The following is a 70554-nucleotide window of genomic DNA, read 5'->3' as shown; positions in this document are numbered from 1 at the left end:
TGGATTGCATCGGGGGGTATAAGCCATGGTAAAGCTGGAATACGGTAGGTATAATGCAATAATAAAATATGGATGGGTTTGCAACAGTACTTAGAGTGGTCATTTGCTTTATTATACTAACGGATCTCACGAAGGTTTTGTTAAGTTTTGTGTGATTGAAGTTTTCAAGTTTTGGGTGAGATCACGATGAAAGAAGGAATAAGGAGTGTTAAGAGCCTAAGCTTGGGGATGCCCCATGGCACCCCAAGTTAATATTAAAGGAGAACCAAGCAACTAAGCTTGGGGATGCCCCGAAAGGCATCCCCTCTTTCTTCTAACGACAATCGGCATTTTACTTGGAGCTGTATTTTTATTCGTCACATGTCATGAGTTTTGCTTGGAGCGTCTTGTATTATATGAGTCTTTGCTTGTTTTGCTTTTTACTTTGTCACAAGTATCCTTGCTGGACACACCTATTTGACGGAGCCAAAATTATGTTATGATTTGTTAGAATTGCTCTATGTGCTTCAATTAAATTTTTTTAGCTATGGAATTGCTCTAGTGCTTCACTTATATCTTTTTTAGCACGGTGTGCTTTATTACTTTTAAAGAAATACTCTCGTGCTTCACTTAGAATTATTTGAGAGTTAGTAATTTTTTGAAGAAATTCTCTCATGCTTCACTTATATTATTTTGAGAGATGGAAATCTTTATGCTCATGTTCTTCACTTAAATTTGTTTGAGCTAGGCAAAAGCAATAGCAACATATGAAACTTGTCCCAAAGTGATAGATATTCAAGAGGGATATAATAAATGCTTTCATGAGGATCATTGGACAAATTAAACTTGATTCCATGTAATAGTTTTGAGATATGATGATAGTAATATGTGAGTCATGTTGGTGAGTAATTATGCTTTAGTAAGAATATTAGTGTTAAGGTTTGTGATCCCTATGCAAGCATGAAAGTCAATAGTCATGCAATGAAGTTACATCCCTACTTATTGTGCATTATTCGGTGTTAGTTATGCTTAATGCTCGTTTATGAGATTTTTCGTTTCTTGGTTGGTTGCTTCTCAATCATTTTGCTAGCCTCCACTTGTAGTACGTAGAAATACTACTTGTGCATCCAAAATCCTTAAACCCAGTTTTGCCATATGAGTCCACCATACCTACCTATATGCGGTATTTTCGTGTCGTTCTAAACAAATTTCTATGTGCCAACTCTAATTTTCAAAATGAATTTCCTTTTTGTGTGCCCGTACCGCTCATGAAGCGGCAGGGGTGGCCAATATTTTTCCATGCTAGATGTGTTATTCTCAAGATGAGTGTTTATTCACTTGTCATTGCACGAGAGTACGATGGTAATAGGGATGCCCAGTCCTGAAATGAAAAATGAATTTACTTTATGTTGTCAAATAATAAATTCCTTGGAAAGTGTTGGTATGGACGATACCCGTGGATATGGCTAGATGTGGAGTGTTAAAGAATGGTGAAAAAAGGAATAAACTTTATTTTCTGTTTGGGAACTGCCTATGATATATCTAGAATGGAAAGTATTGGGAATTATCAGTTGTTTTCGTTGACAGGAAAAGCATGCCTCTCAAAATGTCTTTATCTCTCTTTTTTTGCTTTGAGCTCTGGCACCTCTACAAATCCCTACTTCCCTCTACGAAGGGCCTATCTATTTACTTTATGCAATTTTTATTTTTATTTGAGTCTCCATCTTCTTTTATAAAGCACCAACTAAGGGGCACTATGATCGTACTTGAGCATTGGATGTAGCTAATATTCGAGTGTGCTTCGTGAATGGATCAATGATTGAGCATGATGGGCTAGGGATAACTTTATTTAGTGTTGACATTTTGAAAGACATGGTTGCTTGTTGATATGCTTGAGTATTGAAATCTTCATGTCAAATATAGACTATTGCTTTGAACCATATAAAGTCGAAATGTCCATGCTACAAAAGAAAGGAATTTGTGATGAACATGTTAGGCAGCATGCCACGAAACTTTTTGGAGATTTTGTTTGGACCACAAGACAACTTGGGAGCCAAGGAAGCACCTGGCGGTGGCCCATGGGGACCACAACCCACCAGGGCGCGCCAGAGGCCCCTGGCGCACCCTGATGGGTTGTGGGGCCCACGAGGGTCTCCTCCACCGCCTCTTCGCTCTATAAATCCCCAGAAATTCCAAAAACCCTAGGGGAGCAGACGAAACACAATTCCAGCCACCGCAAGTTCCAGAACCGCGGGATCCAATCTACACCATCACGGAGGGGTTCATCATCCTCATTGGTGCCTCTCCGATGATGCGTGAGTAGTCCACTATAGACCTACGGGTCTGTAGGATGTAGCTAGATGGCTTTCTCTCTTTCTTTGATTATCAATACAATGGTCTCTTGGAGATCTATTTGATGAAATGACTTTTTGCGGTGTGTTTGTTGGGATCCGATGAAGATCGAGTTTATAATCCATTTCTATCCATGAAAGTTATTTGAGTTTTCTTTGATATCTTATATGCATGATTACTTATAGCCTCATATTTCTTATTTGAATCTTTGGTTTAGTTAGGCCAACTAGATCATTTTTTCTTGCCATCGGAAGAAGTGCTTTGTGATGGGTTCGATCTTACGGTGTCCTCGCCCAGTGACAGAAGGGGTAGCGAGGCACGTATGTATCGTTGCTATTAAGGATAACAATATGGGGTTTATTCCTACATGAATAGATCTTGTCTACATCATGTCACCGTTCTTATTGCATTAGTCTGTTTCTCCATGAACTTAATACACTAGATGCATGCTGGATATCGATCGATGTGTGGAGTAATAGTAATAGATGCAGAATCGTTTTGGTCTACTAATCTTGGACGTGATGCCTATATAATGATCATTGCCTGGATATCGTCATGATTATTTGATCTTCTATCAATTGCCCAATAGTAATTTGTTTACTCACCGTATATTATTTTCTCGAGAGAAGCCACTAGTGAAATCTACGGGCCCCGAGTCTATCTTTTATCATATTGCTTTCCGATCTATTTTTCATTGCTTTTGTTTCCAGATCTATTATTCCAAAAACCCAAAAAAAATACCTTACTGGACTTTTTATTTGCATATTTTATTTCGTGTTTTATTCAGATCCATTTATTCAAACTCATACTACTTAATCTATCTTTTTACCGGGGAGGGATTGACAACCCCTCTTACGCGTTGGGTTGCGAGGTTTTGTTCTCCTACTGGTTCGATAACCTTGGTTTCATAACTTGGGGAAATACCTACAGTAGTGTACTGCATCATCCCTTCCTCTTTGGGAAATACCACCGCGGATACGAGCAACCAGTCACCGCGAGCAAGGGAGAGGGGGATGGGGTTTTGGGGGGTTAGGGTTCGGAGGGGGGAACGGGGGCACCTTGTAGTCGTCGGGGATGGACCGGATGGCTGTCGCGTGTCCAGGGGCGTCCATGGCCGGGGAGATGGCGCCACGCCTCTGTTCGATGAACTGAGGTAAGGGGTGAGGGGGGAAGCTGGGCTGCGCCGGTGCGGTGGGTTAAGGCCCAGGGAAAACAAGTGGGGGGGAGGTGTTATGTTCTTTTGCTTTTTTTCTAATTCCCTTTAGTGTTTTGCATTTTTTATATTAAATGAATTTTGTTATTTATAAAAAGTGGTAGATAAATTCTATTCATCATTATGGAGAGGCCCACAAGGTCTCAAGCCATTTGGAAATGTACAATAATTTGATCATTTAGAAAGAGCCCATTTAATTGTCGTTGGTCCTCTTTAAATATTGCTAGGGGCATTTTTAGAATTTAAATGATGTTGGTTTCTCCTAGAAAATTACTTGGATTTTGCAACATAAGTACACAATTTGTCTCACTATTTAGAGAAATATTATTTTGACTTCATTTTAGGTTTGAATTTGAACTTGATTTGGATCAAGGTGAGGTTTAGTAAATTAACGGCGAACTCGGCCTAAATTTGGATCAGAAATGAGTCTTGGTGAACAAAAATCGAACAACCGTCCGCTTGCGTCGCCGCGTTGGGCCATGTTTCTTATCCACACGAATCCAAACAGACACAAGCGGATCAAATGGGTGGCCCTGTTGGAGTCAACCTAAGGCCTGGCTTTGAGGATCGGCCATGTCCTGTATGCAGATTCTAGGATTCAAACGAGCAAAATGATCACAAAGTAGACAGACACAGCAAGGCTTCCTCTTTTTGTTTCTTGTATTTTCTACATGAATGCAATGACAAGCACAGAAGGTAACGAAAAATAAATTAATGCGATGCAACGCAATACGGCCCAACATCACGCTACAGCCGCCTGTCTGCGCTAAGCTAAGAGGCGATTATCGATATTTATATGACTAGAAAGGAAGAAGCAGCATGGCTGTCAGACACGAGTATAGAAGAATATGGCGCAAGCCCGGCAGTATGAGCAGTCCTGCGTCGCTGCCGCCACCGCGGCTCCGAGCTGGAGATGGTAGTGGGCTGGAGGCTGGCGCCCCTGCCCTCGTACTGCCGTGGCTTGCTGCGTACCGTCAGGAGACGTATTTGCAACCCCCGTAACCTGCAACTCAACAAGGGTGGCATCATCAGCTCCTCCTATGCCACACCCAGCCAGGTTCAGAAACTTCACAAACTGTTTATATGGACTTACTGGGGTCACTGGAGGTGACGACGCCGGTGCCCTTGAAGTCGCACGCCAAGTCGGTGTGGCCGTTGGCCTGGTAGTAGGCGTTCATCACGTACGAGGCATGAGACTGCAGGCTGTTGGGGCTGAAGCACGCGCCGCCGCCCTGTATGGGCTTGCAGTCTACGAAGCCGCAGGCGTAGTTGATGTTGTTCTGCAGGTCCGTCCCGTTGGCGCCGTCCTTGGCGACGCACCACTTCCCGCCTCCGGACGGCGAGGGCTTGGGGCTCGGATTGGGCGATGGGCTTGGCGAAGGGTTTGGAGCTACAGACTGCAAGGCAAAACAACATAACGGGCACCTGGTAAGTCAGGTAATAGTACAGGAGCGACGAATCTAAGCATCAGAATTGCCAGGATAAATAAACAGCAAGTACAACTGACGGCCATACTTTAGATTCTCAGCTGAGCTATACTAATACATCAAACTCTGAACTGGGCTATACTAGTAATACTTTAGACAGCCATACTGGAAGGCTGTGCAGCTTAGTGGTGCTTTGAACAGAGCACATGTTCTCTGGGCTGGGCTGGCACCGCCCAAAGCAGGGCCAGTTCAAATTGGTTTTCTCCCTAAGATTGTTGACACACACTAGCCGGTAGGCCGAATCAGCATGCTAAAAAATACTAGTAATGCAAACAGCCCCTTCTCCTCCACATGGTCTACTTTCGCTAAGCATCCGAAAAAGCAGCCAGCTAATGGCTGCTTCCTTCCTTTGATGCGAGGGTCTAATCCACATGCACGCCACAACATTAATGCAGCTGAAGCAGAACAGATGCATGCGTAGGAGTATTGGATGCCACGGAAAGGAGATGACGCCAAATGAAGCAAGGCTCCATCTGTTATCTGAACCTACAGGCAGGCATACAGATGTATGCGCTATCCTGTCATTTATAGTAGACAATAGGCAGGCATCTCAGTAAACCTACAGTAGATAGCAAGTCCAAAGGTGCAGCTTCTAGTTAAAACTTGAGACACAAGACCACCAGAATCTTAAACCCCAACTCCTTTGCTTGAAGGTAGCTTCCGTTAGAAAAGTTTCAAGGTTACATCTTTTCCTTGAAGAAATGAAATTAACACAAAGAAGCCCTTAACGCGTTGATTCGAAATTTATAACATAGCCGTATTAATAACAAAGAAAAAAGAACTCAGGAGTGTTGACAACCAGTTAATTTTTTCTTCTTCTTCTCAAAACAGTACCAGTTGATTTAAGTCATTAAACCATTTATTCTGATATCCATTCCAATTCAAATATCAGATCCTAGTGCCTCTTTTAGTTAGTACTTACTCTGTAAACTAGTACTATAAGATTTTGAGAGGGAGTACTACGAACTGGTATTTTGTTAATAACTCGGAATTGTCCGGTGCAAGCTTACTGGTACATTTGCAGCAGCAGCAGCAGCAGCGAATAGCTAGCAAACATGTGCATATGGATCTAAATCAGAGTTTTGGCAGTGGTCCCACCCCACCCAAGCGCGTCCAGAAATAACACCAGACGTGTCCAAGGCTGCTATCAACGCACGCCTGCTGCCATACTGGATCCGTCAAGAAAGGCAGCCGTTTGGGCAAGCAGATCATGCAGGGGATAGGAGCAAAAGTCGGAAACGCAAGCAAGCAGCTAGCCGTTTCCAGAAGAAGCCGGTCCATACACATACATCACCTTTGACAAATGCGGTTGCAGTGTGAATGGAGGACCACCTTAGCAATCAAGTCGGATCATCTGTAAGACTGAAACAGAGTTGCTGCAGCCCATGGATGACACGGAATGTTCATTATTACTAAACTACTGGGTTCATCCCTGGGTATTTTTTTTCTCCAAGTTAAATACTGAATTTGACACAATTGAAACCACATTCTCCGCAGAATTAAAACATAAAATCACGATTGTAAAGAAAGGCCCAGACGAATTATGGGATGCAATCAACCAATCATTATAGTAAAGAAAATATTTTAGGCCCCAGCAATTTGTTTGATAAGTTTAAGGACACAAGACATGCAGGTAAAGGTTCATATCTTGAATAATTATTAAGGATCATGAGAGGGGAGAAAAGTGCAGTACGTACCGCGCCGTCCCGGAGGAGTCCGAGGTCGTAGACGGGCGTGAAGTCCGGGTTGAAGAGGCCAAAGTGCCTTTCGGCGATCGGCCCTGGTTTCTGGTTCTCGTCGAAGAGGGAGAAGAGGTAGGTCTCGAACGTCCTGTTGGGCATGAGCGGCGTGCCCTTGCCGCTGCTGCACACCCGAATCATGCCCTCGTTGAAGTCCCTGGCCTCCTGCACCCCGACGCCAATCTGCCCGGGCTCCGCCTGGGTGGGCCACCCGGCCTCCCCGACGGCGATGTCGACGTCTCCGTACCCGAGCTTCTTCATGGCGGTGTAGATTGCGTCCATCTGGGCGTCCAGCATGCTGGTGTAGTTGAGCTTCGTTGCCGGGTCGTAGATGCCGCTGTTGGGGCGGAAGAGCGCGTAGTTGAGCGTCTCCGGCCGGTAGCTGAAGTAGGGGTAAGGGTTCACCATGAAGGGCGACCCGGTGTCGCGGTGGAACTGCAGCATGGCCGGGAATAGCTTGGTGTTGTAACCCGCCCGGAAGGAGGCGTTGGAGGGGATGCCGTCGGAAGGGGCGAGGATGCCGAGGTAGTGCGGGGTGGTGACGCGGACGCCGGTGAGGCCCTCGGCCTTGAGGGCCTGCGCGAGGCGGCGCATGGCGGGGAGGAGGGAGAGGATGAGGTTGGTGTCGGTGGAGAGGAGGATCTCGTTGCCGGCGAGGAGGAGGGTGACGTTGGTGGCGGGGACGTAGGGGGAGAGGTTGGCGCGGATCCAGGACCGCGCGGCGTCGAGGCCGGTGGCCTTGTCGGCGAGGGCGGGGAGGGCGGAGTTGGGGAGGGAGACGGCGAGGGAGACGGGCGTGCCGGCGAAGGCGGAGATGAAGGTCGGGTTGGCGTCGAAGAGCTTGACGCGGTCGATGGTGGTCTTGGTGGCGAGGAAGGCGGCGACGGAGGTCGGGGAGGGGAGGTTGTCGGCGTTGGCGCCGTAGTTGACGCCGATGTGGAGCGAGGGGGTCGCCGACTCTGCCCCCGCCGCGCCGGCGGCGAGCAGCATGAGGAGGAGGAGGAGCGGCATCGCGGGATGGAGTGTGGAGTGGATTGCGGGTTTGAATCTGAGTTGGCAACTGGGGCTTCCGTTCCGTTCAAATACTAGTACTGGTACCTCCAGAGCAGAGTACCGGAGAGGAGAGGAACGGACAAAGGTCGCGTGGTGGGTGCCATTACCTGGCCATTACAGTATTCTTATTCCCTTGCTTTAAATGCATTTTTATTTCTCGCTTTGCTGCGGCTGCCATGTGTCACTGTCTTTTTCATATATTTAGGTCATTCATTTTCATATATATTTTCCCACGAGTTCACTATCTTTCATTAATTTTAGAAATCTTTCATGGTAGTAATATTTTTTTCGGGTTGGTACACTACCTTTTCCTTTGCTTTTGCACCGTTGCTCAAAAATGTGGAAATTAGTAAACAGCAAGAAAGAGGGTATACTATACTTTAGTAACCAAAGCATGCGTTTGAAATGAATAATAAATAATCCCAAGCCTTTTCTAAAGAATGGAAGAAAGTGAATATGAAAGGAGAAGATGCAAAAACGCAAGTGGCCGCGTATTTCCGTGGGGATTTGCCTCTGCTCGAAGCTTTTCTTTGAATATTATTCGGCTGGTGCGCGTATCGATGTGCTGGAGAAGGAAGAGAAAAAGGAAACGACGGCGAGTGGTTTCAGGAGAAAAAGATGACAGCTCCTTCCTCTCGAAGAAAGCGAGGTGGACATGGGAAAATGGCACGCGCCGACTGGAAAAATTCGATTAGTGTAAAGTATTGCTTGGATAATCGCCGATTTGGACGGCGGATGGGGCAGTTACCGTTGGCTGCCGCGTCGGCAACGGTGGGGAGGACGTGCGTGTTGACCGGGTTGGATTGTGACGCTTCTCAATCTCACCACCGTGGTCGGCCCGGCGCCAGCCGCAGATTCAGCGCACGTACACGGAGACGGAGATGGAGATCGTGTGGTCGGCAGGGAGAGACGCTCACGCACAAACCGCGTCGTCCCGTCCCTACCCTATCCACGCGTGCGCCTGGTCTGCGTTGCTTGTGTCAGTGGCGCACGCCTTCTGGGACCAACAACAGCTCAACGGAATCGGCCACCAACATTCCCCTCCCAGCTTTGCTTGCCACGGACTACTGGGGTTTCCGGCGAGCCCGTCCTTCCTTGCTTGCACACCCCCAACTACTTGCTTGATGCTAACAACTGAGATTCGAAAGTCTGGTCATAGTACTACCGCACACTATCCTGCACGAAAGGGAGCCAAGGACATGACCTCAACCCACCGCATCCGTCCGGACCAACCTCTTCGGATGTGTTTCACCAACACAGTCCTGCATTTGTCCGAGAAACAGTTCAGATGTCCCTTTCCTCGCAAACCAGAAGCAAATAAGGGGGCCTTTGCGGACGTTCGGACTACTGCCACGAACACGTTCGACACCCCAGACCAACCCAAAAACCTCTTCCGCACTTTCTCCCTTTCTCGTCCAAACCGGCTAGCGCCGCTCTAGCGCCAGTGTCATATTCATGCCGGCCCAGAGTAGACGTGACCTTTCGCTGGAGCCGACATTGAAGCGGCGCGTCGTCCGTGTCGCATCCCGGTGCACGTGTCTTCTCTCCGCATTCAAACATCATCCGTCCATACACCTCCCTCCATTGAACATGTGTGGTTGCAAGGACCCTACTCCGGTGCCCGCATGCGACGCCACTTATCTATCTGTCTGTCGGCCGGCATTAAACACCTTGCTGCTTGGCCTGACATCTGCCCACTATTTAAACATGGTCAGAGCCGAACATGCATATCCCACTTCCACTCCCCGATATCCTCTCTGCGCCGCACCCCCATGGCCTCAAGCTCCAAAGCCTTGTAGGAGAGCCTGTCGGGCGAACACAAGCAGGAGCTCTTCGACATTGCATCGGCGTTGTGCGAGGGGCACGCGAACGACATAGGAGTGGGACAAAGGAAGGGTGAGTGTATGTAGATTCATGGAGTGAAGCGGCTCAAAGGTTGTAGAGGAGCAACTCCACCGTGCTACTACAATGTGTACACCACAAGTGTTGAAGGAACAGCTTCAACATGTTGTGCTAGATATCGCTCTAGAGGCGAATGTAGGCCGATAGGGCAGCAAGAGTTCAATCCAGAACTCCTAGGGGGCAAAATCTACTCCAAGATCTTAGATAAGAACAACAAGTTCTATTATAGGTAGTGGGTACACAGTCTGGGTTTACAAAGTAGAGGTGAGGACATCTACTTATAGGGCTTTGGGAAGCCTTCACATACTTCTACTTATAGCTGGAACACTCTAGAAAACATTATTTAGGATTCATCTCTCTACTCACAACTACTTATAACTAGAGAACTCTAGAAACAACGGGTAGGGTAAAGAAAACAAAAGAAATACTACACTAGAGTGGGAGCATCTAGAAGTAGCCAAACAGATCTGGCATGTGTTTTCTTTCTTCTCATCTAGTGTTCCTCATCATTCTCCCCTGGTTGTTTGGAACTCTTCCTCGAGTTATCTTCATAGAGCGCTTCTTCTGGATGGTAGAGTCAAGTCCGCAACATTGAAAGTGTTGGAGATACCCATGTCACTTAGAAGATCTATCACATAAGCATTATCATTTATCTTCCTCACAATAGAGAAGGGCCCATACCTTCGCTGCCTAAGTTTCCCTTTAACACCTAAAGGCAGCCTCTCTTTTCGGAGGTAGACCATCACCTTATCACCGACTTGGAATGATTTTGGCCTCCTTTTGCAATCAACAAATTGTTTATATTTCTGATTTTGTTCTTCCAAAGCACCGCGAATCTCTTCAAATAACTCGGTCTAATTATCAGCAAAGGACAATGCTGATTTTGAGTTTCCCCTTGATGGTAGCTTCACCAGGTCCACCACATGTGTTGGAACTTTAGTGTAGTCAATGGAAAAAGGGCTCCTTCATGTGGATCTATGCTTGGAGTTATTGTAGGAGAAATCTGCAAGAGATAAAGCCAAATCCCATTGCCCCTTTCTTTCTCCACAAATGCAACGGATTAGATTACCCAAAAACTTTTCACCACCTCCGTTTGTCCATCTGTTTGTGGATGAGCAGTGCTAGAAAATTTCAATTCAGTGTTGAATTGCTTCCACAAAGTGAGCCAAAATGCAGCAAGAAACTTGCTATCACGGTCTGAGACGATGGACCTTGGAACTCCATGAAGTCTGACCACTTCTCGAAAGAATAGGCTTGCCACATGATGAGCATCCGTTGTCTTGCGGCATGGGATGAAATGAGCCATCTTAGAGAATCTCCACGACCACAAACACAGCATCACTCCCTCGTCTTGTTCTTGGCAAGCCCAAGACGAAGTCCATAGAGATGTCCTCCCATGGAGCGACAGGAACAGGCAAAGGCATGTATAACCCTGTGTTCTGGACTTGGCCTTTCCAGGTTTGACATATAGGGCATCGCTGAACAAACTTTTCAGGATCTCTCTTTAGTTGTGGCCAAAAGTAGCAAGCTTCTAGGCTAGCGATAGTCTTGTCCCGTCCAACATGGCCACTAAGATCACTTGAATGGAGCTCTCTAACCAGTTTGTCACGTAGAGAACTTCTTGGAATGCACAAACGATCATTTTTTAAGAGATATCCATCTTGCATCAAATAGTCATCACCTAATGGTTGGCCCCTTGCGTGCTTTACCCAAACATGGCCAAAGTCTTCGTCACCCTCATACAACTCCTTTATTTGATCCATGCCCGGAAGTTCAGTTTCAAAAGAAGTCAAGAGGCATGCACGACGACTCAAAGCATCGGCCACTCTGTTAGTTATTCCAGATTTATGCATGATGAGATAGTTAAACCTCTCCAGATATGTTGCCCATCTTGCTAGCATGCGGTCAACATGCTTTTGATTTCTAAAATGCTTCAAGGATTGATGGTCGCTATAAACAATGAATTCTTTAGGCAGCAAATAGACTTCCCAAGTTTTCAAACTCTAAAAACGGCATATAATTCTTGCTGATAGGTACTCCATTTCTGTCTAGCTTCACTTAACTTCTCACTAAAGAAAGCAATGGGCTTCCTTTCTTGAGATAGGACATCTCCAATGCCTACTCTAGTAGCGTCACACTCCAACTCAAAAGTCATGTTGAAATCAGGTAGCACCAAGACAGGAGCTTGTGATAGTTTTTGTGTAATCTCATTGAAACTAACTTTAGCTGCTTCTGTCCATTGGAACTTTTCTTTCTTCAAACACTCGGTAATTGGTGCCATGATAGTGCTGAAATTCTTCACAAATCGCCTATAGAAAGTTGCAAGGCCATGAAAACTTCTTATCGCAGAAATGGTGTTCGGAGTTGGCCATTCTCGGATTGCTTCGACCTTAGAATCATCAACACGAATACCGTCACATGTTATGACGAATCCAGGAAAAGAAGTTGTGTTTGCAGGAAAACACATTTCTTCAAGTTGACGTAGAGCTCATTTTCCCTTAGTACTTATAGCACCTTCCGAATGTGATCAAAGTGTTCATCCTCATCCTTGCTATAGATCAAGATGTCATCAAAATAGACCACAACAAAGTGGGACAAGAAGGGTCGAAGGACTTGATTCATTAAGCACATAAAGGTACATGGTGCATTTGAGAGTCCAAATGGCATGACTAGCCATTCAAACAACCCTTCCTTTGTCTTGAAGGCGGTTTTCCATTCATCCCCGGGTCTGATACGAATTTCATGATATCCGCTTCTTAAATCTAGCTTTGTGAACACTCTTGCTTCACTAAGCCGATCCAACATATCATCCAGACGGGGAATCGGGAATCTATACCTTACGGTGATCTTGTTAATGGCTCTACTGTCCTTACACTTGCGCCAACATCCAACTTTCTTTGGCGCGAGTAGGGCTGGTACAACACATGGGCTAATACTTTCTCGAATGTGCCCCTTTTGCAACAATTCCTCCACTTTCTCCTTCAATATATCATACTCCTTTGGGCTCATTTGATAGTGTGGAAGATTAGGAAGACTTGCTCCCAGAATTAAGTCAATTCTATGTTGAATTCCTCTCATCGGTGGCAAGCCTTGTGGCTCTCCAAGTATGTTCTGAAATTCTGCCAATAAACCACGTACCTTTGCTGGAATTTCAACAGTCAGGTGCTCTTCTCCTTTTACAACAAGTGCAACACACAAATCTGTCTTCTTCAAGTCTTCCATAAACTCATGAAAGGTATGGGAGATAGTTAACATAGTTTCCCCCTCCTCCTTAGAGGTATTACCATCGGTTTTGTTTGGTAAGATAATGATCTTTCTCTTGTTCCAAATGAAAGAGTAAGAGTTTTCCTTGCCCTTGTGTGTAGTATCCACATCAAATTGCCAAGGTCTCCCATGAAGAACATGGCTAGCGTCCATATCAACTACATCACACAACACATTTGAGCGATAATGCTTGCCCAAGGAAAGTGGCAGGTTGCATTGTTTGGTGATCCTCATATTCACTCCTTTCTTGACCCACCCAATAGTGTAGTGGTTTGGATGATCATGTGTATCAAGCTTTAAATGGCTCACCAACTTCTGGGAGATAAGATTCTTGCAGCTGCAACTATCAATCACTAACTTGCATACCTTCCATTCACTGTGCACTTGCTCTCAAATATTGTCTTCCGTTGTGTGTCATCAGGTTGTGGTGTGGAACATAGGAGACGCTGAATCACACATACCACCTCTTCACCTTCTTCTTTACAAACCTCTTGTCCCTCTACATCTTTAGTTTCGTATTCTTCGTCATTGCTTTCACCATCATGGATAGTTGTGTTAACAAATTTTCTTAGTGGGCAGCCGCTGGATATGTGTCCCTTTTCACCACATTTATAGCATTTTGGGCCTTCATTGGACTTGCCCTTGCCTCTAGTTTGCTTCTGGATGGGTCGTTTTGCCTTTGGTGGAGCCGTCTTTTCTTCCACTCTAAGGCTGACTCCTAGACGAGCCTTCAGTATGAGGATATGGAGCTTTAGTTGCCTTTCTTGTCCTCACAAACCTCTCGGCCTTTAAGGCTAGAGCTTGTGCTTGATCAACGGACCAAATTTTTTGCAACATCAATCGATCTTGAATAGCATCATTGAGACCATTGATGTACCTTGCAACTTGTTGATCTTCAGTTTTAGCAAGGTTGCACCTCACTTGTAACCTTAGAAACTCCTTCGTGTAATCTGAAACAGTCCTATTTCCTTGAGCACAATTTTGAAATTGGATAAATAGGATCTGGTCATAATCAGCGGGCAAAAATCTCCCTTTCAAGAGACCTTTCATTTGCCGTCAAGTTCTCACAGTAGGTTCTCCTCTCAGCCTGCGCTCTTCTTGAACGCGATGCCACCATGCATCTGAAGGAAATATGCCCTAGAGGCAATAATAAAGTTGTTATTTATATTTCCTTATATCATGATAAATGTTTATTATTCATGCTGGAATTGTATTAACCGGAAACTTAGTACATGTGTGAATACATAGACAAAACATAAGTGTCCCTAATATGCCTCTACTTGACTAGCTCGTTCATCAAAGATGGTTGTGTTTCCTAACCATAGACATGTGTTGTCATTTGATGAACGGGATCAAATCATTAGGAGAATGATGTGATGGACAAGACCCATCTGTTAGCTTAGCACTATGATCGTTTAGTTTATTGCTATTGATTTCTTCATGACTTATACATGTTCCTCTGACTATGAGATTATGCAACTCCCGGATACCGGAGGAACACTTAGTGTGCTATCAAACGTCACAACGTAACTGGGTGATTATAAAGATGCACTACAGGTGTCTCCGATGGTGTTTGTTGAGTTGGCATAGATCGAGATTAGGATTTGTCACTCCGATTGTTGGAGAGGTATCTCTGGGCCCTCTCGGTAATGCACATCACTATAAGTCTTGCAAGCAATGTGACAATGAGATAGTTGTGGGATGATGCATTACGGAATGAGTAAAGAGACTTGTCGGTAACGAGATTGAACTAGGTATGGTGATACCGACCATCGAATCTCGGGCAAGTAACATACCGATGACAAAGGGAACAACGTATGTTGTTATGCGGTTTGACCGATAAAGATCTTCATAGAATATGTAGGAGCCAATATGAGCATCCAAGTTCCGCTATTGGTTACTGACCGGAGATGTGTCTCGGTCATGTCTACATAGTTCTCGAACCCGTAGGGTCCGCACGCTTAACGTTTGGTGACGATCGGTATTATGAGTAGGTCCTTCTCTTTCCCCTCTCCTTCCTTCTTCTCCTAGTAGGACTAGGAAAGGGGGATCGAACTCCTACTTGGAGTAGGATTGTCCCCCTTGGGCGCGCCCTATGAGGGCCGGCCGGCCTCCCCCTTGCTCATTTATATACGAGGGAGGGGGCACCCCATAGACACACAAGTTGATTGTTTACCCGTGTGCGGTGCCCCCCTCCACATATTTCCACCTCGGTCATATCGTTGTAGTGCTTAGGCGAAGCCCTGCGTCGGTAAATTCATCATCGTCGTCATCACACCGTCGTGCTGACGAACCTCTCCCTCGGCACTCAGCTGGATCAAGAGTTCGAGGGACGTCACCGAGCTGAACGTGTGCAGATCGCGGAGGTGTCGTGCGTTCGGTACTTCATCGGTTGGATCGCGAAGACGTTCGACTACATCAACCGCGTTGCTTAACGCTCCCGCTTTCGATCTACGAGGGTACGTGGACACACTCTCCCGCCGTTGCTATGCATCACATAGATAGATCTTGCGTGATTGTAGGTAAAAATTTTGAAATACTGCGTTCCCCAACAGTGGCATCCGAGCCAGGTCTATGCGTAGATGTTATATGCATGAGTAGAACACAAAGAGTTGTGGGCGATAATAGTCATACTGCTTACCAACATGTCATACTTTGATTCAGCGGTATTGTTGGATGAAGCGGCTCAGACCGACATCACGCGTACGCTTACGCGAGACTGGTTCTACCGACGTGCTTCGCACACAAGTGGCTAGTGGGTGTCTGTTTCTCTACTTTAGTTGAATCGAGTGTGACTACGACCGGTCCTTGTTGAAGGTTAAAACAGCACACTTGACGAAAAATCGTTGTGGTTTTGATGCGTAGGTAAGAACGGTTCTTGCTCAGCCCGTAGCAGCCACGTAAAACTTGCAACAACAAAGTAGAGGACGTCTAACTTGTTTTTGCAGGGCATGTTGTGATGTGATATGGTCAAGACATGATGATATAAATTGTTGTATGAGATGATCATGTTTTGTAACAGAGTTATCGGCAACTGGCAGGAGCCATATGGTTGTCGCTTTATTGTATGCAATGCAATCGCCATGTAATTGCTTTACTTTATCACTAAGCGGTAGCGATAGTCGTGATAGCAATAGTTGGTGAGACGACAACGATGCTTCGATGGAGATCAAGGTGTCAAGCCGGTGACGATGGTGATCATGACGGTGCTTTGGAGATGGAGATCAAAGGCACAAGATGATGATGGCCATATCATATCACTTATATTGATTGCATGTGATGTTTATCCTTTATGCATCTTATTTTGCTTAGTTCGACGGTAGCATTATAAGATGATCTCTCACTAAATTTCAAGGTGCAAGTGTTCTCCCTGAGTATGCACCGTTGCAAAAGTTCGTCGTGCCGAGACACCACGTGATGATCGGGTGTGATAAGCTCTACGTTCACATACAACGGGTGCAAGCCAGTTTTGCACACGCATAATACTCGGGTTAAACTTGACGAGCCTAGCATATGCAGATATGGCCTCGGAACACTGAGACCGAAAGGTCGAGCGTGAATCATATAGTAGATATGATCAACATTGTGATGTTCAACATTGAAAACTACTCCATCTCACGTGATGATCGGACATGGTTTAGTTGATTTGGATCACGTGATCACTTAGATGATTAGAGGGATATCTATATAAGTGGGAGTTCTTAAGTAATTTGATTAATTGAACTTTAATTTGTCATGAACTTAGTACCTGATAGTATTTTGCATGTCTATGTTGTTGTAGATCAATGGCCCGTGCTACTGTTCCTTTTATTTTTTATATGTTCCTAGAGAAAAACTATGTTGAAAGATGATAGTAGCAATGATGCGGACTAGGTCTGTGATATGAGGATTATCTTCATTGCTGCACAGAAGAATTATGTCCTTGATGCACCGCTAGGTGACGGACCTATTGCAGGAACAAATGCAGACGTTATGAACGTTTAACAAGCTCGGTATGATAACTACTTGATAGTTTAATGCACCATGCTTTACGGCTTAGAACCGGGACTTCAAAAACGTTTTGAACGCCACGGAGCATATAAGATGTTCCAAGAGCTGAAATTGGTATTTCAGACTCATGCCCGAGTCGAGAGGTATGAAACCTCTGACAAGTACTTTGCCTACAAGATGGAGGGGAATAGCTCAACCAGTGAGCATGTGCTGAGATTGTCTGAGTACTACAATCGCTTGAATCAAGTGGGAGTTAATCTTCCAGATAAAACAGTGATTGACAGAGTTCTCTAGTCACTATCACCAAGTTACTAGAACTTCGTGATGAACTATAATATGCAAGGGATGACGAAAACGATTCCCGAGCTCTTCGTAATGTTGAAATCGATGAAGGTAGAAATCAAGAAAAGCATCAAATGTTGATGGTTGACAAGACCACTAGTTTCAAGTAAAAGGGAAAGAAAGGGAACTTCAAGAAGAATGGCAAGCAAGTTGCCACTCCTATGAAAAACGCCAAAGCTATACCCAATCCTGAAACTCAGTGCTTCTACTGCAAAGGAAATGGTCACTGGAAGTGGAACCGCCCTAGATACTTGGCGGATAAGAAGGATGGCAAAGTGAACAAAGGTATATTTGATATACATGTTATTGATGTGTACTTTACTAGTGTTTATAGAAACCCCTCGGTATTTGATACTGGTTCAGTTGCTAAGAGTAGTAACTCGAAACGGGAGTTGCAAAATAAACAGAGACTAGTTAAGGGCGAGGTGACGATGTGTGTTGGAAGTAATTCCAAGGTTGATAAGATCACCATCGCACACTCCCTATACCTTCGGGATTGGTGTTAGACCTTAATAAATGTTATTTGGTGTTTGCGTTGAGCATGAATATGATTTGATCATTTTTATTGCGATACGGTTATTCATTTAAGTTGTTTACATGAATAAAACCTTCTATGGTCATACATCCAATGTAAATGGTTTACTGAATCTCTATCGTAATGATGCACATATTCATAATATTGATGCCAAAAGATGCAAAGTTGATAATGATAGTGCAACATATTTGTGGCACTGCTGTTTAGGTCATATTGGTGTAAAGCGCATGAAGATACTCCATGCAGATAGATTTTTGGAATCATTTGATGCTTGCGAACCATGCCTCATGGGCAAGATGACTAAAACTCCGTTCTTCAGAACGATGGAGCGAGTTACAGACTTATTGGAAATAACACATACCGATGTATGCAGTCCGATGAGTGTTGAGGCTCGCGGCGGTTATCATTATTTTCTGACCTTCACAGATGATTTGAGCAGATATGGGTATATCTACTTAATGAAACACAAGTCTGAAACATTTTGAAAAGTTCAAAAATATTCAGAGTGAAGTGGAGAATCATCGTAACAAGAAAATAAAGTTTCTACGATATGATCGTGGAGACGAATATTTGAGTTACGAGTTTGGCCTTCATTTGAAACAATGTGGAATAGTTTCGCAACTCACGCCACCTGGAACACCACAGCGTAATGGTGTGTCCGAACGTCGTAACCGTACTTTATTAGATATGGTGCGATCTATGATGTCTCTTACTGATTTACCGCTATCATTTTGGGGTTATGCATTAGAGACGACTGCATTCACGTTAAATAGGGCACCATCTAAATCCATTGAGACGACACCTTATGAACTGTGGTTTGGTAAGAAACCCAAGTTGTCGTTTCTTAAAGTTTGGGGCTGCGATGCTTATGTGAAAAAGCTTCAACCTGATAAGCTCGAACCTAAATCGGAGAAATATGTCTTCATAGGATACCCAAAAGAGACTGTTGGGTACACCTTCTATCACAGATCCGAAAGCAAGATATTCGTTGCTAAGAATGGATCCTTTTTAGAGAAGGAGTTTCTCTCGAAAGAAGTGAGTGGGAGGAAAGTAGAAGTTGATGAGGTAATTGTACCTTCTCTCGAGTTGGAAAGTAGTTCATCACATAAATCAGTTCCGGTGATGCCTACACCAATTAGTGAGGAAACTAATGATGATTATCATGAAACTTCAGATCAAGTTACTACCGAACCTCGTAGGTCAACCAGAGTAAGGTCCGCACCAGAGTGGTACGACAATCCTGTTCTGGAGGTCATGTTACTTGACCATGATGAACCTACGAACTATGAGGAAGCGATGATGAGCCTAGATTCCGCAAAGTGTCTTGAGGCCATGAAATATGAGATAGGATCCATGTATGAGAACAAAGTATGGACTTTGGTTGACTTGCCCGATGATCAGCAAGCCATAGAGAATAAAATGGATCTTCAAGAGGAAGACGGATGCTGATAGTAGTGTTACTATCTACAAAGCTCGACTTGTCGAAAAGGGTTTTCCACAAGTTCAAGATGTTGACTACGATGAGATTTTCTTACTCGTATCGATGCTTAAAGTCTGTCCAAATCATGTTAGCAATTTCCACATTTCATGAAATCTGGCAAATGGATGTCAGAAACTACATTCCTTAATGGATTTCTTAAAGAAGAGTTGTATATGATGCAACAAGAAGGTTTTGTCAATCCTAAAGGTGCTAACAGAGTGTGCAAGCTCCAGCGATCCATCTATGGACTGGTGCAAGCATCTCGGAGTTGGAATATACGCTTTGATAAGGTGATCAAAGCATATGGTTTTATACAGACTTGCGGTGAAGCCTGTATTTACAAGAAAGTGAGTGGGAGCACTACAGCCTTTCTAATAAGTATATGTGAATGACATATTGTTGATCGGAAATGATGTAGAATTTTTCTTGAAAGCATAAAGGAGTGTTTGAAAGGAGTTTTTCAAAGAAAGACCTCGGTGAAGCTGCTTACATATTGAGCATCAAGATCTATAGAGATAGATCAAAACGCTTGATAAGTTTTTTTCAATGAGTACATAACTTGACAAGATTTTGAAGTAGTTCAAAATGGAACAGTCAAAGAAGGAGTTCTTGCCTGTGTTGCAAGGTGTGAAATTGAGTAAAGACTCAAAACCTGACCATGGCAGAAAATAGAAAGAGAATGAAAAGTCATTCCCTATGCCTCAGTCATAGGTTCTATAAAGTATGTTATGTTGTGTACCAGACCTATTGTGTACCTCACCATGAGTTTGACAAGAGGGTACAATAGTGATCCAGGAGTGGATCACTGGACAACGGTCAAAATTATCCTTAGTGGAATAAGCATATGTTTCTCGGTTATGGAAGTGGCAAAAAAGGTTCGTCGTAAAGGGTTACATCGATGCAAGCTTTGACACTAATCCAGATGACTCTAAGTCTCAATCTGGATACATATTGAAAGTGGGAGCAATTAGCTAGAGTAGCTCCGTGCAGAGCATTGTGGACATAGAAATTTGCAAAATACATACGGATCTGAATGTGGCAGACCCGTTGACTAAACTTCTCTCACAAGCAAAACTTGATCACACCTTAGTACTCTTTGGGTGTTAATTACATGGGGATGTGAACTAGATTATTGACTCTAGTAAACCTTTTGGGTATTAGTCACATGGCAATGTGAACTATCACATGGTGATGTGAACTATTGGTGTTAAATCACACGGCGATGTGAACTAGATTATTGACTCTAGTGCAAGTGGGAGACTGAAGGTAATATGCCCTAGAGGAAATAATAAAGTTGTTATTTATATTTCCTTATATCATGATAAATGTTTCTCATTCATGCTAGAATTGTATTAACCGGAAACTTAGTACATGTGTGAATACATAGACAAAACATAAGTGTCCCTAGTATGCCTCTACTTGACTAGCTCGTTCATCAAAGATGGTTATGTTTCCTAACCATAGACATGTGTTGTCATTTGATGAACGGGATCACATCATTAGGAGAATGATGTGATGGACAAGACCCATCCATTAGCTTAGCACTATAATCGTTTAGTTTATTGCTATTGCTTTCTTCATGACTTATACATGTTCCTCTGACTATGAGATTATGCAACTCCCGAATACCGGAAGAACACTTAGTGTGCTATCAAACGTCACAACGTAACTGGGTGATTATAAAGATGCTCTACAGGTGTCTCCGATGGTGTTTGTTGAGTTGGCATAGATCGAGATTAGGATTTCTCACTCCGATTGTCAGAGAGGTATCTCTGGGCCCTCTCGGTAATGCACATCACTATAAGCCTTGCAAGCAATGTGACTAATGAGTTAGTTGTGGGATGATGCATTACAAAACGAGTAAAGAGACTTCCCGATAACGAGATTGAACTAGGTATGGTGATACCGACGATCGAATCTCGGGCAAGTAACATACCGATGACAAAGGGAACAACATACATTGTTATGCGTTTTGACCGATAAAGATCTTCATAGAATATGTAGGAGCCAATATGAGCATCCAGGTTCCGCTATTGGTTATTTACCGGAGATGTGTCTCGGTCATGTCTACATAGTTCTCGAACCCGTAAGGTCCGCACGCTTAATGTTCGATGACGATCGGTATTATGAGTTTATGTGTTTTGATGAACCGAAGGTAGTTTGGAGTCCCGGATGTGATCATGGACATGATGAGGAGTCTCGAAATGGTCGAGAAATAAAGATTGATATATTGGACAATGTTATTCGAACACCGGATGAGTTCCGGGGGTCACCGGATAAATATCGGAGTGCTGGAAGGGTTATCGGAACCACTTGAGAAGCAATGGGCCTTATTGGGCCTAGGGGAGAGAGAGGGGCAGCCAAGGGCTGGCCGCGCCCCCCCCCCCCTCCATGGGCCTAGTACGAATTGGACTAGGGGGAGGGGCGGCGCCCCCTCCTTCCTTCTCTTTCCCCTCTCCTTCCTTCTTCTCCTAGTAGGACCAGGAAAGGGGGGATCCAACTCCTACTTGGAGTAGGATTGTGTTGGGGAACGTAGTAATTTCAAAAAAATTCCTACGCACAGGCAAGATCCATCTAGGTGATGCATAGCAATGAGAGGGAAGAGTGTTGTCCACATACCCTCGTAGACCGAAAGCGGAAGCGTTATGACAACGCGGTTGATGTAGTCGTACATCTTCACGATCCGATCGATCCTAGTACCGAAAGTACGGCACCTCCGCGATCTGCACACATTCGGCTCGGTGACGTCCCACGAACTCTCGATCGAGCTGAGTGTCGAGGGAGAGCTTCGTCAGCACGACAGCGTGATGAAGGTGATGATGAAGTTACCGGCGCAGGGCTTCGCCTAAGCACTGCAACGATATGACCGATGTGGATTATGGTGGAGGGGGCACCGCACACGGCTAAGGCAATGTATGTTGCGTGTTCTAGGGTGCCCCCCGCCCCCGTATATAAAGGAGCAAGGGGGGAGGCCGGCCGGCCCTGGGGCGCGCCAAGGAGGGGAGTAATCCTCCTCCTAGTAGGAGTAGGATTCCTCCTTTCCTAGTCCTACTAGGAGGGGGAAGGAAGGAGTGGGAGAGGGGAAGGAAAGTGGGGGCGCCACCCCCCTCCTAGTCCAATTCGTACTCACGGGGGAGGGGGCGCGCGGCCTTCCCTCGCATCCCCTCTCTCTCTCTCCACTAAGGCCCATCTAGGCCCACTAGTTCCCCGGGGGGGTTCCGGTAACCCTCCGGCACTCCGGTTTTCTCCGAAATCACCCGGAACACTTCCGGTGTCCGAATATAGCCGTCCAATATATCAATCTTCATGTCTCGACCATTTTGAGACTCCTCGTCATGTCCGTGATCATATCCGGGACTCCGAACTACCTTCGGTACATCAAAACACATAAACTCATAATACCGATCATCACCGAACGTTAAGCGTGCGGACCCTACGGGTTCGAGAACTATGTAGACATGACCGAGACACGTCTCCGGTCAATAACCAATAGCGAAACCTGGATGTTCATATTGGCTCCCACATATTCTACGAAGATCTTTATCGGTCAAACCGCATAACAACATACCTTGTTCCCTTTGTCATCGGTATGTTACTTGCCCGAGATTCGATCATCGGTATCTCTATACCTAGTTCAATCTCGTTACCGGCAAGTCTCTTTACTCGTTTCGTAATGCATCATCCCGCAACTAACTCATTAGTCACATTGTTTGCAAGGCTTATAGTGATTTGCATTACCGAGAGGGCCCAAAGATACCTCTCCGAAACACGGAGTGACAAATCCTAATCTCGATCTATGCCAACCCAACAAACACCATCGGAGACACCTGTAGAGCATCTTTATAATCACCCAGTTACGTTGTGATGTTTGATAGCACACTAAGTGTTCCTCCAGTATTCGGGAGTTGCATAATCTCATAGTCATAGGAACATGTATAAGTCATGAAGAAAGCAATAGCAATAAACTAAACGATCAAGTGCTAAGCTAACGAAATGGGTCAAGTCAATCACATCATTCTCTAATGATGTGATCCCGTTAATCAAATGACAACTCATGTCTATGGCTAGGAAACTTTAACCATCTTTGATTCAACGAGCTAGTCTAGTAGAGGCATACTAGTGACACTCTGTTTGTCTATGTATTCACACATGTACTAAGTTTCCGGTTAATACAATTCTAGCATGAATAATAAACATTTATCATGATATAAGGAAATATAAATAACAACTTTATTATTGCCTCTAGGGCATATTTCCTTCAGTCTCCCACTTGCACTAGAGTCAATAATCTAGATTACACAGTAATGATTCTAACACCCATAGAGTCTTGGTGCTGATCATGTTTTGCTCGTGAGAGAGGCTTAGTCAACAGGTATGGAACATTCAGATCCGTATGTATCTTGCAAATCTCTATGTCTCCCTCCTTGACTTGATCGCAGATGGAATTGAAGAGTCTCTTGATGTTCTTGGTTCTCTTGTGAAATCTGGATTCCTTTGCCAAGGCAATTGCACCAGTATTGTCACAAAAGATATTCATTGGACCCGATTGTAACACCCAAAATTTTGGCCTTGTTTTATTTATTAAAAGGTTGCCAGGAAAAAAAAAGAAAAACTTTTCCATTTGTCAAGTTTTACCTTTTGTGATTTTGGATTTTTGCCTCTAGTGGGAGAAACCTTCAAAAGTATTATTGGACTTGAATGCTCTCCTTTATAAAACAATTATTTATCAGTGTATTCAAATGTTGCAAGATTTATTTCCTCAAAGCTTTCTTCCTTTAAAATGAGTTCTTTTGCATTTGGAGCCTGTTTGCACTACAACCAGTTGATAAATGCTTTTAAAAATTTCACCAAAATTTGGGGATGTCATGTGATGGTTCCAAATCACTTTCATGCAAAAATACCTCTTGGCCATTGGAGATTTTGAGCTCCACACCAACTTTTCCAATCTGGTCCAGTAGGCACTTTTGCACTACAACCCATTTAAATATTTCTTTAAAAATCCTTCCAAGTATTTGGAGATGTCAGTGGATGCATAAAATTCATCTTCAAGCCAAAAACCCAGTGATGTTCTTTGAAAAATTTGAGTGGATCAACCTCTTTTGCTTTCTGGTCCAACTGGGTGATTTGTACTGCAACCTTATTTTTCCTTGCTCTAGTAACCCTGAGCTTTTTCCTACTTGTAGCCCTCCCCACCAAACTCTTAAGTCCAGGAGAGTGGGCTCATCAGAGGTTTTTAAGTGCATGCTTTAGACCCTCTTTCTTTCTGTCCAAAACTGGCTTTCTCAAATTCTTGCACTATCACCTTTCTGTTTTTGCCAAACTAATCTTGCCACCATCTCCTGCATCTAAAGAGACACTGATCTGGAGATTTTGGCCACTCCAAGAGTTGCCTAAGTGCATCTGGCATTCTGTCGAACACCTGGTGTGCATAGTCTGTTTTGGCATGAGTTCTTTGTTTGCACTGTGATATTGTTCCTCTGACCCAACAACCTTGTCCACTGAACTCCTAGCCACCCCTACCCTCGTTCTGTTCTTTGCCAGCTCCACCCTCGCGCTCTAGACCACACTGGCATTGCGTCGAACACCTGCCGTGCGTGCTCTGGGCGCGCCCAGAGCGCACGTTTTGCACGCGCGCGCACTGAGCCGACACGCCGCACTGCCGCACTCGACGCGACCCGTCCCTGGCCCCTACTGCATCGCTGAACCGCGCACTAGCCCGCTCCCTGCTCCACGGCATCTCTGGCGCCCTGCTGCGCCGCTGGCCTCGCCCTTGGCGGCATGCCGGCGTCGGCAGTGGCCTCTGCCATGTTCGGCACCGCCCAAACCACGCCAGCGCGCCAGCTGCCCCTGGGAATAGCTCATGCTTATCCTCATGCTCGTCGGAACGCTTTCGTCGCCGCCACGATGCCCTGCCACTACAGGAAAGTGGTCGCCGACGATCTTATCCTCGGCCACCGCGGGAGCCAACCTCAAGCGCCTATTTAAAGGGACCCCGAGCCTCTCCGAGCACTCAGGCGACATCAGACACTCCCCGTAGAGCTCCCCTAGCAGTAGATTGACCGGAGAGGACCATCCTCTCCAACTCCGGCCAGTCCGGCCGCCGCTAAGCTCCGGTGCGATTCGTCGCAACCAGCCACCCTTTCGCCCAACCAACGCCACTAGTAGCCTCCCATAGTTCTTGCGGAGTTGCCCAGCTACCCAAGCTCGATCGGAGACCACCGGAGCACAGAAAGCACTTCGCCACCGTAGCCTCTCTCCGCCGCGGAGCTCGCCGCCGGCGTCTCCTTCCAACTCCGACGACCCAGCAACCACCCAAAGGACCGCCTCGGTCTAGCCGTTCCATCCCCGCCCTTGGATGCCCGTAAGGTGCTGCCGTTCGTCGACGGCGATCGCCGGAGCCTCGCTCCCGTCAGGCGGAAGAGAGGAGAAGGAGGGAAGAACGGTCAAACCTGACCAGTGGGCCCTCTGGACCCACTGTCAGTGACCCGCGCGGCCGTCCTCTCTCTGTTTAAGCGAAGGCGCAAACTCCCGAGTGCGTCTCCTCGACTGCGAAAGCGTATTCCTTCTGAATCGTTTTCTTTTCTGGTTTTATTTAAAAAACAGAGTTTTGACCAAACTTTGACTGGCTATAACTTTTAAAATAAAACTCCAAAAGAGTTGGTTCTTTTTCCTACCTCTCTCAAATTTCATCTAGTTTATTTTAGGATTTATTTCAAAAATATTTGAGACAACTTTTGGTACTGTGTTTGAAATATTTGTTATTTGTGTATTTTGCAAAATAGGATTTTTGGAGAAAAAGGAAAGCTTCCAATAAGTGCATCCTTTGCATACTCTTGAAGGCAAGCATTTCTGAACTCTGGCATAATATTTTGTTGTGGTGTTCTGGTGCGGTCACAACACCTTTTGACTTGGTATATGCGTTGGCTTTATGTAGCGATATAGTCTCGTGCATGAGTGCACTTTGGAGTTGTGTTGTGGTCAGCAATGGATACATTGGTGATTTGGATCATCCTCATGAACTTCTCATGCATACCGGTAGGAAGCCGGGAAGGTCGTGGTCTTGGGTAGACACGAGCTTGTCCCTAGTCCCTCGTCGAGACGAGTATGCCCGGTATGGCATAGTGAGGCTCGAGGAGTGGTGATTTATTTCACTAGTGGTAATACTGTTGGAGGATTCTTGGACCACCTGAGTCGGTTGTAGATCGAGTCTTGATCAATAGCTTCCTTATTTGTTGGTACCACCACTTGTCCCTGCAGGGGACAGGGTATGGTTCAGTAAGTTGTCAACCCCTTACCAAAGCACACACCGTACAGAGAGGCCATGGTGGAAGATACCGGAGGCCACCGGTAGGCATGCCACCTGGTCTGGGGGCATGGGTGTTTCCGGTTGGAGCCGAGGGGGGTAGCTCCCCTAGTGTGCGCGCGTTATAAATTTTGTGATCCCATGCTACGTCGAGGTTGTAGCCTCCCCACTTAGAGTTTTGCTTGGCAGGTGTCGTGGGTGATTCCAGACACTGGTGAGTTAAGCTGGTGTGTGCAGGTCAGGCGTGTTTCCAATTAAAAGACCGTAGACGGAATTAGTCCCGATGGACTAAGTAAACCCGTTACTCGTGGAAAATGGTACTCCCTCTGCAGAGGATATATCCTGTTGGATAGTTATGTTCTTGAGTAAAGACCACAGTCTGAGTTGAAACTAGTAACGGTATTCGGATGGAGAACGGTTTAACTAGAACTCAGTGACGGTTTTCGGATGGAGAACGAATTAGCTAGAGCTCAGTAACGGTATTCGGATGGAGATACGTTTCGACTAGACCATTTTATCGGTTTTTCGATTGGGGAAACGACTGAACTAATTATTGTTTATGATTGTGGCACTTATGGATTATGATCTTTATTATCTTGGACTAACCCTTTTATTTTACGTATATTATTGAGTATCCCTGGGATAGTTCTACCTCCTGGATATTCACTGTGATTATTCTCTTATAAGCCCTTTTTGTGGTGTCGCTCAGACGCCCGACTGCGGCATGCTTGTTGTTCATTTAACTCTTATAAGCCCTTTATGTGGTGTCGCCCCGACGCCCGACTGCGGCATTATTATTCTTGCAGTTTCCTCTCGAGGAGTCATTCAGACCCTCGTTTGGCACCAGTATTACTATTCTTGCAGTTTCCGCTCGAGGAGTCTTTCAGACCCTCGTTTGGCACCAGTATTACTATTCTTGCAGTTTCCGCTCGAGGAGTCTTTCAGACCCTCGTTTGGCACCCAGTACTTTACTTTGGATTATTTATAACCACATGTGTGCATCTTGGTTTTTCGTACATTTCGTGACGGACGTGCAATCACTTAATAATCTGGAGCATGTTTGATATTTTATACCCGTGTTCTTAATGTTTGCGAGTACATTCAAACGTACTCACTGGCTTGTCCCTGGCTATTGTCTTGGCCAGATTCCTCGCTTGGAGATAAGCATCACGGTGTCAACCTTGGAACCTACGTGTTGACGTTTGCAGCCTCGCGGAGATAGGAGTTATCCTGGTCAGCTGTTCTTGTGGGAAATGGAGTCCCATAGACGCAGATGTTTCCAACCGCTTCCGTCCTCAACCATTAGCAACCAAATGTTGTACTCCTAGGCCACAATGGTCTTGTACCGCATATTTTTGTCCTCGCTTGGAATTCTTGTATCAAGTTGGTGCCTCATCAGCTAACAGTAATCCTGGGGCTGGTGAGCACACAGGCCGTTTTTCTGGGAATTTATATCCCGAAAATCCGGCCGTGACACCGATGCACTAGGTATGACACCTAGATCGGATATGAACTCCTTCATCTAGACTCCTTCATTTGCTGCTTCCGAAGCAGCTATGTACTCCGCTTCACACGTAGATCCCGCCACGACGCTTTGCTTAGAACTGCACCAACTGACAGCTCCACCGTTCAATATAAATACGTATCTGGTTTGTGACTTAGAGTCATCCGGATCAATGTCAAAGCTTCATCGACGTAACCATTTACGACGAGCTCTTTGTCACCTCCATAAACGAGAAACATATCCTTAGTCCTTTTCAGGTATTTCAGGATGTTCTTGACCGCTGTCCAGTGATCCACTCCTGGATTACTTTGGTACCTCCCTGCTAAACTAATAGCAAGGCACACATCAGGTCTGGTACACAACATTGCATACATGATAGAACCTATGGCTGAAGCATAGGGAATGACTTTCATTTTCTCTCTATCTTCTGCAGTGGTCGGGCATTGAGTCTGACTCAACTTCACACCTTGTAACACAGGAAAGAACCCTTTCTTTGCTTGATCCATTTTGAACTTCTTCAAAACTTTATCAAGGTATGTGCTTTGTGAAAGTCCAATTAAGCGTCTTGATCTATCTCTATAGATCTTGATGCCCAATATATAAGCAGCTTCACCGAGGTCTTTCATTGAAAAACTCTTGTTCAAGTATCCTTTTATGCTATCCAGAAATTCTATATCATTTCCAATCAACAATATGTCATCCACATATAATATTAGAAATGCTACAGAGCTCCCACTCACTTTCTTGTAAATACAGGCTTCTCCAAAAGTCTGTATAAAACCATATGCTTTGATCACACTATCAAAACGTTTATTCCAACTCCGAGATGCTTGCACCAGTCCATAAATGGATCGCTGGAGCTTACACACTTTGTTAGCATCCTTTGGATTGATAAAACCTTCGGGTTGCATCATATACAACTCTTCTTCCATAAATCCATTCAGGAATGCAGTCTTTACATCCATTTGCCAAATTTCATAATCATAAATGCATCAATTGCTAACATGATTCAGACGGACTTAAGCATCGCTACGGGTGAGAAGGTCTCATCGTAGTCAACTCCTTGAACTTGTCGAAAACCTTTCGCAACAAGTCGAGCTTTGTAGACAGTAACATTACCGTCGGCGTCAGTCTTCTTCTTGAAGATCCATTTATTCTCTATGGCTTGCCGATCATCGGGCAAGTCAACCAAAGTCCACACTTTGTTCTCATACATGGATCCCATCTCAGATTTCATGGCCACAAGCCATTTCGCGGAATCTGGGCTCATCATCGCTTCCTCATAGTTCGTAGGTTCGTCATGGTCAAGTAACATGACCTCCAGAACCGGATTACCGTACCACTCTGGTGCAGATCTTACTCTGGTTGACCTACGAGGTTCAGTAGTAACTTGATCTGAAGTTACATGATCATCATCATTAGCTTCCTCATTAATTGGTGTAGTAGTCACATGAACTGATTTCTGTGATGAACTACTTTCCAATAAGGGAGCAGGTACAGTTACCTAATCAAGTTCTACTTTCCTCCCACTCACTTCTTTCGAGAGAAACTCCTTCTCTAGAAAGGATCCATTCTTAGCAACGAATGTCTTGCCTTCGGATCTGTGATAGAAGGTGTACCCAATAGTCTCCTTTGGGTATCCTATGAAGACACATTTCTCCGATTTGGATTCGAGCTTATCAGGTTGAAGCTTTTTCACATAAGCATCGCAGCCCCAAACTTTAAGAAACGACAACTTGGGTTTCTTGCCAAACCACAGTTCATAAGGTGTCGTCTCAACGGATTTAGATGGTGCCCTATTAACGTGGATGCATCCATCTCTAAAGCATAACCCCAAAACGATAGCGGTAAATCAGTAAGAGACATCATAGATCGCACCATATCTAATAAAGTGCGGTTACAGCGTTCAGATACACCATTACGCTGTGGTGTTCCAGGTGGCGTGAGTTGCAAAACTATTCCGCATTGTTTCAAATGAAGACCAAACTCGTAACTCAAATATTCTCCTCCATGATCAGATCGTAGAAACTTTATTTTCTTGTTACGATGATTTTCCACTTCACTCTGAAATTCTTTGAACTTTTCAAATGTTTCAGACTTATGTTTCATTAAGTAGACATACCCATATCTGCTCAAATCATCTGTGAAGGTCAGAAAATAACGATACCCGCCGCGAGCCTCAATATTCATCGGACCACATACATCGGTATGTATGATTTCCAACAAATCTGTTGCTCGTCCGTTGTTCCGGAGAACAGAGTTTTAGTCATCTTGCCCATGAGGCATGGTTCACAAGTACCAAGTGATTCCAAAAGTCCATCAGAATGGAGTTTCTTCATGCGCTTTACACCAATATGACCCAAACGGCAGTGCCACAAATAAGTTGCACTATCATTATCAACTCTGCATCTTTTGGCTTCAATATTATGAATATGCGTATCACTACTATTAAGATTCAACAAAAATAGACCACTTTTCAAGGGTGCATGACCATAAAAGATATTACTCATATAAATAGAACAACCATTATTCTCGGATTTAAATGAATAACCGTCTTGCATCAAACAAGATCCAGATATAATGTTCATGCTTAACGCTGGCACCAAATAACAATTATTCAGGTATAAAACTAATCCCGAAGGTAGATGTAGAGGTAGCGTGCCGACGGCGATCACATCGACTTTGGAACCATTTCCCACGCGCATCATCACCTCGTCCTTAGCCAACCTTCGCTTAATCTGTAGTCCTGTTTCGAGTTGCAAATATTAGCAACAGAACCAGTATCAAATACCCAGGTACTACTGCGAGTATTAGTAAGGTACACATCAATAACATGTACATCACATATACCTTTGTTCACCTTGCCATCCTTCTTATCCGCCAAATACTTGGGGCAGTTCTGCTTCCAGTGACCAGTCCCTTTGGAGTAGAAGCACTCAGTCTCAGGCCTAGGTCCAGACTTGGGATTCTTCACTTGAGCAGCAACTTGCTTGCCGTTCTTCTTGAAGTTTCCCTTCTTCCCTTTACCCTTTTTTCTTGAAACTGGTGGTCTTGTTGACCATCAACACTTGATGCTCCTTCTTGATTTCTACCTCCGCAACCTTTAGCATTGCGAAGAGCTCGGGAATCGTCTTATCCATCCCTTGCATGTTATAGTTCATCACGAAGCTTTTGTAGCTTGGTGGCAGTGATTGAAGAACTCTGTCAATGACACTATCAACCGGAAGATTAACTCCCAGCTGAGTCAAGTGATTATGATACCCAGACATTTTGAGTATATGTTCACTGACAGAACTATTCTCCTCCATTTTGCAGCTATAGAACTTATTGGAGACTTCATATCTGTCAATCCGGGCATTTGCTTGAAATATTAACTTCATCTCCTGGAACATCTCATATGCTCCATGACGTTCAAAACGTCGTTGAAGTCCTGGTTCTAAGCCGTAAAGCATGGCACACTGAACTATCGAGTAGTCATCAGCTTTGCTCTGCCAGGCGTTCACAACGTCCGGCGTTGCTCCTGCAGCGGGTCTTGCACCTAGCGGTGCTTCCAGGACGTAATTCTTCTGTGCAACAATGAGGATAATCCTCAAGTTACGGACCCAGTCCATGTAGTTGCTACCATCATCTTTCAACTTAGCTTTCTCTAGGAACACATTAAAATTCAAAGGAACAGTAGCATGGGCCATTGATGTACAACAACATAGACATGCAAAATACTATCAGGTACTAAGTTCATGATAAATTAAAGTTCAATTAATCAAATTACTTAAGAACTCCCACTTATATAGATATCCCTCTAATCATCTAAGTGATCACGTGATCCAAATCAACTAAACCATGTCCGATCATCACGTGAGATGGAGTAGTTTTCAATGTTGAACATCACTATGTTGATCATATCTACTATATGATTCACGCTCGACCTTTCGGTCTCAGTGTTCCGAGGCCATATCTGCATATGCTAGGCTCGTCAAGTTTAACCCGAGTATTCTGCATGTGCAAAACTGGCTTGCACCCGTTGTATGTGAACGTAGAGCATATCACACCCGATCATCACGTGGTGTCTCGGCACGACGAACTTTCGCAACGGTGCATACTCAGGGAGAACACTTGTACCTTGAAATTTAGTGAGAGATCATCTTATAATGCTACCGCCGAACTATGCAAAATAAGATGCATAAAGGATAAACATCACATGCAATCAATATAAGTGATATGATATGGCCATCATCATCTTGTGCCTTTGATCTCCATCTCCAAAGCACCGTCATGATCACCATCATCACCGGCGCGACACCTTGATCTCCATCGTAGCATCGTTGTCGTCTCGCCAACTATTGCTTCTACGACTATCGCTACCGCTTAGTGATAAAGTAAAACAATTACATGACGATTGCATTTCATACAATAAAGCGACAACCATATGGCTCCTGCCAGTTGCCGATAACTGTGTTACAAAACATGATCATCTCATACAATAAAATTTAGCATCATGTCTTGACCATATCACATCACAACATACCCTGCAAAAACAAGTTAGACGTCCTCTACTTTGTTGTTGCAAGTTTTACGTGGCTGCTACGGGTTGAGCAAGAACCGTTCTTACCTACGCATCAAAACCACAACGATTTTTCGTCAAGTGTGTTGTTTTAACCTTCAACAAGGACCGTGCGTAGTCACACTCGATTCAACTAAAGTTGGAGAAACTGACATCCGCCAACCACCTGTGTGCAAAAGCACGTCGGTAGAACCGGTCTCGCGTAAGCGTACACGTAATGTCGGTCCGGGCCGCTTCATCCAACAATACCGCCGAATCAAAGTATGACATGCTGGTAAGCAGTATGACTATTATCACCCACAACTCTTTGTGTTCTACTCGTGCATATAACATCTACGCATAGACCTGGCTCGGATGCCACTGTTGGGGAACGTGGTAATTTCAAAAAAATTCCTACGCACACGCAAGATCCATCTAGGTGATGCATAGCAATGAGAGGGAAGAGTGTTGTCCACGTACCCTCGTGGACCGAAAGCAGAAGCGTTATGACAACGCGGTTGATGTAGTCGTACGCCTTCACGATCCGACCGACCCTAGTACCGAAAGTACGGCACCTCCACGATCTGCACACATTCGGCTCGGTGACGTCCCACGAACTCTCGATCCAGCTGAGTGTCGAGGGAGAGCTTCGTCAGCACGACGCGCGATGACGGTGATCATGAAGTTACCGGTGCAGGGCTTCGCCTAAGCATTGCAACGATATGACCGAGGTGGATTATGGTGGAGGGGGGCACCGCACACGGCTAAGACAATGTCTGTTGTGTGTTCTAGGGTGCCCCATGCCCCCGTATATAAAGGAGCAAGGGGGGAGGCCGGCCGGCCCTAGGGCGCGCCAAGGAGGGGAGGAATCCTCCTCCTAGTAGGAGTAGGATTCCTCCTTTCCTAGTTCTACTAGGAGGGGGAAGGAAGGAGTGGGAGAGGGAAAGGAAAGGGGGGGCGCCACCCCCCTCCTAGTCCAATTCAGACTCAAGGGGGAGGGGGCGCGTGGCCTGCCCTGGCAGCCCCTCTCTCTCTCCACTAAGGCCCATCTAGGCCCACTAGTTCCCCGGGGGGGGGGGGGGGGTCCGGTAACCCTCCGGCTCTCCGGTTTTCTCCGAAATCACCAGGAACACTTCCTGTGTCCGAATATAGCCGTCCAATATATCAATCTTCATATCTCGGCCATTTTGAGACTCCTCGTCATGTCCGTGATCATATCCGGGACTCCGATCTACCTTCGATACATCAAAACACATAAACTCATAATACCGATCGTCACCGAACGTTAAGCGTGCGGACCCTACGGGTTTGAGAACTATGTAGACATGACTGAGACACGTCTCCGGTCAATAACCAATAGGGGAACCTAGATGTTCATATTGGCTCCCACATATTCTACGAAGATCTTTATCGGTCAAACCGCATAACAACATACGTTGTTCCCTTTGTCATCGGTATGTTACTTGCCCGAGATTCGATCGTCGGTATCTCTATACCTAGTTCAATCTCGTTACCGGAAAGTCTCTCTACTCGTTACGTAATGCATCATCCCGTAACTAACTCATTAGTCACATTGCTTGCAAGGCTTATAGTGATGTGCATTACCGAGAGGGCCCAGAGATACCTCTCCGAAACACGAAGTGACAAATCCTAATCTCGATCTATGCCAACCCAACAAACACCATCGGAGACACCTGTAGAGCATCTTTATAATCACCCAGTTACGTTGTGACGTTTGATAGAACACTAAGTGTTCCTCCGGTATTCGGGAGTTGCATAATCTCATAGTCATAGGAACATGTATAAGTCATGAAGAAAGCAATAGCAATAAAGTAAACGATCAAGTGCTAAGCTAACGGAATGGGTCAAGTCAATCACATCATTCTAATGATGTGATCCCATTAATCAAATGACAACTCATGTCTATGGCTAGGAAACTTTAACCATCTTTGATTCAACGAGCTAGTCTAGTAGAGGCATACTAGTGACACTCTGTTGGTCTATGTATTCACACATGTACTAAGTTTCCGGTTAATAAAATTCTAGCATGAATAAGAAACATTTATCATGATATAAAGAAATATAAATAACAACTTTATTATTGCCTCTAGGGCATATTTCCTTCAGATTGCCCCCCTTGGGCGTGCCCTATGAGGGCCGGCCGGCCTCCCCCTTGCTCCTTTATATACGGGGGAGGGGGGAACCCCATAGACACACAGGTTGATTGTTTAGCCGTGTGCGGTGCCCCCCTCAACAGATTTCCACCTCGGTCATATCGTTGTAGTACTTAGGCGAAGCCCTGCGTCGGTAAATTCATCATCACCGTCATCACGTCGTCGTGCTGACGAAACTCTCCCTCGGCGCTCAGCTGGATCAAGAGTTCGAAGGACGTCACCGAGATGAACGTGTGCAGATCGCGGAGGTGCCGTGTGTTTGGTACTTGATCGGTTGGATCGCGAAGACGTTTGACTACATCAACCGCGTTGCTAACGCTTCCGCTTTCGGTCTGCGAGGGTACGTGGACACACTCTCCCGCTCGTTGTTATGCATCACATAGATAGATTGCGTGATCGTAGGTAAATTTTTTGAAATACTGCGTTCCCCAATTGCATCGGCTCCTCCTTTAAGCTTGTATGCGACCAAAGGGACTCTACGATCTTCCGGAACCTCCATGACCTCAAAGAAAGTCTCGACTTCATATAACCAATCTAGGCACCCTTCAATATCAACATTTCTATTAAAAGTTGGGATCTCAGCTTTCACCTTATATGTATCCCTTGCATATGTAGGGTTGGGTACTCTTCGATATGCATAGAGATCAACTTCTTCAAGGACTTCATCATATTCTTTACTTTTAGAAGTTTCAACATAAATTGGCCTTCTTGAAGCATGTTGAACAGCACATTGTTGTGGCGGCCTTGCTCCAAGATTACCTCTCCTTCTTCTTTGATGAACATCTTCTTCTTTAGATTAATGTCCTTCATTGGTAGCAGGGGTACACCCTTTCTTATCATCTCAACCAGCTAATCAAATCTCCGATTAAGATCTTCACGCAGCTCTTTGATTTGTTGCTCTGCAGCATCCATCCTCTTCTCCAATTGCTCCATTGCTTTGCTACAGCTTGCTCTCGAAGAGGATAGCAAGAACTAGTATGGTTCAACCTGACTTTGATGCCACCTGAAGCAGCACAAAGGTTGTGGAGGAGCAACTCCACCTTGCTGCTACAATGTGCACAACACAAGTGTTGAAGGAACAACTTCAACGTATTGTGCTAGATATCGCTCTAGAGGCGAATGTAGGCCGATAGGGCAGCAAGGGTTCAATCCAAAACTCCTAGGACACAAGATCTACTCCAAGATCTTAGATAAGAACAACAAGTTCTATTATAGGTAGTGGATACATAGTCTGGTTTTACAAAGTAGAGGTGAGGACCTCTATTTATAGGGCTTTGGGAAGCCTTCACATACTTCTACTTATAGCTGGAACACTCTAGAAAACATTACTTAGGATTCATCTCTCTACTCACAACTACTTATAACTAGAGAACTCTAGAAACAGCGGGTAGGATAAAGAAAACAAAAGAAATACTACACTAGAGTGGAAGCATCTAGAAGTAGCCAAACATATCTGGCATGTGTTTTCTTTCTTCTCATTTAGCGTTCCTCATCATGGAGCTTGCTGCCTGGGCTCCCAAGTTTGTATTACTAAACAGTATAACACAGCTAGCTAGGAGCCTCCACGTCGCTTTGACGCTCTCAGCCATCGGATCACTCAAACGTACGATCAAGATCAGCTCTCGGCGTCCCAGGTTGCTCACGCACTGCACGCAAGTCTCGCGGGCTGCTGCTCCACAGAGCGAGTTAGTTTTCCTCTCCGTAATCGGGTCTTCGAAGGCCCACGCCTTTTCATTTTCTGAATGCTAACGCTAACAGCCCAGGTTGTCCAGGTTCCATCGCTATCCTCCCCATCTGTTCGTCGCGTGCCGCCGTTTCTGGCTCCTCGATGCGTCGCCGACCGCCGTTCTTTCCTCCTCGATGCGCCGTTGTTCCATCATCGGCGAGCTTCTTCTTCGCGACTGCCTCCTCACCGATTCCGTCCACCCGCCCTGTACTCTTCCTCAGCAGCCCCTTTTTTTACTGTTTTTTCATTTCGTGTCTTGTATCGTTTGTCCGTGGCGGCTGCGGCGGCAGCCGGCGCCGTCGACGACCTCTCTCCAAATACGGCGACATATATGGGCAGCGGTGGGATGTTTTCTCACCTTCCTGTGCGTGGCAGTGTTGCTGTGATGGCAAGATGATACGGGCGACGAGGGGATGGGGCCATGGGGGTGACAGTGCTACTCTTCTCCGTTGAGATCCAAGTGAGCAGTTATTATATTGCAACTGTCCTACATCTGACATGAGTATATGTACTGCATCTGCTTCATCGTTTATTTATTTTTCTTTGCAAGAAATAATGAGATGATCTTCCATATCTTTTTGTTTTAGGCTGTCAGCTGTGCTTGATTAATTAAGGTGTGGGGTACCTAGAGTAATCACAAAGCGTGGATAAGTGACCATCCAACACTCTGGTCTGCTGCTTAGACGTCATGTCTTATTCATGATTTGGAGCTACAACATATACACGATTAAAAATGAGTGACCAGAACACAAGTCGATGTAGACAGTTATGATCGAATTATATATACATTTGTATCATGGTATCTCAGTGGCAGGAAGATATATTTGTCTCCAGAAGTGACCCATTCACTATTTGTTGATGGGAATTTTTATTTCAAAAGTTTTGATTGGAAAAAGAGATACAGCTCTGTATCTCATATTTTTAGCAACCTGCAAAAACCAAGATCTGCTGTTGTATTTATATTTTCTGTGGTATTTGATCTAACTTCCAAGCCATAGTCGTAAAATATCATATATAATGATTAGTATAATTGTCAATGGTAATTATTCATTCCAGATTTTCAGCTATTCTTTATCAGTTTGTCTAATTCACATCTAGATGTTTTTTAAGGATGTCACATCTAAGCTTCCACAAATATATAATGCAGCAACAAAAAATAAAAAAACTAGGATAAAAAAACAGACCACAAATAAAATGGTCATCAACTTAGATGTGACATAACTATGTCACAGCTAGATGTGTCCTAGACAGACCCATTCTTTATTCGACCAACAGTTTGACATATACAAACTGACAAAATTGTTGGGGAGGAGCACAATTATGCTACTTTATTTGCAGCTATGTGACTCCTCCCTGTTTTTCTCACAATGAATAATTTCTATTTCCTCTGTTTCAAGTGTTTGTTTCCATTCCCCTGCCAAGACAGGAAGATATGGTGAGTATATTCACTGATAGGCTCGGCAACCTGTGTATTGAATTTTTGTACTTCAGTTTCTTTCTACTTCTATGATGTTTATCTTATCTTTTCTTGCTTACAATTTGATCGGGACCTTTTGTAGCTGCCACGGGGATGATTAGAGGTAGCATTGTAGCGACGTAGAGCATACACGTTTTTTATCCTTATTAAGACATCAACCGGTTAGTTCATCTTAGTATTCACCATGTGCTGATATTTGCATTTCACTATTGTTCATTTTTGCACAGTGAAAAGGAATAGGAGTAAATTGCAGAAAACCATCAGTTTAAGGGCTAGGTTAGCAGAAATCACTACGTTACAGTTTCTTGGCAAAAAACACCAACTCTCTCGTAAACAATTTGCAAATACCACTGATCGGCGGATCGGGCACCGATAAGTGGATTTATGACAGGTGGGGCCCGGTTTTTGCCGACGTGGCGCTGTCAGCTGGTCGGACAGCCGTTAGACGCTGTTAGACGGCGCCGTTCGTTCTGTTTCCTCTTATCCCCCGTCTTCTTCCCCCGTTCCCCCCTTATTCTCCCCTGTTCCCGGTCGTGCGGCGCACCGTCCCCGCCTCCCGTCGCAGACATGAGTCCGGCGAAGTCGAGCGATGCTGGCGGCGGCGCCCAGCCATCCACTGGCGAGATGTGCGGGAGCTCGAACCCTACGAAGGCGACGGCAGAAGAAGAGGAGGAGGAGGACCCGCAGTACTCGGTGGAATTTAGGGCGGCCAGATCATTCGCCGCGGCGGTGAAGGCAAATCCAGTTGGAAGCCAGCACATTGCTTCAGCTTTCGGCGGCGTCTAGTGAGATCCCAGTCCCATTCCCCTCCCCAATCACATTCCCCTTCTGTTGCTAGGGTTAGGGTTAATGTAGTTCTAGGGTTTGTGTGTGTTGTAGTTCTAGGGTTTATGTGTGTTATAGTTCTGTAATTAGAATGATATAGTTCTTTAATTAGATGCTTACAACTAGGGTTTCTGTAAATAGAAGGATATGAATTGTTGCACTCAAATGATGTTCTGCTCTGGTCTGTACTAGCTTGCTTCAGTTTTCTTGAAGTACTTATAGTGCACTATTGTATTATTATTTGCAGTCTTGAAGATGAGGTTTGGGAATTGAGGATGCATTTTCATGACAGAGATAATATTGAAAGGAGTATGATGATGTCAGACATCACATATTACAATTTGGTAGCACTTATGGAGACAGAAGGGTATGGTTTTAGAGATTATATGTATTATGTGAGGGACCCTGGGCTAGGGATTGAAGGAATGGAAGAAATAGATGATGATGATAAGTTAGAGGAAATTTTAGACCACATAGCAGAGGAGAATAACAAGATATTGAATGTGACAATAGTTAGGGCCAGTGCAGAGAAAGTTCCCAATATAAATACCAGTGTTAATGTCATTGAGATGCAGACCCCAATAGAACAAATTGGAGAGCCCAAACTGATCAGATTGATGATGAAGGAGTGTTGTTCAATGCTGAAAATGTGCATGTAGAAGCTGAGAGTTGTGATGCAGGAGGAGAACAAGAGCCAATGCCCTTGCAGTTTGACACACAGCAGGGCAGAATAAATGTGAGCCTCGAACCTGCTTTAGGTGACGCAGTAGTGGAAGAATACCATGTGAATGACAATTCAGAGGAGCAACTGTTAATAGAGCAAGAAATGGAGGAGAAAGGGAGAAATGAAATTGAAATGTTTAGGAAGAACAAGAAGGAAAGAGCGAAGGAGACTTGTTTGAATAGGAAAGCAGCAGTGATGGACAATGAAGAGGATAGTGATGATGATGATCTGGTAGAATATGGTGATATCTTAGCTAGGCTTGAGGAGATGACAAGACAGAGGAATGACCCAGAACTTCATTTTGAAGGGGACACAGATGTTGAGGAAATGTGTGACTCAGAGGTGGATGATGAGCTGTATGTGCCACAAGGTGAAGAAGAGGATGTAGAGGAGGAAGAGGAGGAGGAAATGGAGGAAGAGGAACAAGAGGATGAGCTAGGGCAAGATGTACCAAACAAGAGAAGGGCCAAGAGACAAAGAAAAGGTCCAACAAGCAATTCACATGGGAGTATAGAACACATGTTTGAGGAGGACTGGATTCCATCATCTGATGAGGACAAGAAACCACAAGACCTTGGTGTGGAAGATGATGGTGGTGCTGAGGCATTGGCATATGTGTTGCCCAATGGTAGAAAAAGCAGAGCAAAGAAGATGAAGAAGAGGTTATGGTTTGATGAGCACAGAGCTCATCCAGAGGAGAAATTTGTGAAGCATCTTTGCTTCTTAAATGTGTACCAGTTTAGAACTGCACTTCAAACCCTGCACATTGCTCAAAACAGGAACTTTGTCTACCATAGAAACTGTAGTGATAGGGTGATAGCACAGTGCATAGATGAGCAATGTCCCTTCTATATAGCAGCTTCTCAGATTGCAAATGAGAAGTCATTTACAATTAGGAAGGTGTATTTAGTGCACACATGCCCTTCTATGTCAGAGAACACTAAAGTCACTGCTAAGTGGGTTTCAAAATTCTATGAGAAGGCTATCAGAAATGACCCATGCACAACAATCACAAGTATTATTAATACTACAAAGAGCAAGTATGGTGTGGACATATCAACACACATGGCATACAGGGCAAAGAGGGCAGCAAAGGCTGTTGTGTTAGGAGACCAGAAAGCCCAGTACACCAGGATTAGGGATTATTTACAGGCTGTGTTGAATACAAATCCAGGTTCAAGATGCATTGTGACAACAAGATATCTGAAGGAGCATCCAAGCACTAACCCTAGGTTTCATGCACTGTCCATATGCTTGAATGGATGCAAAGAAGGGTTTCTCAATGGCTGCAGACCATTCATAGGTAAGTCAATAGTATTTGTGCTAAGTGCTACTAATGTTTGATTTCATGTGCTAATCAATTGTGATTTCATTTATTTGTTGTAGGTCTAGATGGTTGTTTCATCAAGCTCACTACTGGTCAACAAATTCTAGCTGCAACTGGAAGAGATGGGAATAATAATATTTTTCCCATTGCTTTTGGAATTGTTGATAAGGAGGACACTAACTCCTGGACCTGGTTTTTATACCAGTTGAGACAAGCATTAGGTGGAGAATCTGGGAAGTTTGGGAACTACACAATAATTTCACATAGGCAGAAGGTAATCAGTTGTAATTACTTTCTTTATTTACTTTCTTGTATTTACTTTCTTGTATTTACTTATTGTACTATCACACACACAGGGCCTTTTAAAAGCCATTACCAGAGTGTTTCCCAATTGTCCCCAAAGGTTTTGTCTTAGACATATCTATCAACACTTTCAAAATGCTGGGTTTAGAGGGCCTGAATTAAAGCAATACATGGATGCAGCTAGTTATTCATACACTGAACATGGTTTTAAAACTGCAATGGCTGAATTAAAGAATGAGAGTGAGGCTGCTTGGGAATGGCTAAGCAAAATACCTAAACACACTTGGCCAGACATGCAATGGATATGAACTGCAAAACGGACTTAGATGTTAACAATCTAAGTGAGGTTTTCAACAAGTGGGTTCTAGATGTCAGGGCTAAACCAATTAGGACCATGGTGGATGGAATTAGGACAAAGTTAATGGTCAAGTTCAATGCAAATAGAACAAAGACTGAGACTGTAAGATGGAAAATTTGTCCAACATATGCTGAGAAATTAGAGGAAGCAAAGAAGTTTGCAAGGAACTGTCATGCTTTGATGGCTGGGCCTAATCTTTACCAAGTCACTAGTGGGGAGAGAACTTATGATGTGAACCTACAACATAGGACTTGTGGGTGCAAGAAGTGGGATATGACAACAGTTCCTTGCAATCATGTTGTTTCTGCCATACACAAGGCTAAGCTTCAGCCAGAGGACTTTGTTCATGATTTCTTCAAAAAAAAGATGTACATGGCAGCTTACAGTCCCATTATATATCCTGTACCTGGACCTGATATGTGGCCAAGGACAGACAGTATGGACATTGAGGCTCCAGTTTTCAAAGAACACAAGGGAAGGGCACAGACTAAAAGGAGAAAGGGCCAATATGAGAAGCCAGCTCCCAAAGACACCTCAAGAATGGCCTCAATTACCTGTTCTAATTGCAAAAAGGTTGGCCATAGATACACCAACTATAATGTTGCTTTGAATCCCTCACTGGCAATGAGAAAGAACAGGCATGAGGTAACCAATGTCCTAATATTGACTATTTGATGTTGCTTTGAATTCATCTTCCTGTTCTTACACTATTTGATCTTTTTGTAGCCAAGGAGCAGCTCCTATGAACCTGATGCAGCCACACCAGCAAGGAGGGCCTCTTCTGCTGCTAGTGCTGCTGCTACTGCACCATCACCAGCACAGAGGGCATCTTCTTCTTCTGCTATAGCACCTGGACCAGCAAAGAAGAGGGCCTCTTCTGCTTCTGCAACAACACCTGGACCACCAAAGAAGAGGGCATCTTCTGCTTCTGCAACAGCACCTGGACCACCAAAGAAGAGGGCCACTTCTGCTGCACCACCACAAAGGACAGCTGCTGGTAGTTCATCATCTGGTGCAAAGGGTAAAACAGCAGTAACTAGATCTTCAGCTGCTGCAAAGGGAGCAAGGGCATCTTTCTTGCCTCCAAGAACAACTGTTGTTTCCCAAAGAATCAGGAAGCCCACCCAGAAAATTAGAGATTACTTGACTGCTTCAGGTGCTCCATGGGAATGATGCATTTTAGGTGTGTGAAAAATCTTGTGATGATGGTCAGTTTGGTTGTGTGTCAAAATACTGTCAATTTGGTTGTGTCAAACTACTGTTGAGATGTTTGGTTGTGTCAAAATACTGTCAATTTGGTCAGTTCGGTTGTGATGATGGTCATGTAGTTGAGATGTTTAAGTTAAGTTGTGATACTATAATGCTTCAGATATCTTTTCTGGTATTTTGTGATGATGAGTTTATCATACATTTTGTGATGATGAGGCTAGATGTCAACAAAGCCATCAAAGATGCCAAAAAACCCTAGGTGATGGCTAGATGTCGAGAAAGCCATCAAAGATGCCAAAATACCCTAGGTGATGGCTAGATGTCGACAAAGCCATCAAAGATGCCAAAATACCCTAGGTGATGGCTAGATGTCGACAAAACCATCGAAGATGCCTAAAAACCCTAGTGAAGGCTAGATGTCGACAAAACCATCGAAGATGCCAAAATACCCTAGGTGATGGCTAGATGTCGAAAAAACCATCGAAGATGCCTAAAAACCCTAGTGAAGGCTAGATGTCGACAAAACCATCGAACATGCCTAAAAACCCTAGGTGATGGCTAGATGTCGACAAAATCATCAAAGATGCCTAAAAACCCTAGTGAAGGCTAGATGTTGACAAAACCCCCAAAGATGGCTACAAACCTATTTGATGGCTCAAATACATAAATTCTAAACAGATCAGATTTCATCCAAATACTCTAAATACCATCACATTTAGCATTAATTCAAATCCATACATAATCATAGTACTAGATTAGTACTTTACAGATCCATAGTTCAGGAAATTAAAACCATAATCTCATTACAGCACAGCCAACCACACCCTACAAAAGGTAAGCAAATGCCAAATGATAGTGCCCTCTTCCACAGCCAGGTGATCATTCATTTAGGATGGCCTTGATCCCGTGCAGCTTCAAATTGCTCTCCTGCAGCTTCACATTGCTCTCATGCAGCTTCACATTGCTCTCTTCAACACTCTTCTGCAGCTCATCAATCTGGATCTGCAAGTTCTTCCTCTCTTCAGCTAGCTTGAGCTTCATGTTCCTAATGACACTGGCCTGAGCAGCTACCAGGTTCTTCACCATCTCATACTTCTCCTCCAACTTCTTGGTATCAGCATCTGTCTTTTCTATCTCTACCCTACGTTGCTGGGCATCCACAAGTGCATTGACATCTTCAACTAGCTTCTCATAGCTGGCCTGTAGCTTTTTCTTCTCTTGTGTCAGGTTATGAACTTCAAAAGAATTCATCAGAGTGTCCTCAGCCCTCTGTCTCTTGTTGTCTTCATACATCAACCATAACTTGTGCAATGCATTCTCAAGGGTATTGGGCCAAGCAGGATCAATCCATTTAACTAGTCCACAGTCTCTACCTTCCTGAAATAAGGTAGTATTCAAAACCATATTAAAACCTTTCATCACAACCAAAGCTAAAGATATTATATTTAAAAACTCCCAAGATAAAGTACATCAAAAAGAAAGCACTGATGTTCTGCTCTCAATTATACAATGATGTGCTGCTATTAGGAATAAACTAACCCATGCATCCACTGTACTTTAATCTAATTAACATTGTTGCCAGAGTAAAAAATGACTGCCTAAACACTCTCCTCAGAGTAAACAATGACTGGCTCAACACTCTCCTAAGAGTAAACAATGACTGCCTCAACAGTCTCCCAACTTAACAATAAATAAACAATGGCCAAATCCTAACAATGATTGTGCTGTCACTTAGAAGCATATACCTTCTGAGCGCAACAGAGAAACCTCCTCCCAGTTAGAATTCCTTCAAAAGCAACGCGCCTCTCTGCTAACTTCCCGTGACCATGGCACAAAACCTGCATTTCAACTTCAGGGCCCTCAAAATCGGAGTCCTCAGTTGAAGCAGGGACCTGGGAGTGCAAAGAAATGCATAACATTTCATCAGCTAACACACAAGCTCCTTTGAGAAAAATATCCCCAAATCGTAGAACAAACCCTAACCCTAACCCTAGGAAAATATCCCCAAATGCATACCTGCATTCTGCCGTCGTCAGAATCAGAGCTGATGTACTGCCTAGTGTGCTCGCTGCTGTCGTCGCTTTCACTCCAGGACACCATGACGATGCGGCGGCGGCGCGACGCGGAGCGGAGCGGCCGGCGGCGGCGAGCAAGAACAGAGCGAGAGCGAGAGCGTGCGAGAGCAAAGTGAGAGTGAGAGTGAGAGACAGAGGAGCGAATCACTTAAGTTCACGTGCGAGAGCGCCGTCTAACGGCGTCTAACGGCTGTCCGACCAGCCGACAACGCCACGTCGGCAAAAAAGCGGGCCCCACCTGTCATAAATTCACTTATCGGTGCCCAATCCGCCGATCAGTGGTATTTGCAAATTGTTTACGGGAGAGTTGGTGTTTTTTGCCAAGAAACTGTAACGTAGTGATTTCTGCTAACCTAGCCCTCAAACTGGTGGTTTTCTGCAATTTACTCAAAGAATAGTGTTATGTGGGCATACGATGATGTAGGCAAGCTCCAGTGAGGCTTGCGTGCATCATTTTCCTTATTGGGAAGGAGGAGATATCATATGTTAACTCGCTAGATTGTTGGTAATTTGAGCCTCTCTTGCCCATCCCTCATATTATTGCATGTGTTGCATTGTACATAAATAGCCTATTTGTAGAAATGAGATTCTCTTTAGGGAGTATTACATTGTGCATGATATATTATATCCCCCTTTTGGACGTTTTGGTAAATGATATTTTGAACCATACGAACTTTACGATCTGTTATGACAGCTCAACATTTCTCAAACAATTGTATTGTTACTCTTCTTAAGATGGATGGGCGCGGCAACGCGTGCCTATATGGTCTAGTGTATATAGAAGACCGAGAAAGGAGGAGATTCGTTCGGTGGAAGAAGAAAAAGGATAAGGTTGTGTCGGAGCTAAATCCGGCAGATCTCGGGTAAGGGGTCCCGAGCTGGTGGTCTCTGCTAGATGGTAACAGGAAGAATAGGGACACGGTGTTTACCCAGGTTCAGGCCCTCTCGAGGAGGTAAAACTCTACGTTCTGCTTTGATTGTATTGATGCGGATGGAGTACAAAGTACAATTGATCTACCTCGAGATCGTATGAATGAGTCTGAAAAAGTCTTGCCTCTATGGACTAAACCCCTCGGCTTATATAGGGGCCGGGGGTACCTAAGGTTACACACGGTCGGTTGCATCTAGAGATAAACATGCCAAATATTTGAATATGCCTTGAAGTGTGCGCCAAGTCTCGAAAAATTCCATCTTGAGTACGACGAAGGTCATGGCAAACATCAAGCATGACCTATTCTTCGGTTATAGGTGGGTCCTCGACCCGGCCCATGATGAGTGGTAGGCCGACGAGATGAGTACCCCCTAATCCAGGACACCGCCAGGTTGTGTGCGATGTGGGCCATGGGCATGAGTGCGCTAGCGAGGCGACCGTCTGAAGTTCTTCTGGTCAACCAAAACGAATCGTTTACCTTTTGGTTATCGATGAGCAATACTTCTTTCTGGGGAGCACCTATTCGTCACATAACTAAAAAAATGTTTCAACAATCACTTTCTTTTCTGATCATCAAATTGACATTCAACGGCTCACTCATCCTCCTCAAACCCACTCAGCCATGTTCATCTTCTTCCTCGCGCAGTTGACAGCCGACCTAGCCCTAACCACCTGCCCTAGGATGTTGCTGCAATCTCTTTCATTTGCACCAGGATGTTGTTTTATGTTTTTGTTATGTTATGGTACCTTTGACAGTGGGTAGCCTTCTCTTTCCTCCTCCACAAGAAAAGATTCCATGCTTTCCTCCTCCTGTCGACGCCACCGCCAGTCCGCCTCATCTTCGATGGCCTTGGACCATGGAGGTGCGGAGAACCTCGGCCCCCCACCGGTAGGAGGGGCCCGTTCTCGTTCTTGTTAAGTTTAGCGTCTTGGTTGGGGTTGCGTGGTGGCGACGATGTCCCTCAGTTGGAATACTGTATCCCACATTCTATCCCCATTCAGATAGTGTGTCTAGCTTCATCAAAGGGTGTGTGGAGGTGTGTCTCCGTCGGATCTCGTGAGATTCAGTCAGAGCTGGTCTTTAGAGGATCTGTTTGGATCCAGTCTTCGTTCGTCTTCATTTGGGTGTTTACAAGTTTGGTCCTTCCGATCTACGACTTTCTTCATCGACGATGGTTGCTGCTCTAGTGCGGGTCATATAAGGTCTTAGCACGACAACTTCCCGACTGTCTACTACAAAGTTTGTCCGGCTCCGACGAGGGAAAAGCGATAACGATGGCACGCCTTTGGCTCACACTAGTGCTTGTAGTCGTTGCTAGGCGATCGACGGATCTGGTTATAATTTTTATTACCTCTGTTCCTACAACCCAAAAGCGGTCGGACCTTTCCCTGGACACTGCGCAAGTAGAAGCTACATGCACCGGGCTGTTTTTTTTTCTGGTGTTTGATGTTCCTTGTACTGCCATGATTGAAGATAAATATATTGTAAGTTTCTTAGGAAAAAAAAGTACCTTTGACAGTGGAACTCGATCCTTCTTTTGGATTGCATGGAAAAGAAAGAGAGAAACGACAGTCGACCCACAAAATACCCAGGCCCACAGGCCAGAAGCGGAGCAAGCTACTCCCTCCGTTCCATACTAAATCAGCGACGAGTAATATGGAACGGAGGGAGTAGAAACTAAACAGCATCATGCATTTGTGATTTGCCTACACTCTTGACGTCCATTGATGCATGCCCAGGCTTCTCTCAAACATTTGCTGCCCCGACAGCAACAGATCCAACATTAGAATGTAGTTGAGTACATCTAATGTGCAGTTCGGGCTTGCTACCACCACCACATGACACAAGCAGGTGGCAGCAAATGGTTTGCTTCTCATCTTACTTCTTAAAATACTACTGCCACATGAGCACCAGTCAGCCTTACACACACAAGGGACTGCATCCCTACACTTCCATGATCCCATCAGTCGTTGGGGCAGGCACGAGTCTTGTCCTCTGAACTAAGATGGTCGCGGCGACCTCCGGCCAGGGCAGGGGCTACGGCTACCGTCATCTGTTGCCAGCTTCCTGCAAATACACGAGATTGTCATCACAGCTGTAGTGAAACAGCGACCTCATTTTCGCCAAAGGAACATTGTACACGCTAATGTGTAGACATAAGCCCTAGACTAATTACTCAACTCTTAACAAACGGTTCCGGTGCATTATACCATTGTCACTATGCGGAACACTCAAGAACCAACATCTATAGTATGATATGTACATTGTAGCATTACCAATCAGAGGTCTTTTGATGTAAGGTGCTCGGAAAAGGCAAAATAGAAAACCATTTTTCTAACATTTTGGCAGATAATGCAGGGTATAGGTTATACAAATTAAGTTGCAAATTCTCAATACGTACATAATATAGGTCCGGTAGACCATAAAAATCTGTAGGCTGATAAAATACCAAGTTGGTGTATGCCCAAACACATAATCTGTTTGTATCCAATACAAGTGATCAGGATGTTTCTCAAAAAGAAACAAGATAGATGAGATCTACCAACCAAAACATCAACCTGCTGCGAGTTGCAACCTACAAACTGCAATATCATAACTACGATATACCACTCACATTAAGCAGTACTCAAGGAGCATAACTTACTCATTGCAACCATTATCAACATCACGGAGGTCATTTCTATCAGCAGGCGTATATGACCCCCTCTTCTTATTGTCACCATGTTCCTTTAACTGTCTTGGTGATTTTCCCAGGTACTCTTCCTTTCTCTGTCCGGAAGCTGAGAAGTCACCTCGCCTTCTTGACAGATGGAGTATGAACAACATTAGTACTGGAATAGCGTAGCAAGATTACACTCACATTGAGCAGCAGTGAAGGAACATGGCTTACTCTCTCGAACGATTATCAGCATCGGAGCGGTGGCTTCTATCATCGGGAGTATACGATCCCCTTTTCTTATCATCATCATGTTCGTTTGATTGTCTTGATGATTTTGCTCTGTAGTCCTCCATTCTCTTTCGGGAAGCTGAGTAATCATTTCGCCTTCTTAGGAAGGTGAGGTATAAAAAACATTAGTTCTGGCATTACCATAACAAGATTACACCTGTCACATGCTAAAAGAAGTAAGATTACACTAATCAGATTTTAGCAGCAGTGAAGCAACATAACTTACTCTTTGGAACCATTATCAGCATCACGGGGGTCATCTCTATCATCAGGAGTATAGGATCCCCTCTTCTTATGCTCATCATGTTCCTTTGATTGTCTTGGTAAACTTGCCTGGCGCTCTTCCTTTCTCTTTCCAGCAGCTGAGTAGTCCTTTCGCCTTCTTGTGACAGTAGAGTATAAAAACTATTAGTTCTGGATAGCATAACAAGTTTACACCCGCCACATTTAGCAGCATGAAGGAACAGAGCTTACTCTTTGGAACCATTATCAGCATCACAGAGGTCATTTCTATCATCACGAGTATAGCATCCCCTCTTCTTATGCTCCTCATGTTCCTTTGATTGTCTTGGTAAACTTGCCTGGCGCTCTTCCTTTCTCTTTCCAGAAGCTGAGTAGTCCTTTCGCCTTCTTGGGACAGTATAGAGTATAAAAACTAATAGTTCTGGATAGCATAACAAGATTACACCCATCACATTTAGCAGCATGAAGGAACAGAGCTTACTCTTTGGAACCATTATCAGCATCACGGAGGTCATTTCTATCATCACGAGTATAGGATCCCCTCTTCTTATGTTCATCATGTTCCTTTGATTGTCTTGGTAAACTTGCCTGGCGCTCTTCCTTTCTCTTTCCAGCAGCTGAGTAGTCCTTTCGCCTTTTTGAGATAGTAGAGTATAAAAACTATTAGTTCTTGATAGCATAACAAGATTATACCGCCACATTTAGCAGCATGAAGGAACAGAGCTTACTCTTTGGAAACATTATCAGCATCGCGGCACTCCTTTCCATCATCATGGGTATAGGATCTGTTCTTACCGTTATCATATTCTTTCGACTGGCTTTGTGATTTTGCTTGGGGAGGCTTTTCCATTCTCTTCTGTGAAGCAGAGTCAGGTCCTGCACGCCTCCTGTGAACAACATACACCGTTATTACAGAGGTGTAAATGACCAAAAAGTACTAACATTAACATATGATCAACATGGAAATAAATCAAAGCTGTGCAAACAATGCATGCAATAAAATATGTCTATCAATACTAAACAGAACACAATTTAGCAAAACAAACAGCAAGCGGTACGATGACATTAGAATGAAAATCATATATGCAACAACCTTTACTCTAGTTAAAACAGCAAGTTTCTCCCCGGCAGACTATATACTCTGATGCCAGTAAATTACTCAACTCCCCAAGAAGGTTCTGGTGCATCATAACAATGTCAGAATAGCATATATGTACTTCCCAATACTCAGAATGAAGCTGAGTTTAGTAGGATATCTTCAATCTACTGTCAACTGTGACTGTTATACAGGATGTGCTGTAGAAAACATCTACATAAGTAATATTGTGACGTGTGAGCTGTGTCTGGTAGACACCGCTAAGGATTAAGAAGATGAAGTTTGACATCCCAATAAGTATAACAACAGAAGTTCTGGGAATAGCAGATTACCCCAGTCAAATTTAGCAGCAGCGAAGGAACTGAACTTACTCATTGTAGCCATTGTCAGCATCAGTACGGTCTATTCCACCATTATCCTCACGTTCTTTTGTCGGTCGTGGTGATTCCGCCCTGCACTCCTCCTTTATCTTTGGGGAAGCAGAGTAGCCATCTCGCTTTCTTGGGGCAGCAGAATATGAAGATTGAAAAACATCAATTCTCTAAAGCATAACTAGATTACGTCAATAACATTTAGCAGCAGGAACACAGCTTACTTCTTGTAACAATTAACAGCATGATGTCGGCCATTTATATCATCAGCAGTACATGACCTCCTCTTTTCATCCTTGTATTCAATGGACTGCTTTGGTGACTTTGCCCAGCTCTCTTCCTTTTTCTTTGGGGAAGCAGAACAGTCATCTCGCTTTCTTGAGCGTGATCCAGAAGATGGTCTGGGTGACCTCCGGCAGGCATGGGACCCCTCATCGTCAGGTGTTACCGGCTTCCTGTTGACATGCAATTGCTACTATAAAGATACAAACATAAAGAAAAGGAATGTAAACCATTTACTCGTATATGACCACATAGAAATAATGCACACACCTCACGTAAATAATCCTAAACAATGAGCAGTACGATGGTGCAAAAAACCAAAGGTGCAACCACAATCCTGTCAGAAGTCAGAACTAAGGTGAAATCAGGACTTTTCTAGCCAAAAGATTATACTGCATTGTAAAAGCTGATGCCAAGGGGCTCTCATTCTCTTCCTTCCCTTCTCTCTCCTCCTCGTCTCCTTGAGAGTCGCCTGCCCTAGCCCGGCTCCTCTCCCCTTCTCCTCCAGCGGCTCCACCGTCCAGAGTGGGCATGGGAAGGGAGATGTGTCGCTGCTCTGTATTGTCGGGGTAGATCTAGGTCATCGTGGTTTGCCTTGATAGCGTTTGGCTACATGCCGTTGAGAAGCTTGGCATCGGCGCCCCTGAGCGGCGACCGGTGGAGGCCTCTACATCTAGTTTCCATCCATGGTGGACGGCAGCTGAAAGGGGTGGATCCAGCGACGGCTTTGAAAATAAACTCATGTGGACGACGGATCTAGAGGTTTTTCGAGCTGCTCTGACATGCTCTCTTAGCCGCTGCTGTGGCGTTAGGGGAGAGGATGGCGGATCTGGCTCGGGACATTGCAGAGCCGGCATGCCGAGGGGTTATCGGCTGGCATCGGAGCTTTCTCATCTTCCTCTGCGCCGACCTCCGCCGCCGGAGCTTCAGATCAAACAAAGATTTGCCTCCGACGAGCAATTTGGGCGACTTGGGTGCAACGCTGGCTTCATGTAGATTTGCCAGCAAACTCCGACCTCCCCTTCTTCAACCTCCAGAAGAGAGGCCCTATTTTCCTTGCCCTACGCTGACAAGGCTGTGGCCAAGGCATCTCCGGCGAGATCACCGGACAATTCAGGAATCGATTGTGTTTTTGTGTTCTCTCTTGGGGTCCTGAATGTAAAACGGAAGGACTTGCTTGTAATTTCTTTGTTCTTTGTGGTCCTCTGCGCAGTGTTATAATACTTTTGTTAACTTAATGCCAGCTCTGGGAAAGCTGATGCCAGTGAACTGTACACAACTACACACGTTCTGGAAAAAGGTACTGAACTCTGAAGGTTCTGGCGAATGGTGTACTCACTCAGAATTAACATGCATCGAGAAGGATATGTAGCCCTAGAGGAAAGGAAGAACTTTCGATATGATAATGTTTGTGAAAGGAAGAGTAGACCATTTTCATATATTTTGGCAGACAATATAGTGGTGCAGGTTATGGCTACGCGAGAAGGCTAAATAGATCACCCATAGAATTCAATTAATATAGGTCCAGTAGACCATAATACACTCCTGGGCGAGAAAAAAAATTAAGTCTGTACGCCCAGGTTTGATCACAAACTATATGTTATCCAACACAGAGGATCAGCTATTGCACACACATGATTGGTGCTGTACAGGTAAAAAATAATCCAAAAAGGATAACTAACAACTATCAATTTATTGCAGGCTGTAACCGATATACTGAAGCAAGGGGTTAAAGGGATGAAGTTCAAGACACCAATAAGTGTAACACCATTAGTCCATTAGTCCTGGATTATCACAACTAGATCATGCCATTTAGCAGCAATCAAGGAAGAGAACTTACTCTCTGGAACCATTAACTGCATCATGGTGGTCATTTCTATCATGAGGGGCACAGGATCTCCCCTTTGTATCCTTGTTATATTCTTCTGACTCTCTTGATGATTTTGCCTGGCGCTCTTCCTTAATCTTTGGTGAAGTAGAGCAGTCACCTTGCATTCTTAGGTCAGGGGAGTATGAACATAAGTTCTGTATAGCATAACTAGATCATGCCAGTCACTTTTAGTAGCAGTTTAGAAACAAAACTTACTCGTTGTGACTATGATCAGCACCATGACAGTCATTTCTATCATCAGGAGTATTGGATCTCCGCTTCCTATGTTTATCATGTACTTTTGACTGTCTTGGTGATTGTTCCCGACGCTCTTCTTTTCCCTTTGGGGAAGCAGAGTAGGCATCTCGCCTTCTTGAGTGTGATCCAGCGGATGGTCTGGGTGACCTCTGGCGGGGACAGGATCTCTTAGCATCAGTTGTTGCCTGGCTCCTGTCAACACACACATTGTTACTACAATGGCGGATATGTACAAAAGGAATGCAATTAACCATTTATTCATATGACAACCATACAAATAAATCTGAACTGTGCACACAGATCATGTAACCAATCCTAAATAGAACACTGTTCAGTAATACAAACAGCGAGCAGCACAATGGTAATAAAAAAGCATGGATGCAACCACAACCATGTCAAAACAATAGCTAAATGCGATAATTTTTCTCACCAATAGATTATATATGCTGATGGCAATGAACTGTGCAACTATGTCCTGGAGATAATTACTAAACTCTAAAAAGAAGGTTCTGGGGCATGATATCAGTGTCACTATAGCGAATAATGTATACTCACACGGTAGTAACATGTTTCTAGTAGGATATGTAGCCCTATCAAGATATAAGTACTTCCGATGTAACAGATCTCAAGAAAGACACAGTAAAAACTTCATGTATTTTGACAGATCTAGTGGTATATGTCATGGCCTATGGGTATGCGACAAGGCCAAAATATCATACATGAAATGCAAGTAGTACAGATTCAATAGACCGCAATACACTATTGGTCGAGAATAAATTAAGTTTGCGTATGCCGAGGCTTACATCACAAACAATCTATTGTCGTACACAGATGATTAGCTATTGTACACACAAGATTGATGCTGTACTCAAATTGTGCAGTAAAATAACCTTTAGATAAGATGACGTAACTACATACATGTATTAGTTCCATATTAGCTAACTAGATATTTCGCAGTCACATTTAGTAGCAGTGAAAGAAGAGAACTTACTCTTTGAAACTATTATCAGCATCACGGCAGTCACTTCGATCATCACGACTATAGGATCTCCGCTTCTTATCCTCATCATGTTCTTTGGACAATCTTAGTGATTTTGACAAGCGTTCTCCCTTTCTCTTTGATGAAGTAGAGTAGTCATCTCGCCTTGGAAGGAGAGCATGGACAACATTAGTTCTAGAATAGTATAACTGGATTACACAAGCTGCATTTAGCAGCACAGTAGAAACAGGATGTCAGAACCTACTCATTGTGGCCATTGTCAGCATCACGGTGGTTGTTTCTATCAGGACTAAAAGATATATGCTTCTTATCCTCATCATGTTCATTTGCCTGCCTTGGTGATTTTGTCTGGCACGCTTCCGTTCTCTTTGGTGCAGCAGAATAGTTAGGTGTTGCCCGCCTCCTGGCCATATACAGTACTGTTACAGAGGTACAAACGCCGAGAAACAAGCAGCACTCGGTTGGCTAAAGGTATGTGTCCAGTCCACACGCGCTCAAGGACTGGCCTCCTCAGGGTGTCCTCATGGTTGTCTACTTGTCTTGATTAAAATTTAGCAGCAGTGAAGGGACAGAACTTACTCATTGGAATCATTATCAGTGTCATGACGTTCACTTCTACCACCAGGAGTACAGGATCCCAGCTTCTTATCGTTGTCATGTTCTTTTGATTGTCCTGATGATTTTGCCTGGCACTCTTCCTTTCTCTTTGGTGAAGCAGAGTAGTCACCACGCCTTCTTGGGGCAGGAGAATGTGACCTACAGTGTAGGTGAGATCACTTATTAATAATAAACCAAATATTTCGCACACTTCTTCATGGTGAGGCACTCATTTGGCAAGATTCGCTGAAATACCGTGATCTATCACGACCACCTTGGCGAGGAGAACGGGAGTGTGAACGAGAACGAGACCGTCCTTCAAGGAAGATAGCAATTTATCAATATTGCAATTTGTAGCACATGGTATAGACTCATTCTAATACGATATTAATTTTGAAAAGGAGATTTTTCTGCCAGATACCAGCAGGCGTGGCCCTGGCAGGAAAACTACTGTCCGGTGAAGATAGAACCAATGAAAAGGAATTGCAATATATATACCAGGGCAGCCTTGTGCGTGTAGCTCCCGCTTGCGCAGGTTCCGGGAAGAGTCAGATCACTTTGGGTCTTTTGTAGGCATACAACTAAATGAACCATGACTCTACCTTTTTGTGTTCATATTTACTTTAGAGTTTATCTAACATCAAAAGATAAAGTGGGGAGCTTACAGTTTCTATCAGTAAAAGAAGATCACCTAAACTCCCCAGAATTCGGCAAAGCATCATGATGAAAAGGACACACAAGTATAGCAGATGAAAATAAAACAGATTACCATGGCGAGAAAGATCGTGCCCTTTAGAACCAGAATGAACTCTGCAGTGCAGGAACACAAGTTAAAAAAAATAAAACATACAAATTTTCTCAACAAAAAAGAAAACAATGAAACAGAAGAAACTTCCAACATAGTGATTGGTATGGCCTACCTTACTCCAGTTCGTCTACGCATGTCTTCGGGCCTTTTCCGTTTATCTGTGGCAGGCTCAACTTTAATCTCACGTCCGCAAAACAACTTATGGTTCATGTGATATTGCGCCTCAGAAGCATCATGGGAGTCAAAAAACTCAATAAAAGCAAACCCTTTTGGCTCCCTGCACAGCACATATGTTAATATGATAATTATAAAATGTTAGATAAATAATATTCAGACCATGCTATACAAATTAAAAACACATATTGATAAAAGGTAGTATGTGCCCGACGAGTTACCACCACAGTTTCGTATAAGCTAACCCTGTACGATTCTTCACAAAACACAGCCAATAACTTACTAGCATTTCCACCAAAATAGTAGCGAGCTTCCCAAAAACCAGTTGAGAGCCCATGCTATTCTAGTAGCCAAATTTGTTGTATAATCACATCTTCATAAAAACGATTCACTTCAAATTCCTCAAATGTTTGAAAAATCATCAAAGTACTTGAAACCAACTTCTCACAGCTATAACTTTCACATGGAAGGTCCAGTAAAACCATCATCTCTTCAGAAAATCAATTTTGCCAACAAACCGAATCTTGTCTTCCTAGAAGAACTTCTCGCACAAGACTCTATCTAATCACATGTACTTCAAGACATCCTGGAAATCATTCCAAAGAGTGATTCACACCAGAAGAGAACACATAAATAGCAAAAGATAAAGTACCTATATCCTCCGTACTCTATAGGTTGTTAAAATTATTAAGTTTGAGACTTCAATGAGTTACTAGGCTTATACATTTATCATAAATCTATTCTGCAATATTTATGGATTTTGCAACAAATACAAACAAAAGGAGGAAATAGGGTACACGTGGGGCTTTTATGCAAAATTGATATGTCACTGGTCAGCTTCTCCATGCAGTATGTAAGGACTCAAGAGTTTGGGGCCATGCAGACATTAACAATCATTTTTCCATATGAGCAGAAGAAAAGCACCCCAAAAGGTTGCTCTTCTAACTCTTCAAGCACATCAGTAAGAGAAAAGCTGCTGGATCTTCAGTGGTCGAACATGCCTAAATGTCTAATGAGAGAAAATCAGTTGGCGCTTCGGTAACACTTACCCACTGTAGTAATCTTTTGGCATGTAAATATCCCGAACAGGACCAAACTTTGCAAAAGGAACTCGAAGATCTTCATATCTGCAGGAAATTGTGAAAATCATGAGGACGAGCAAGTTAGAAACCACAAACATGAAACATGGCCCAGTATAAATAGCAGGCGGGGGGGTTCGAAATTCTGTACCTGCAGTTATGAGGGATGTTACGCACCAAGAGGCTTATAGGACCTTTTTCCTTCCTTCCTCCTTGCTCATCAGAACTTCTCCTAGGAGTGCTTCGTCGCCTGCCGTCATCTCCGCCCTTGGGAGAGCGGCTCCTCACCATTGCTCGTGGCACCTGAAAACATGTCACCACTAATCATAACTATGCACCCACATATCATTCACCTTGTCCATGCAGGCGACTCGTGGTATTGATAACAAGCAATTCAAAATTGCACCCACATTTCATCATATAATTGTAAGAGAACCAGATCAACAGCATCAGCTTTCATGATGAGTCATCTGAATCACTAATAATTACCGGCACTAGTGGCAGCATGAATATACGAATAGCTTTATCCATGGGAAGATGAGGACTTGCTGATTAGGGCATAAAAGATAAGCAGTGACATTAGGATAGGCTCTCAAGTGTAGTTCTATCCCTGCATTGCACAAAACTAACTAGTCAATCCAAGATGTGCAGAAGGCGCCCCTGATCAAGGAAGGATGGACTTCCACACAATGACACAAGGCAGTGAGAAATCAAGAATTTTGTAATTTTGTAAAAGAGGGGGTAATATTGTAAGGAAAAGGGAACCCACGCTTCCGAAACAAACTAATGCATCTAGGTTTCATTCAGACACCCGTACTAATCGGATGAACTGACGCAGCGGCTTAAAAACAAGGGAAATTTCGCAACAGAAGGGAAATCAAACGCTAGCACGCGCCAAGATGAGATGAGGCGCGTCGGTTCCGAGCCCCGTGCCTCCCGCAAAGAAGCCTAATGTGGGGTGGGTGCTGGAATTTTCAGCACGACACGGACCCTATCTACAGTAGTTAGTTGTAGGGCATTCTGCCCCCCCCCCCCCCCCCCCAGAACCCAAATACTTCATCGCCGGGAAGAGAGGGAGAGAGATAGAAGAAGGGGTGGGGTTACCAGGATGGTGCAACGCCACCGCCGCCGCCGCCGCCGGCGCGACCTGTGCCGGAGTGGTGGGGCAGGACGTACAGGGACCGGGGACCGCACGCACGCGAGGAAGGAGGCAGACGGTGAGAGAGAAATGGTGGCAGTGGCAGCCGACTCCGGTGAGGTTGGGTGGGGGTTTTTCTTTTATTGGGCCTCTAGGAGGCCGAGTTATTTTGGTTATGGGCTTCCTTTCATGCCTGGGCTTGCAGATTTAGGACACGTTTGTATTCGTTTTGTAACTATATAAACCCTACCATCCCTCAAATCCTCATCTTTTCTGTACGCTCCCACTGCGGTTTTCCCCTAGTTTTTTAGGGTTCCACCTTTCCTTTGGCGATCTTGCACTAGAGTCCACGTAAAACCTCGCCGATCGCCGGATCACTCCGGCTGCCGGTGAGATCTACCACATCCCCGCCGTGCACGTTCGCTTGCATGGCGGATCCAACGCGACAGGAGCCAGGGGGTCAGGAGGAAGCGATGGCGGCGGAAGTAGGGTTAGGTGCAGGGGGCCGATCGGATCTGAAGTACCTGGGGTTTTGAGTGGAGAGATAAGCCAAGATAATTCCATGGCGGATGATGGGGGGATGAACAGCTCGCAGGCAAGGAGGAACGCATCTGACGGAGGGGAGAATGAGCATGGCGCGTACTTTGGACCGGGGCCAGATCTTGAAGATTAGTTCGCCGGGATGAAGCTACATGGGAAGGAAGAGGAGGATCTGGATTTCTCGGAGGAGGTGGAAGACTTGATCAAGGATGTTCGCTGGTTAGCGTTGTTCCGTGTTCATACGACAAAACCGTTTAGCCATGCGGCGCTATTGACGCAAATGCGAATGCCTGGTCGGCGGCGCAGGGTGTCACCTTCAACATCAAGGGACCCAATCTATTTCTTGTGCAATGCCACTGTTTGGGAGACTGGAGGAAGATCATGGAGGGAGGGCCGTGGCTGTTCCGGCGGGCGCCCGTGGTGCTGCAGGAGTATGACGGTTTCTCTGATGTTAATGGTTATAGACTAAACAAGATCCCGCTGTGGGCTCGAGTCAAGGGCTTGCCTGATGGCCTGACAAGGAGAAGGGAGCTGGCGGAGAAGGTAGCTGCAAAGGTGGGAGATCCTCCTTTTACAGTTGTGGTGAATGAGGGAAGGATAAACCCGGCGAGTACACTACGAGCCAGGGTATTTGTTGATGTTTATGAGCCACTAGTCAGGTTTGTTTCCAATCACCTTGAAGGAGCACAAAAAATTCAGTGTTTTCTATGAGAAGCTTCCAGACTTTTGCTTTGCGTGTGGCCGGATGGGTCACTTGGCTGATGAATGTGGAGCCGGCATACACGACCCAAGCTCTTTTGAATGGGGTGATTGACTGCTATGGGAGCCGGAGATGCCAGCGGCTCAACCGTATGGTGGTGGAGGTAGAGGAGATAGTTTTGGCAGAGGTCGGGGTGGCGATGGCGGTAGAGGAGCTAGGGGTCGAGGAGGGAGAGGCCCGATAGGGGGCTAAGGAAGGGGAGATTGGGGAGGAGTTAATTCTCATGGGCCGCAACAGATGGATGTGGAGGAAAGAAGGGAGAATCATGGTGAGGGAGTCGAGAAGGGAGCTCGGAAAAGGTTGGTGGTTGCGGATGGTTCTCTAAACATTAGAGGACAGAAACTTTCTCATCTGGCAGGCAAGGTTGCAGGTACCGTCATGCTGATCGAAGGGGCTTCTTCTTCTGCTCCAAGCAATGCAGCAGCCTCGACACCGGAGAAGGTACACATCGTTAAGAAGAGGAGACAGGAGGGTGAAGAGGGCGAAGAGTTGGAGCTGATAAACAAGGCGGCCTCCCTCGAGGAGGGCCGCCAAGCCTGATGAGGACTTTATGTTGGAACTGTCGTGGGATTGGCGACCCTGCGACAGTTAATGAGCTCCGTGCTCTTGTGGAGGATAGTGCGTCGTCGGTCCTTTGTGTTGTGGAGACACAAATAGCAAAGAATCGAGTGGAGGGTTTGGCGGTGTCTTTAGGTTTTCATAATAGTTTTGCAGTAGCAAGTAGTGGTAGGAGTGGAGGTCTTTGTATTTTCTGGATATCGGATGTTAATCTGGTAATAAAGAATTATTCATAGTATCACATTGACTCCTGGGTTTCGAACCCAGGTTCGGACCAATGGCGACTCACATGTTTTTATGGGGAGGCAAACCGAAGCTTGAGGTACAAAACATGGGAGACTATAAAGAGATTGAGGGGGGAGAGTACCCTGCCGTGGTTATGTATTGGTGACTTCAACGAGATACTTCGTCAGGAGGAGCAAATGGGGCCTAATACTCGTGACAGTGCACAAATGGCGGGGTTCAGAGATGCGGTGGATATATGTGGCTTGTCGGATATAGGGTATATGGTCCTTGATTGGACTTTCGAGAGGCGAGTTACAGGAGGTCAATTCTGCAGGGTTCGACTAGATCGGGCTTTGGCTTCACCGAGCTGGTCCTTTTTGTTTCCTTTTGCAACGCTGGAACATCTAACAGCTGCAAAGAGTGATCACTGTCTGATTCTGCTAAAGACTGACATAGAGACAGGCTGTCAACGAACGTTGGGGAAGAAACCATTCCGTTATGAGTGTGCATGAGAGACGGACGATCGCTTCCGAGAGGTGGTGGACGACGCATGGAAGGGAAAAGGACCGGCGATGACACTAGCTCACTTGGCCAACAAGCTGCACGATGTTTCGGCATCTATGGCACGGTGGGGAAAGAGAAATTTTGGCTCTGTATGCCAGGAGATGAGGGCTTTGCGCCGGCAGCTCGCAGAGCTCAGAGGAGATCCGCTACGGATGGGCCCGGGGCAGGAAGAAAAAAAAGGTGATGGATCAGCTGATTGAGTTAGCGTACAGAGAGGAAATCATGGCAAAACAACGTTCTCGAATCACGTGGCTGGCTGAAGGTGATAATAACACGAAGTTTTTTCAGCGGAAAGCGAGTGCTCGTCAGGCAAAAAACAGGATCGTCAAACTTGAACGAGCTGATGGCACGGTGTGCACTGACCCGAGTGAGCTGGCCGGCATGGCTACAGAGTTCTATAAAAATCTCTATGCCTCAGAAGGCACCATCGGCATGGAGGAGGTCTTGTCCCATATACCTACACGGTAGATGGAAATATGAATGCTCGCCTTAATGCAGATTAGAGCAGAGATGAAGTTAAAGAGGCCCTTTTCCAAATGTTTCCAACAAAGGCACCTGGCCCAGATGGTTTTCCCGCACATTTTTTTCAGAAGCATTGGGATTTGTTTGGTGACGAGGTTACAAGGATGATCATCCAAGTGCTTGATGGAGCTTATTCCCCGGAGGAGATAAACAACACGTTCATCGTATTAATTCCCAAGATCTCCAGTCCAAAAGTTTTAGGACAATTTCGGCCTATAAGCCTTTGTAATGTAATCTACAAGATTGCATCGAAGGTCTTAGCCAACCGGCTGAAGCTAATCCTCCCTTACATCATCTCCGAAGAGCAGTCTGCTTTTGTCCCTGGACGTCTCATTACAGATAACTTTATCACGGCCTATGAGTGTTTGCACTATATGAAAACTAGGAGGGTGAAGGGAAACAGGTTTTGTGCGCTAAAACTTGATATGATGAAGGCATACGATCGCCTCGAGTGGCGGTGTCTGAAAGCGGTCATGATTAAGTTGGGCTTCAGTCCCAGATTCACGGAGACTATTATGAGGTGTGTTACTTCGGTTTCCTTCTCCGTTTTGTTTAATGGTGGCAGTTTGGATGGTTTCAGGTCTTCGCGTGGACTGCGGCAGGGAGACCCGATCTCGCCATATATATTCCTGCTTGCTGCGGAGGGACTATCCTGCTTGTTGAAGTCCCATGTTGGGGTTCAGGGAATTGCATTAGCGCCGGAAGCCCCATTGGTTAATCATCTCCTTTTTGCTGACGACAGCCTACTCTTTTTTGAGGCAAATGAGGCGTCTGCCACACGTGTTAATGGGCTGCTGAGAGTTTATTGCGATGCATCAGGTCAGAGAATAAATGTGGATAAATCATCTATCTTTTTCAGCAAGGGGGTAGCGGACTCGTCAAAGGAAGCAATTAAGAATATCCTAGATGTACACAATGAGTCACTAACTGAGAAGTATTTGGGTCTGCCTTCGGATGTGGGCAGAGCAAAGGAAGGATCTTTTAAATATCTGAAAGATAGAATCTGGAAACGTGTTCAGGGTTGGATGGAGAAGTGTCTGTCAGCTGGAGGGAAAGAGGTCCTCATCAAGTCTGTAGCCCAGGCCATCCCAACATATTCGATGGCATGTTTCAAGCTACCCCGGGGCTTATGCGAGCACATCAACAACTTGATCCGTAAATTTTGATGGGGGAGTAAAAATGGTGAGAGGAGGACATCATGGTGTCGTGGAAAACGATGTCAAAACCTAAGTTTATGGGCGGCCTAGGTTTTCGAGATATTGAGTTGTTCAACCTGGCTCTTCTTGCCCGGCAAGCGTGGAGGTTGATGCAGCAGCCGGAATCCCTAAGCGCTCGCGTTCTGAAAGCCCGTTACTTCCAAAATACTGATTTGTTGAACGCCATGCTAGGGAACGCCCCTTCCCAGGTTTGGCGGTCTCTTTTGGAGGGCCGCGACATTCTGTCCTTGGGGCTCATCAAGCGAATTGGCACCGGTGCAGGTACTAACGTATGGCAGGACAACTGGTTGCCGAGAGATTATAAGTTGAGGCCCATCTGCGCCCGGTCAACGAACCCGCCGATGATGGTTTCAGACCTGATTAATCCTGTCACCCGATCATGGGATAAGCAAGCCCTATCAAAGCACTTCATACCTGCTGATGTTGAGGTTATTCTCAACATACCACTTAGCACAAGGCAACATGAGGACTTCTGGGCTTGGCATTATGATAAGCGAGGTATCTTTTCGGTAAGATCAGCTTACAGGATGATTTGTGCTATCAAAACACAAAGAGAGGATTGGCTAGAGCACCGGCCGGGCCACTCTAATATTGCTGCGGACAAAAACTCATGGACTCGGCTATGGAAGGTGAAGATCCCTTCAAAAATCCAAGTTTTTGTCTGGCGTTTGGCGCATACTTCAATCCCAACTGGCTTGATTAGACATGAAAGGCATATGGCAGACTCTCCATCATGTTCTATCTGTGGAGCGGAGGAGGACACTTGGCGACACTCGTTACTAAGTTGCCGCATGGCAAGATGTGTTTGGGCTCTGGAGGATGATGAACTGGTCGAGCATGTGATATCAAACCAAACCGAAGATGCAAGGCTATGGCTGTTTTGGCTGTTTGAGACAACAAATCAACATGACCTAGCTCGAATATTGGTGACCATGTGGGCGATTTGGTGGGCCAGGAGGAAGGCCATCCATGAGAATGAATTTCAGAGCCCGATTTCCACTATGAGTTTCATGAAGAGATTTTTGGAGGAGCTAGACATAGCTAACTTGCACAGACCCGGGGCAAGTGTAGTCCGAGTGAACCGGCCGAGAGCAAAAGTGTGGCTTCCACCCCCGGGCAAGGCTGCAAAGTTAAACTGTGACGGGGGCCTGTCAACGCTGGGAGACAAAGGAGCAGCGGGAGTTGTATGCCGTGACAAATTTGGCAAGTTTTTAGGTGCTTCTGTGAGGGTTTTTGATGACCTCACCGACCCGGCAAGCCTGAAGGCACATGCATGCAGCGAGCACTAGCTCTAGCCCAGGATTTGAATCTACAGGAGCTCGCCATTGCTTCAGATTGTGCAAAAGTGATTTCTGACGTCAAGTCTGCAGGTGCTCCATCTTATGCTCCTATTCTTCGAGAGATTCAAACTAGTGGCGACAATTTTTCTTCTGTTGATTTCCTTTTCGAGAGTAGAGACAATAATTTTGAGGCCCACTTGCTAGTCAAGGGAGCTGCGTCTCTTGCAGTGGGCCGCCATGTGTGGCTAGGGGTTTTGCCGGAGATTGCTTGTATTCCGGATGTCGTGAACTTTTAATAAAATCCCTAGTTTACCTTAAAAAAACCATCCCTCCAAAAAAAACTAAACCTACCTCCTCCTCAGAAAAAAAACTAAACCTTACCTTGTGCTAAAAATAACTTGCCTCTCCCCCTCAAAGAAAAAAAAACTTACCTCTACCTAAAAAAGCATTTGTTATTTTAAAAAACTAAAAGAGCATTTGACTACTTTTCTCAGCAACACGCTGAATCTATCGTAGTGACGCCTCTAAGAAACTGAGCTGGCATACCATCTTGAGATTTTACGAAGTCACCGTACGCGCATCTTAGTCGAGAGGAACGTCTCCTCCCATTGAACGCGTGTCGCCAAAAATCCTGAAATAAATTCAGTATAAATGCGAGCACCAAGATTTGAACCCTGGTGGGCTAGGGATACCAATGTCCACCTAACCATTCGACCACAGGTTGGTTCGCGTGCAACTACTCTTGCAGAGTTTAAGTTTGTGTCCTCACATGACCGATCTTTCAGATTTGTTGAGTATTTATTAATGAGCCTTGGTGCTTTTGTTGGTTTGAATTTTTTGGGGGCTGGATTATTTCCTTGGCATTATGGTGCACATCTCGCGGTTCGACAACCTACACTTTTAAGGGGTCATCCTAGCCTCCTCAAGTCCATTCAATGTTCATGGCAGTCTCGCTACTCATGTCTAATTGCAGTGCCCTTTTTGAATGTTTGGAAGGATTTCGTCATCCAAAATTTATTACCATAATGGTGTGTCTCAGAGATATCATTATAATTCTTAGTTTTAGGAGCTTATTTGTAGTTTTTTGGATCTTTGGTCCGGAGCATTGTATTCGTAATATCCGTAATAGTTCTCATGTTTAAATATAGTTATGGGTATTTAAAAGAACCTTTTAAAACACTTTTTCTCCTGGAAAAAAAGCGCCATGTCAAGGCAAATTTAGTCTTTCTCCTAAAAAATTGAAGGGAACTTTGATTAATTACAAAAGAAATCATTTAAGGTGTGTACAATAGTGCCACTTTCCGCTAAGATCCCGCTAAGAGAATAAGCATCGCTTAGCACATGACACTAGTTTTCTACTAAAAGATAAATGCAAATTAATTACAATACACTTCGTTTTTGAAAGCCTCAAAATTTGAATCTAAGCTATGGAATATGTGGTACATAAGTCAGGCTTCTGCTATGTTATGCATGACATCTAGATATGACAGTAAAGGCATGTCATGCAATGTTTTATTTATACACATTATTGGAAACTAAGTAATGGTCGTTGGTCGAGCCTAAATTAGAAGCGATGGACAAAATAATGTGATGAATGAAAAATTGAACCGAGGTCGAGAGAAGCCAGGAACTTAAATTATCCCCTCTTCTAGCACAACAAAATATATACTTAGCATCTTGAAAATTGTGGTCACGTCATTATACTTCGAGTACGGAGACAATAGCTAAACATGTACTCCCTCCCTTCCTAAATACTTGTCTTTCTAGGCATTTCAACAAGTGATACATACGGAGTAAAATGAATGAATCTACACTCTAAAATATGTCTACATACATCCGTATGTGATATTCATTTAAAATGCCTAGAAAGACAAGTATTTAGGAACGGAGGGAGTAATTAGGAGCCCAGTGATCCTAGACACATGACACCTGCAAGTAGAAATGGTTTCCAAAATATGGATGATGAATGAAGACACTCGTAAGCCCAATGATCATAATCATTGTGTCATTCCAACCAGATGCGATAGTACATGTATTAGCCACTTACAGAACCTCCTAAATCAGATTGTCCCCTAACATGAGCCAAAATCTTTTATAAGAAAATAGTATGAAGTCCATCTGTTCCCAGGGCTTTCAAATCACTAATAGCGAATAAAGCCTTACGAACATCTTCGGTGGTGTAAGGAGCGAGAGGGGCATTATTCATCTCAGTAGACACCCTTCTCCGAACAAGGGATAAAAGTTAGGTTGCAAAACTTCTTAGGTGAAAAGATTAAAAAAATATTTCGTGACATGATCCTTCAATTCCATACCTTGCCGCAAAATCCCCAAATCATTAAGAAGTTCTTTTGATATTATTACTCTTTTTCCTAGCCGTGGCCACATTATGAAAAAAAAGATATATTATGAGCCCCATGATGGCCTATATAAAGTCTTCCTCTCGCCTTCATTTTTGGAGATGAGGTGGAGAAGAAGAAACAAGCGGATCCCCTCGACTCCTGTTGGGAGCAAATTGACATTGTTGAGCCGCAAGATGACGCGGGAAAGGGAGCGACGGATTTGCGACCGCCCGTCCGCCTCGCCCCTGTCAGCTGTGGTTGCATGGCCGACTTGGGACGATCGTGTCGAGGCCCGCAATGGAATCACCGGGGCCACTGACGTACAACCGGCTTGTGACACGACGACCGTCGAGGCGTATTTCTGGGCCATCGAGGCCCGCATTGTCGCATTCCTACTTGACTCCGCCCACACCCCCTCGACCGTGGACATGGCCGCAACTAGCCCTTGATAGGGAATCCAGTTGTTGCCGCCGTGGGAGGCATGGCCACGACCATTAGCTACTTAGTTTATAGTTTAACCAATTATTAGTTGTTCTACCAAAGTAAGTCGCACTGGAACTATGATAAATAAAAAAGCAGAGCATGATAAAAAAAAGTCGCACTGGAACTAATTTTCCGACCAAATTATTAGGAATGAAATCGAATTGAATCAAATATGTTCTGAATTTTAGATTATTGGGGAAGAACCTATGACCCAATGACAGGTGGGTGTTCTGAAATTTAGATTATTGGGGAAGAACCTATGACCCAATGCAGGAAAATATGGAGACCACGTTATGTCTACTCTAGCTTCTAAAAGCATATAGAGTGCGCTGCATATGCCATATTGCGACTCCGCTAGAATTGCTATAAGTTTGGGTTCATTGTGTGGATACTCCCGGCAACCATGCGTTAAAGTTCGTTTGAAGACATGAAATGCTAGAATTGCTCTAAGCTTGGGTTTATCGTGTGGGTCCAGTGCTTGCGCGAAAGGCCTTACAACACATGAATGATAGTCCTGTTGGCCTTTTCCTCTCAGTTTCCATCCATCCGGGAACCGGAGCAACACTTCAGCACTTCTCAAGATTAATCACAAGCAACCTAATATGCAACACTGCATATTTCCCTCCATAAGTAACCTTCTATTAAAATATGTAGTATTCTCTTCATGTACAGAAAGAATAAAAATCATGTTAGAAGCTGGGAGAGCTCAGGGAATCCGGTTCTCCTAACTGCAAAGCTGGTTGCAGAGCTGGTCTATCTTATCTTGCGTAGCTTCGGCCACAATGTAGCTCCGGTATATCCCTTTGCCTTCACATGTCAAGTTCAAGGTATTTCCCTGTAGCATTGCCTGCAAGGAAATGGAATTGCGGAAAATAGCATTAGCTATTTAGCATGTAGCGGCGTCCTGTGAATGCATGCTCAATCTCAACTGTGAAAGGGGCATCTCTGATACATCTGGCTACAGCGTCTAGCCAAACAAAATGAGTTTGGTTCATATCGATCCAAAAGCACATTTGGTTCTTCAGCTTGTAGATTTAACTTGCTTGTTAACTTTTGCAAGATGCAAAAACGATGTTTTCCACTATATATGCTTGTAACTTTTCTTTTCAGGTTGTTATATTTCACTTGTTAGCGGTGACAAAAGTACTTCCAAAGATACAGAGGGAGGAACTTCCAATTATCTTACCGTGCATGTTGTCGGTGACGAGTTGCACTTCCATTTTTTAGTAGGAACACAACTGAGATAATGGCACCAAGAACAGTGATCGTTTGCATTATATCCCCGGAAAAGCAGAACTATGGCCAGTGTGAACCTGTAAATTTCAGATAACAGGTATCACCACGGGGAAAACATTTGAAAGTTAAATATTAAATGGGGCCTCAAGAGGAAAGTCTGTAGACTCACCCGACAATCAGCAGAATAGCAGCAACTATCCACAATATATATTGATATGTCTTGTGCTTGTGTTCGGCAGGAGCAGCTTGTGGTCCAGGTGCTACTCTTCTCTGGTTAATCCATGCAAACTGTGGTCGAATGAAGACAACAAATCCAAGAAGGAACCCAGATATAAGACCCCCAATATGAGCAAAGTTATCCACTCTGGGGAGTATCCCAAGGGCCAAGTTCACCACGATTACAAGTACCAGGGTTAGTAATGCTGCCACCTGAAAATAAGGGGAAATATCACACCATTAATTCAACAAGTCATTCTCGATGGACAAGACCGAATCAATTTGCTGCAACAACTACTATTATACTATTACAGAGGAGTCTACTGCTAGTGCTATATTAGGAAAACAAACCTTATTTGCATAGAGTGACCAATTTGTGATGAGTTCAGAAAGCATCGACCCTATCAGTCCAAACAAAGCACCAGAAGCACCAACGGAAATACTTGCTCGGATGAAAAGAGCAGACATCAAGCTTCCACCAAAACCAGAAATGAGATAAACAAGACCAATCCTCACTGTACACCATGAACAGAAAAAAATCTTCAGTATTGTAAGGCATAGAAGCATTTAAATTGCACACGTATCTATTTCATTAATTAAACTAGAACTTGGATCAACTTTCATGCACATGCTTTGAGAGTTTTCGTAAACTAATCAGTGATATAGATAGGATAATTTGAGGTATTCCTGTATTTCAGAGGGGTTTTTTTTGCAGTAGTAGTGTATACTAGCACAGTATGGTGCCTCTTGGTTCAGTCTAAGTAGCTTATCTACGTGGTTACAAAATCCTGATAATGTTTGGTTCCACTATCGAAGATACAGAACATATGATGTTACTTGTAAAATGTCTGTAGACTACTAGAGACTTGGATCCATGAAGCGATATTTCATTACAAGAAATTTGTCTAAAGAAGCTTGCCAGTTATAACAGAACCAGGGCCATGGGAACAATTGATAGTATATAACTTCTATCTGTTCCTTTTTGTTGAATTCAAGAAGGCTCAGGTCAAAATGCAAGCAATGCTTTCACTTACCAAACCCAAATTCTTGTTCAAGTCGAATACCAATAAATAGAAGGCAAAGAACATTGATGAGTAAATGAACAACCCCAGCATGGAGCCAGATACACGTAATCAGACGCCATCCCTGGCGACCTTGCACAACTTTAGATACATCTAGAGCTCCCATCTTCAGCAATCTGGCATGGAAAATGCTTTCTTAGTTCTGAAAATCAAATATGCATGACGAATATCCTATTTCGTTTTCCATCATTTCTTTCCATGTCCTTCATTTCAAATGAAGTGATGCAACACACTTTGAAAGATCAAATTCACTGTAGCTCTTAGTATGCATCAGTCAAATGACCAGAAGTTAACACAAAAATGTTCCCAGTTCACGCAAAAAAAAAAAAAGAACAGAGCAAGGATGAAGTTTCTGAAAATATCTGAGCAAAGTAGTTATACTTCTAATCAAGACCGAAGAATACATATAGGTTATAATCTAATACTCCCTCCATCCCACAATATAAGATCGTTTTTCAAGCTAACATAACTTGGAAAACGATCTTACATTGTGGGACGGAGGGAGTAACATTTTGTGGCTATGTGGCATAATCCTCACCTCTTAGTTGTAAACACAGCGTGCAACTACTGCTGTTCATTGTATTTGCACTTCCAAAATAACATAAAAGTCAAATTGCGGGCAACACCATAAAAGTCCAATTGTGCAGTAACATTGTTAAAGTCAAATGGTACAGAACCATCAACACCTAGAACGGTTGACAAGATAATCTGATTTTTTTCTCAAGCCATCACCAACACCAATCACGAGCAGAGGATCTAAATCAACTAAAGTTAACAAAGCTACATAAGCCAATACCAAGTCTAAAGATGTCATACACCTGACTTGGCAAGCAAATTGCTCACGTCGACATTTAATATTTCAGCTGTTAGTTTCTTCTTTGAAATGGACGGCAGGAGCTCTGCCCATTCATTAGAGAAACTAGAACTTACAAGTATAACACCTGTCCCTGATGGAAAGGTACTTAATGATCAGTTTCAGAATACTCTTGTAACCCCAGCTTAATTACCAACTCGGTAAGAAGGCTTTAGTTTTATTTGATGAGAAAAGAAAAAAGCAGAATCCTAAACTTGATTAGATACATTGAAAGATCGGCCTGCAGAGTTCACACCTAGAGGATCGACTGATTGTTTAGATGGTCTGAAACTCGGAATGTTTGTGTACCTTATACAAGTTTCCCCTCAAAGACTTGTGGATTGCTAGGTCACAAAATTCCCTCATCCACAAACCCAGGAAAAAAAGAATCAGTATGTCGCCGACGGAAGCATCAGTAGTTGTCCCAATTCCAATTGCAAAATAGAATTCACCAACCTAATTGAGGATCAACCTCAATTGCTCGAGTGTAAACACACGAGGTCTTAAACATGTCAACAAGAAGAAAAATATATAATCCTTGAGTAAATCGAGTTGGTTCTGCTGTTTGCAATTGTACTGGTCAGTAAGAAAGGGGAACCGGAAATTAAGTCTTGTCAATCTTTAACTAGACTCACTGTCCTCCTCTAAGCAAGGAAGGAAATGCACAGTTGGAGGAAGCAAACGAAGGGGGGAGGAAGAAGAGGAGGAGGAGGGTAGCAGCTTGCGTACGTGGTGGAGGATGGGCCGAGGAGCGGGTTCTCCTTGAGCGGCTGGAAGGCGAATCGGCCGAGAAAGCCCGCGGTGCAGTTGCCGGCGCTGCGGTTGGGGCAGTCGTTAACGAACATGGTGACGAGGAAGACGGCGACGCAGGCGATGGAGGCGGCCGGGACGAGCCAGGGCGTCCATCGGCGGTAGTAGGGGCGCGCCCTGAGGCGTGCCGAGTTGGGGTGCACGGGCGGGCGCTGCGGGCGCTCGACGCGGACCTCGACGGTGCCAGTGCCCG

At 44.5% G+C, this 70554-nt stretch overlaps 5 protein-coding genes across 28 annotated transcripts in view; 1 reads left to right on the top strand and 4 right to left on the bottom strand.

The window, feature by feature from the left end:
• Positions 1–4167: 4167 nt before the first annotated feature.
• On the bottom strand, positions 4168–8338 carry LOC109779571 (glucan endo-1,3-beta-glucosidase). 2 transcript variants are annotated; one of them, XM_020338196.4, is made up of 3 exons: positions 6729–8338; positions 4638–4941; positions 4168–4547 (listed from the first exon to the last, which is right to left on the bottom strand). In XM_020338196.4, the coding sequence occupies exons 1-3, from the start codon at positions 7779–7781 to the stop codon at positions 4519–4521; spliced, it is 1386 nt and encodes a 461-aa protein (XP_020193785.1). In that variant the 5' UTR covers positions 7782–8338; the 3' UTR covers positions 4168–4518. The 2 variants fall into 2 exon arrangements, with proteins under 2 accessions (XP_020193785.1, XP_073352519.1); XM_073496418.1 differs by having other exon boundaries at positions 4168–4582; positions 6729–7935.
• Positions 8339–36357: 28019 nt separating this feature from the next.
• LOC109779566 (uncharacterized) lies at positions 36358–41205 on the top strand. Of its 3 annotated transcripts, none has more exons than XM_073496416.1 (3): positions 36358–36542; positions 36630–37043; positions 37171–41205. In XM_073496416.1, the coding sequence occupies exon 3, from the start codon at positions 39583–39585 to the stop codon at positions 40951–40953; it is 1371 nt and encodes a 456-aa protein (XP_073352517.1). In that variant the 5' UTR covers positions 36358–36542; positions 36630–37043; positions 37171–39582; the 3' UTR covers positions 40954–41205. The 3 variants fall into 3 exon arrangements, with proteins under 3 accessions (XP_073352517.1, XP_073352518.1, XP_073352516.1); XM_073496417.1 differs by lacking the exon at positions 36358–36542 and having other exon boundaries at positions 36549–36790; positions 36959–37043; XM_073496415.1 differs by lacking the exon at positions 36358–36542 and having other exon boundaries at positions 36552–37043.
• A 2480-nt stretch (positions 41206–43685) lies between these two features.
• On the bottom strand, positions 43686–44906 carry LOC109779565 (uncharacterized). The gene is made up of 3 exons (XM_020338184.1): positions 44823–44906; positions 44645–44698; positions 43686–44183 (listed from the first exon to the last, which is right to left on the bottom strand). Exons 1-3 carry the CDS (start codon positions 44904–44906, stop codon positions 43686–43688), a joined length of 636 nt encoding a protein of 211 aa, XP_020193773.1.
• Positions 44907–47507: 2601 nt separating this feature from the next.
• On the bottom strand, positions 47508–57784 carry LOC109779572 (uncharacterized). 20 transcript variants are annotated; one of them, XM_073496411.1, is made up of 20 exons: positions 57643–57784; positions 56690–56841; positions 56509–56586; positions 55398–55562; positions 55247–55287; positions 54733–54793; positions 54460–54636; positions 54125–54283; positions 53872–54024; positions 52839–53072; positions 52593–52748; positions 50695–50925; positions 50471–50599; positions 49732–49890; positions 49485–49637; positions 49235–49390; positions 48987–49142; positions 48704–48856; positions 48458–48613; positions 47508–47880 (listed from the first exon to the last, which is right to left on the bottom strand). In XM_073496411.1, exons 2-20 carry the CDS (start codon positions 56827–56829, stop codon positions 47814–47816), a joined length of 2724 nt encoding a protein of 907 aa, XP_073352512.1. In that variant the 5' UTR covers positions 56830–56841; positions 57643–57784; the 3' UTR covers positions 47508–47813. The 20 variants fall into 20 exon arrangements, with proteins under 20 accessions (XP_073352512.1, XP_073352511.1, XP_073352513.1 ...); XM_073496410.1 differs by having other exon boundaries at positions 48704–48859; positions 49235–49387; XM_073496412.1 differs by having other exon boundaries at positions 49235–49387.
• Positions 57785–66781: 8997 nt separating this feature from the next.
• The window catches only part of LOC109779574 (RHOMBOID-like protein 4), a 4044-nt gene continuing 271 nt past the window's right edge, over positions 66782–70554 (bottom strand). The window contains exons 1-6 of one of the 2 annotated variants that reach the window (XM_020338214.4): positions 69861–70554; positions 68651–68814; positions 67968–68131; positions 67570–67829; positions 67351–67477; positions 66782–67011 (exon numbers count right to left, since the gene is read on the bottom strand). The exon at positions 69861–70554 is cut by the window's right edge and continues 271 nt beyond it. In XM_020338214.4, the coding sequence (XP_020193803.1) occupies positions 66889–67011; positions 67351–67477; positions 67570–67829; positions 67968–68131; positions 68651–68804 (828 nt within the window). In that variant the 5' untranslated portion in view covers positions 68805–68814; positions 69861–70554 and the 3' untranslated portion in view covers positions 66782–66888. The remainder of the gene's footprint in view (positions 67012–67350; positions 67478–67569; positions 67830–67967; positions 68132–68650; positions 68815–69860) is intronic. The other variant, XM_020338212.4, reaches the window with a different exon arrangement.

Source organism: Aegilops tauschii, chromosome 4, assembly GCF_002575655.3.
Source record: "Aegilops tauschii subsp. strangulata cultivar AL8/78 chromosome 4, Aet v6.0, whole genome shotgun sequence".
In the NCBI taxonomy this organism is placed as follows: domain Eukaryota; kingdom Viridiplantae; phylum Streptophyta; class Magnoliopsida; order Poales; family Poaceae; genus Aegilops; species Aegilops tauschii.
The sequence above is the reverse complement of the archived record's forward strand: the minus strand, read 5'-3'. Positions and strand labels throughout refer to the sequence as shown.

Coding starts and splice junctions, on each gene's coding strand:
- LOC109779572 (XM_045227523.2), bottom strand. CDS start 57,069: ATGGATAAAGCTATTCGTATATTCATGCTGCCACTAGTGCCG. Junction 54,637..54,732: donor GGTGGTCGTGATAGATCACG/GTATTTCAGCGA, acceptor CCTACACTGTAG/GTCACATTCTCCTGCCCCAA. Junction 52,749..52,838: donor GCTGATCATAGTCACAACGA/GTAAGTTTTGTT, acceptor CCCTGACCTAAG/AATGCAAGGTGACTGCTCTA.
- LOC109779565 (XM_020338184.1), bottom strand. CDS start 44,906: ATGGTGTCCTGGAGTGAAAGCGACGACAGCAGCGAGCACACTAGGCAG. Junction 44,699..44,822: donor CTGACGACGGCAGAATGCAG/GTATGCATTTGG, acceptor TTGCACTCCCAG/GTCCCTGCTTCAACTGAGGA. Junction 44,184..44,644: donor GCCCTGAAGTTGAAATGCAG/GTTTTGTGCCAT, acceptor ACCTTATTTCAG/GAAGGTAGAGACTGTGGACT.
- LOC109779571 (XM_073496418.1), bottom strand. CDS start 7,781: ATGCCGCTCCTCCTCCTCCTCATGCTGCTCGCCGCCGGCGCGGCGGGG. Junction 4,942..6,728: donor GACTCCTCCGGGACGGCGCG/GTACGTACTGCA, acceptor TTTGCCTTGCAG/TCTGTAGCTCCAAACCCTTC. Junction 4,583..4,637: donor CGTCACCTCCAGTGACCCCA/GTAAGTCCATAT, acceptor GGTGTGGCATAG/GAGGAGCTGATGATGCCACC.
- LOC109779566 (XM_073496416.1), top strand. CDS start 39,583: ATGCCCTTGCAGTTTGACACACAGCAGGGCAGAATAAATGTGAGCCTC.